Genomic DNA, 69,139 nt, shown 5'->3' on the forward strand with positions numbered 1-69,139 from the left:
TCAGTCAGCAACCTGGTGGACCTGGGTTCCAATTGCAGCTCTTCCACTTGCCTGCTGTGTGACTTTGGGCAAGTACCTTGACTTATCTGGGCCTCAGTTTCCTCACCCGTAAAATGGCGGGGAAATAAATACCTGTTCTTTCCATGGGACAGAGACTAGGTCTGATCTGACTGTATTGTTTCTAGCCCAGACTTAGCACAGTATTTAGCTTAGAGTAAGTGCTTAAAAATGCTGCAATTATTATCACTGCTACTACTACCAACAAAAATAATAATAAAAACACAACCATCCCCCCTGATGCCTGGTGTGTGCAGATACTCCTGAACCTCCGGCTGTTTCACTCCTCCCCACAGTGGCGGAACTCAGACATCCTGGTTCCCAGAACCTTGTCTCCGCTCAGGCATCATGGCAGGGACGAGGACCCCAGACATCCCAGCTCCAGGCGATGGTTTTCCCCACAGTGGCCGCCTTGGCCCCTGGCTGCCATTATATCCGCTCAGGGAGGGTGGGGAGAGGAGTGGAGAAGAGGGGGATGTGACAGAGAGGGAGGGTTCTCCTCTCTGGGGCAAGACTGAATGATGGGCCTGGGAGAAGAGGTGGGCAGCAGTTCAAAGTCCTGCTCTCCCCCCCCCCCACCCCCCCATCCCACCACCACCACCACCACCACCACAAGACTCTTTCTGGAATCTCTTCCGGGTGACTGGTAACCTCAGAAACGCTACATCCCAGAAGCTGGAGTGGCGGCAGAGGCGGGGGAGGCTGAACAGGGACAACTGGAGGAAGGTTGGAAGGCTCCCAGCTTCAGTGAGAGTCATTCCCTTTCCCAACGCAGAATTCACACAACTTGCCCCCAGCATCTAATTCCCTCGTAGAAGCCAGCCTTTCGGGCCTTCTTCCCCGTCTCCCAACCCAGAACTCGGACAGCTCAGAGCTGAGCCTTCCCTCTCCACCACCACCCCGCTCCCCACCTACAGAACACAGACATCCACGCTTCTCAGCTCTCCACACTAAACTGACTGGTACATCCGGCTGGGTAGGCCCCACCCCAGAGCCAGCCGCCCGGCGGGGCCCGGCTGCAGTCCAGCACATTGGGCCCCACGTGTTCCGGGGCTCCGCCTACGCTGCCTGGGTAATTGGGGCCCCCTGCCCTCCACCCCACCCTGGGGGCTTGTTCCCCTGGGACTGGGGCGGGCCCCGCAGGCCCAGGCAGCTCCCCCAGACACCCTGGCTCCCTAAGCCTCTGCAAGGAGAGTCCAAGCGTCCCATCCTCATCCAGCCCCCTCCTCCGCTCCCCTCCAGAAACCAGGCATCCCAACCCCCGGGTCCCTCCTTCCCTCCACACCCCTTTCAGAACCCATACAGGCACATCATACAGTGGCAGCAAACCCTCCCTGGACGGTACCATTTCCCAACCTTGCCCCCTCCCCACCTGTTTTCCCAGAAGGACCTCCATCCCTCAACTTCCATCGAAACCCCCTTCCCTCGGGGGCAAAGATGGGAGTCTCAGGCTGATAAGCATTCATTGGCACAGCCTAATTAAATGGGCGGCATTAGTTCTTCGCTAAGGAGCCCCAGTAATTAAAGAGGGCGGGCCGGGCAGGGCGTGGGACCAGGAACCCCCGGATGCCTGGGTTCAGCCCATACAAATGGGAGGGAGCAGGGGCTGGGGAGAGGTAGGAAGCCTGGGTCCCTGGGCCTCCAAAGAAGAGAAGAGCAGAGGTGGGGAGGGGAGCCCACATCCTCCCTCAAGCTGAGTTTCTCATGGCTCAAGGCCCAGCAAAGAGGATTACTTTCCCAACACATTCCCGATCTTTGATTCCAGCTAGGCAAGGATTTAGTGCTAAGGATTGGTCTCCCTCAATTCCTGACCCCAAAGAGCTGTCCCACCCAGCCTGGGGACAAAGAGGAGTTAGGGAAGCCCTTGGTCTAGGAAAGAGGGAGGGCTGTGGATCTTAAATTTCCTGATCCAGCTGGTGATGGGTGAGGGGGCGGTGTGAAGAGAAGGGGAGCAGGATGCCCAGGTCCTGGAAGGGAAAGCGGAGGAGCATTGAGTGTCCCCACCTCCCAGCAGACATTTGAGAAGCAGCGTGGCTCAGTGGAAAGAGCAGGGGCTTGGGAGTCAGAGGTCGTGGGTTCTAATCCCAGCTCCGTAACGTGTCAGCTGTGTGACTTTGGGCAAGTCACTTCACTTCTCTGGGCCTCGGTTACCTCATCTGTAAAATGGGGATGAAGACTGTGAGCCCCACGTGGGACAACCTGATCATCGTGTCTCCCCCCACCCAGCGCTTAGAACAGCGCTTGGCACATAGTAAGCGCTTAACAAATACCACCATCATCATTATCATTATATTTGAACATTTATGTTGGCGGGGGTGGGGGGGTGTCATTCATTAAGCATTTTGTCTGAGCTAAGCATCGGAGTAGAGACAAAGTCACCAGATCGGACCCAGTGCCTGTCCCACATGGGGTTCCAGGCAGGCCTACCCCTAAACCAGGCCAGAGCTCAGTCTGTCTTTTCAATCAATTGTATTGCTTGAGCCACCTACTGTGGGCAGAACACTGCACTAATAATGGTATTTATTAAGCGCTTACTATGTGCAAAGCACTGTTTCTAAGCACTGGGGAGGTTACAAGGTGATCAGGTTGTCCCACGTGGGGCTCACAGTCTTAATCCCCATTTGACAGATGAGGTAACTGAGGCCCAGAGAAGTGAAGTGACTTGCCCAAAGTCACACAGCTAAGTGGCGGAGCCGGGATTTGAACCCATGATCTCTGACTCCAAAGCCCGGGCTCTTTCCACTGAGCCACGCTGCTTCTCTAAGTATAGTGCTACACTAAGTTCGGGCGGGAGAGGACAAAAGAGACACAACCCCTCACAATGGATCAATGACTCAATAATATTTATTGAGCTTTTACTCTGCGCGGAGCACTGTTGTAAGTGCTTGGGAGAGTACAATACATTAGAATTAGTAGACCCGATCCCTGCCCTCAAGGAGCTTACAATCTGGCAGGGGAGACAGGCACTAAAATAAGTTACAGGTAGGGGGAAGCAATAGAGTTTGAAGATCTGTACATAAGTGCGAGGAGTCAGGGTGCGGTGGAGGTAAGTACACAAGTGCTTAGGTGAGACTGAAGTGCTGAAGTGGCGGGGCGGGGGGAAGGCCGACAGGGTGGGGAGATGAGAGATCAGGAAAGCCCTTCTGGAAGAATTGTGATTTCAATCAATCGAATGTATTGAGCGCTTACTGTGTGCGGAGCACTGTACGAAGCGCTTGGGAGAGTACAGTACCAGAGAGTTGGTAGGCATGTTCCCTGCCCACAGTGAGCTTACAGTCTAGAGGGGGAGGGCCTCGAAGATGGTGAGAGCGGTGGTCTGCCAGACACAAAGAGGAAGGAAGTTTCAGGCAGGAGGGAGGGCGTGAGCAAAGGGTTGACAGGGAGACTAAACAGAGTAAGTTGGTTTGAGGGGAACAAAGTGTCCACACTAGGTTGTAGTGGGAGAGGAGCGAGGATAAGTAGAGGGGAGAGAGTCACGGGGCGATTTAAAGCCGAAGGTCAGGAGTTTCTGCTTTATGTGGAGATGGGCGGGCAACCGTCGGCTGATGTTGAGGAGTCAGGAGATGTTTGCAGCACAGTATTTGAGAGAGAATAGACTGGAGAGGCTGGAGGCAGAGAGGGCTTCGATGCGGGAGTCAAGTTGGAATAAGCCAGGTGCTTGGACTAGTGTGGAAGCAAGTTTAGAAGGGACCGATTCTAGAGATGTTTTGAAGATAGAATCAACAGGATTTGGTGACAGACTGAATATGTGTGGGGGGGGGGGGGGGGGGGGGAGAGAGAGAGAGAGGGAGAGAAAGGAGTCAAGGTTGCAGGCTTGAGAGACTAGGAAGGTGGCGGTGTTGTCTACAGTGATGGAAAAGTCAGGGGGAGGATAGGGTTTGGGTGAGGAGATGAGGAGCTCCGTTTTGGACAGGTTAAGTTTGAAGTGTCAGCAGGACATTCAAGTAGAGATGTCCTGGAGGCAGGAGGGAATGAGAAACTGTGGAGAAGGAGAGAGATCAGGGCTGGAGAGGTAGGTAGGTTTGGGAGTCACCCACATCGAGGTGGTAGTTGAAGCCGTGAGAGTGGAGGAGTTCTCCAAGGGAGTGGGTGTAGATGGAGAAGAGAAGGGGACCCAGCACTGAGCCCTGAGGAACCCCCACAACGGTCGGTGGGGTGGGAAGGCAGAGGAGGAGCCCACAAAAGAGACTGCGAAGAAGCAGCCAGAGGGATAGGAGGAGAACCAGGAGAGGACGACAGAGGAGAAACCAAGGTCCTATACTGTTTGCAGGAGAAGGGGGTGGTTCACAGTGTCAGAGGCAGCTGAAAGGCCAAAGAGGATTAGGATGGAGGAGAGACCGTTAGATTTGGCAAGAAGCAGGTCACTTGTGACCTCGGAGGGAGCAGTTTCAGTGGAGTGGAGTTGGAGGAAGCCAGCCCGGAGAAGGATGAGGAGGGAGTTGGAGGAGAGGAAATGGAAGCAGTGGTATAAATGACCCATTGGAGGAGTTTGGCCAGGGCTGGTAGGAAGGAGATGGAGTGATGGCTGGAGGGTGCCGTGGGGTCCAGAGGCTTACAGGCCGAGGGATTTCCCATCTTCCCTCTGTCGCCTCATTCGGCGTCTCCCCCTCCTCTCATTTTGTCCTGCCGTCCACCCTTAATCCCTCTTGCTGCAATTTTGACTCCATTTTAATTGTTTCCCGGGTTGAACATTGTTGCCATCCAGTTGGCCAGTAGGGGGAGGCAGGGAGGGCGGAGCAGCAGTGCCTCCCCGTGGCCCCTAGGGTGAACTACACCCTAGCTGGGCCTCACCTGGGGCCAGCAGAACCCGGAGCTTGCCCCCAAGGATTCTGCTGGCCCAGGAGGCCTTTTCGGCCCAAAAGACACCCTGCCTTTCTGTTCAGGTTGCCCCAACAATCGGGACCTGGCCTGTCTGGACAGGGGCCTGGGCAGGATGATCTTGGGCTTCCCTCTCCCTAGCCTTGGCCTCCTGACCCTGAAGGCCGCAGTTGAGGCGGAGTGGACATCGTTTATTGGAGCTGTGAAGTCGCAAGGAGTGGGAAGGTGGGGGAGAATAAGTTAGAGGCCATTTCCAGTGCAGAACCCAGCAGCACAATTGAGTCCAGTGCAGTGCTGAATGGGGCGGGGGGCGGGGGGGAGGAGAGGAGGGGAGGGAGGAGACCCCCCAGGGTTGAGCAGGCCCCACACCTCCTCTCCTTGGTAGGGCGCTGATCGAGGGCTGAGGCAGAGTTGGCACGCCCCGGGGCAGGGCTCCTACCAGAGTGGACTAGGGGGCTGAGGACCCCACTAGAGGGGATTCAGGCATCCAGGCTGGAGCTGGTAGGGTCCTGGGGGCAGCCTTGACGGTGCCGCACGCCCTTTTCTTCATCCTGCAACAACACGTGAAGCACACGCTGAAGGGCAGGCATCTGAAGCACACGCTAACCGGAAGTCACACAAGACCCTGGTTCAGTTGTTCACATGGCCCCACCGAGGGAGCAGTGTTCAGTTTGTTCAGGATGGCCCCACGTGGAAAGAGTGGGGCCTGGTGGGTCTCTGGATTTGGGGCGGGGCCTCTGGGCAGGGGTGTGCGGGTTTCAGGATGGAGGGTTGCAAGGGTCCTTTCGCGGGGGCGGGCGGGGGGGGGGGGGGCGCCACGGGTCAGAGTGCCCCAGGGGCAGGATGAGGACTTTCCACTCACAGTCTCAAAGATGCCATTGGGGTTCCAGCTCCGGGGGGAGCCACCTTCCTCCCGAGCTCCATCGGGGCCCCCATCCTCCTCATATTCCGTCAGGCAGTCCGACTCCTCCCCTGGGGTGGGGATGGGTGAGTCGCTGGGGCACGGCCCAGCCCCACCCCTACGTGCCACCTTCCCCCGCCCCCCCCCCCCGCCCTCCATCGTGCCCCCCTCACCATCGGCGTAGCCATCAGACACATAGCTCTTGGCCGGTTCGATCCGGGACACGATCTCAGCCAGGTCAGTGAAGCCAGCGCTGGGGCAAGTCAGCACCTGGGGTGAAGGAGGGAGGGGGTATCAGGGGGTCCCTGGGAGCCTGTGGGGCAAGGGTGTCTCGAGCGGGAGTCGGCCCCTCGACTCACGTCGGTGCGGCGGCTCTCATTGAGGTCAGCGGACCGTCGGTCCCGCAGCATCTTCTCTATGATGTCACCACGGCTCCAGCCCCCGAACACCACCTTCCCATGCTGGTAACCCACGTCCTGGGGTGGGGAGGGGAAGGGACAACGAGCTAGACGGCCACCCTACTCCGTTTGCCTCCACCTTCTTCCCTATCCCTGCTCTCCCTCTCCCCTAAGGCCCCTCCTCACTCCGCTCACGTACATAGATCTGGTCGAACTTGCCGAAGTCCATGGTCTTGAAGCAATCAATGGGTGGCCGCAGGTATTCACAGTAGGAACTCGATTTCACCACCTCCAGTTGCCGCACACACGACACATACGCCAGGCGGGACTGGATTTCAGCCATGTCAGGCACCTGGGCAGTGGGCCAGTTGATGGGGCTACTAGCCCGCTCAGTTCTACCCCCGAGGAGCTCTGCCCACTTTTCACCACTGCGCTCCCCTACTTCCCCCCACCCGAAGCAACCCCTCTCCAAGGTCTGTTTGTGAGACCTTGGGCAAGTATCACTTCCCTATGCAGCAGTTTCCTCATCTGTAAAATGGGGATTCGATTCCTGTTCTCTCTCTCTCCCCCTTAGACCGTGAGCACCATGTGGGAGGCGGACCATGTCCAACCTGATGATCTTGTATCTACCCCAGTGCTTCGTACAGGGCTCCAGTTGCCACGGCGGTCTGTGAAGCAGACCGCCACTCTCCCCGTCTTCAATCAATCAATCAGTCGTATTTATTGAGCGCTTACTGTGCGCAGAGCACTGTACTAAGCGCTTGGGAAGTACAAGTTGGCAACATATAGAGACGGTCCCTACCCAACAGTGGGCTCACAGTCTAAAAGACTTCAAAAGTCTTCAAAGCCCTACTAAAATCACATCTCCTCCAAGAAGCCTTCCCCGACTAACTCTTCATCTCCCCTACTCCCTCTCCCTTCTGCATCGTCTATGCACTTGGAGCTGTACCCCTGATTTACCCCACGGCGTTTACGCATATATCCGTAATTCATTTTAATGTCTGTCTCACCCAGTAGACTGTAAGCGCCTGGCGGGCAGGGAACACTGCTACCAATTCTATTGTGCTGTCCTCTCCTAAGGGCTTAGTACAGTGCTCAGCGCACAGTAAGCGCTCAATAAATACCACTGATGGACTGATCAATTCACCAATGCCACAATTCTTATTTTGGGGGCCCCCTGCCTCTCAGCTCCGTCCCGGGTGGTCCAAAGGGATGGCAGGGGACCAGGGTCAGTCTCACCTTGACCTTCTCAGCCCAGGGGTTGAGCCGCTTCCAGAGCAGCCACCAGCCAGACAGGCTGTCCCCGTAGTTGCTGAGATCGGTCTCGTCTTGGCTCCCCACGTCGATTGCGATCACCGTCTTGGCCCCCATGGTCCGCGCTATGTCCGCTGTGGGATGGGGGTGGGGGGGGGGAGAGGGGTTCAGCCAGGAAAGGGGAGATCATGGGGGTAGGGGGGAACAAAGTTGCTGGCCAGGGGGTTGAAACGCACCCGGCTCCCCCACTCTGCTAGCCCCTCCTGCCGATTCCCAGATCCAGGGTTGGAGCCAGGTCAGTGGCTTTGAATTCACTTAACACTGATCCAACTTGGTTCTTGGCAGTGGTGGTGGTGGGCGGGGGCTGGCTTCAGGGGAGGAAGAAGAGACCCCAGAAAGGGTCTTCAGGAGCAGGGCGACTCGGGGAAGACGAACCGGGGAGGTAGGGGATTTCCTTTGGGTAAGAGCCACCCCTCTCCCCCCATCCCATCTAGACTGTGAGCCCACTGTTGGGTAGGGACCGTCTCAAGATGTTGCCAACTTGTGTTGCTCTGCACACAGTAAGCGCTCAATAAATACGATTGAATGAATGAATGAATCCCCAGTGAAGATTTATCAGGTCAGGGGTAAAAGGTTGGAAGTGCCCGGTCACGCTCGGGCCCCCAGAAGAGTGAGGTGGGCACCACTGAGCTAGGCTGAGCCAGAGAAGGGGAGGGCAACCACGGGAGCCAAAGGACAGAGACCATCCGTGCAACCATGCTGACTCCTAGACTCAGGCCGATGAACGGACAAATGAGCATCTGGTGGAAGGGGCCGGACGGACAGACAGACCAACAGACACCCTCGCCCAGGTCCTGGGCTTTTCAAAGTTTGTCCCATTCCCGGGGCGGGCGGCTGGAGAGACTTGGCATGCCTCAGGGCCGACCCAGGCGGCAGAACCGGCAGGGTAGATCTGGTCCGGGGGCAGGCCCAGCCCCGACAGAGGCAAGAGGGTTAGGTCAGGGGCCGTGCGGACCCCTCCCTCACGGACTTGGCCCAGGGCGGGGGAGAGGCTCCCCAGGCAGAGCTGGCCTGGGACAGACGGACAGACCGATATGCATGTCACCGAGGAGGGGGAGACCCAAATCCAATGTCTTGGGAGGAGCCTGCGTCCTGCCGCCCTGAGGCCGGGATCTGTCCCCCTCTCTTTCCCCGCCACCGCTCGGGCCTCAGCGGGAGGGCCCACTCCAGAGCATGGGAACAGTCCCAGAGGCTTAGGGAGGAGGGGAGAGGGAGGAGGGAAGAGTGCCGGCCAGTGGGCGCGCTCAGAGACTGGGCAGCTTGCCTGAAAGCAGGGACTCCTGGGTCTCACGAAGGGGGTGGAGAGCAAGCAAAGAAGACCAGGGAGAAGGGGAGATGAAGAGACAGTTGGAGACACAGAGACGGACCAAGATTTAGATTATGAGGATGAGAGAAAGACAAGACTCAGAGATCCAAAGAGAGCTAGGCAGACAGAAAGACCTTCACGGAGAGACGGAATAAAGGGGGAAGAAAACTTCAGAATGAGGGTAGGGGGGTGGAGAGAGATAGTAGGCCGTGACCTCGGAGAAGCAAGATCTGTCCATCCATCTGTCTGTCCTTGCGTCCATGCCTCCTGCCCGGGGTCACCCACCCCCTCTCCGGCCCGTGGCCCCCTACTTGCCTGGCAGATTGTTGATGTAGCCGCCGTCCATGAGCAGGTGGCCGTCCTTGGGGTCACAGAGGGGGGGCAGGTAGCCCGAGAGCGTCATGCTCGCTCGGACGTACCGCCAAAGAGACCCTGCCCGGGGGAGGGGGGAGGGGGGGACGACATCACGTCAGCCCCTGATTTCCACCCTTGGGGAGGCCCCCTGGGGCGACCCTCTGGCCCTCACCCCCAATGCACGGGGGAGGAGGGGTGGGCCAGAACGTGGCTCCTGGGGGGTGGGCTGGAAGGGAGAGGACGCAGTGGCCCTGCCCAGTGCTGACCTGGAACATTGTTAACATAGCACCCGTCCACCAGCAGGTGACTGTCCTTGGGGTCACACAGTGGGGGCAGGTACGGGGGGTAGGAGGAGCTGGCCCGCACATACCGCCACACGCTACCTGGGGACAAAGAGGCGGAGACAGTGAGCTGTTGGGGGGGGGGGGGGGGCGGGGCGCGAAGGCAAAGAGAGAAAATGGGGGAGAGGGGATGGGGACAGAGAGAAGGAAATAGCTAGACAGAAAGGGGAGGGAGAAAGATGGGGAGGCCAAGGGGAAGGGGGAGGCGGGCACGGAGTGGAGACAGAGAGAAGAGGAGATACCGCCTTCTGGCCAAAACCCTTGGGGGCTGGCTGGGGCTGGGACAGGGTCCCGATTCCCCAAAGGGGAGATATTGACCTCTTGGACCTGAGAAGGGCCCCCCGAGCCCTTGGCCTGCGCCGCCAAAGTCCTTGGTACGTTAGCGGGTTACAGTTAGGGGTTAGAGGTTAGAAGGCGGGGGTGGGGTTGTGTGCGTTGGGGGGAAGTGACCCAGGACAGCTCCCCACGGCAGACGAGGAAGGCTTGTTAACAATGTTCCGGACAGCTCAGCCCCAGTCCCCCGGCGCTCCCGCCCGGCCCCCACAGCCCCCAGTGTTACCGCTACCCCCGAGGCTGGTTAGCAACATGAGGACCCCCCCACCCAAGATCTGCCCCCCCGACAGGGAGAGGAGAGAGCCCAGAACCACTGGGGGTTGCGTGGATCTAGGGGAACCAGCGTCGGGGGGGAGCCGGAGCAGAGGTTACCAGCGCAGGAGTTAGTGGGGTGAGTCGTGTGGTCCCCAGCAAGACGGAGGAGGAAGCCGGTTCTGGAGGGGCCCCGGGTTTCCCCCCAGTCTCACAGACTGCGAGCTGGCCACGGCCACCTCTGGGGGCCTCATCTCGGCTGCTGGCCTGGGTGGGGGCAGGGGGACCCCGAGAGCCAGAGGGGTCTCGTAGGGTGTCGGTGTGGTGGAGGGCTGGGTGGAGGTTGGGGGGCAGGAGGCTGGCAACAGCTCTCTTTGACCTGAGGCGAGGCGGGGGGTTCCCCCAGAGCACAGGCTGGGGCCGGGGGCTTCCTACCGTCCTTGTGAACCCGCATGGCGGAAGCCGTGATGTCTGTCGTCACGTTGAAGTACGGCAGCCACAGGTCCTAGGGAGCGTGGCCGGTCAGGGAGTTGCCCGGCCCGGGGCGGGGGGGGGCAAGTAGGGTCAGCGAGGGGAGGCCCGGCCCAGGGGAAGGAGGACGCCCCCACCCTTCTAGGGCCAATTCCCTGCTCTGCCCCTTCAATACTGGGGTTCTGGGCGCCACGTGTCCACTTGGATGGGGAAAGGGTTGGGGTTAAGGGTCGGGGGAGGCTCAGGGCAGCACCTCGATCTGCTTGTCCTGGAAGACGCGGTAAATGCTGCGGTTGAAGGCTGAGCCCGAGAACATGGAGGTGATGGGGTAGGTGAGGTCCAGGACCGGCTCAAACACGGACGTCATGCTCTGTGCGCGCACCCACACGCAAACACATCCGTACACACGTACACAGACGCACAGAGACAGGCAGACAAGCACAAAAGAGACAGCTGTCTGTGGGGGTGTGGGGCGGAAGGGGTGGAGGACAGGGCCAAGGGTTGGAGGTAGCAGGGTAGGGACCGACTGGGCATCCAGCCCAGGAACGGTGGGAGTCCCTCAGTGGAGGGTCCCAGGCGGGGCTCCGGGGGCGTGGGGTTCCGGGAAGGGGGTCCCGGGGTAGGGGGCTGTGACCGACAGCGCTACCTTGGCCCACTCGCGGGCCCGCTGCTTGGTGCGGCTGGCGCTGCGTTCCTCGGCGTACAGGGCCCCGATGAAGGAGCCGATCGAGGTGCCGCCCACAATGTCCACGGGCACCCCGGCCTCCTCCAGGGCTTTCAGCACCCCAATGTGTGAGCAGCCTCTGCGGGAGGGGTCAGGAGGCGAGGAGGGATGGAGGTGGGGAGAGGCACGGGAGTCTGTGTGGAGCATGACTAAATTCCCCAGCTGGAGTCCAGAACTAGCCTGGCCTGGTGGGGGGCTTGAAGGGCGCTGGAAAACTGGGGGTCCAGGCCATCTGGATCCCCACATTTTACAAAAAACATTGGCCCACTATTGGTTCGAGACTTTTAAAGAGGGAATGGACCGTTTCAACTGCTGCTACCCCTGACAGATGGGCGGTGGCATGCGCAGGGCGCCACGTTCCAGCACGCACTGCAGCACCTACTGCCATGTTAAGGCAGCTCATCCACAGCCCCAGTTCTCTGCCCCAGCCTGAGGTGAATGCAAAGTATTTCTTTCCAGGATCTGGGGGCCAGACAAGCCCAGACCTTACTGGGGTGGAGTTTGGGGCCTGGCTTAAACCTGGCCCCACAGGCCAATTCAAGCCTCCCCCGGGGTCTGGGCTGTGGCCCTCCTCTTCACCCTCCGGTAAGGGCCCCGCCCAGCTTCCCGGGCCCTGCCCCCTCACCTGGCTCCACCCCCGCCCAGCACCAGGGCGATGGTATTCCCGGTCAGCACCCGGGCTAGGCGGGAAAAGTCACTGTGGCGGTCAGCTCGGCGGGCAAATACCTTCTCATAGAGCTCTCTCTGCCAGGATGGGGGAGGAGATGGGTAGAAGGGCAGACAGTGGTTGCGGGGAAAACTGTACCTCCAGTTGTCCCCTCCACCAACCCCCCGGCCCCCCCCGTCACCCCCACTACACAGAAACCTACCAGCTACCCTCTCCACCTGGCCACCCCTTAACCCCCGGTCCCCCTCCCCCAGCTGGGCCCCCATCCCAAACCTCAGCCCCGAATGCCCTCCCTCGCCCACCACGCCGGCGGGTACCAGTTTAGCGGGGCTGCGGCGGGAGAAGAGGCGGCGGGGGCAGCGCAGGTGCAGGTGGCCAGAGCACCAGCTCCGCATGTTAAGCCATTCGACGGTGTGGGCGGGCCCCGGGCCCTCCTCCCGGTGCAGCAGTACCAGCTGCTTCAGGGCCCGGACAGCCGTGCTCTCCAGCATCTGCTCCAGCTAGGGGTGGGGTCAGGACAGACGGGAGTCAGGCTCCTCCCACCCAGTTCAGGGCCGTGGGGGCGCGGGAACCCCCTCTAGACGATAAGCTCGTGATGGGCAGGGAACGTGTCTACCAACTCTGTTGTACTGTCCTCGCCCAAGCACTCACTACAGTGCTCTGCGCCCAATGAGCGCTCAACGAATACCGACTGATTGACTGACCCGGCGGACGGACCGCGGGGCCTTGGGGATGGAGCGCTGGGGTGCTTGAGACCCCAAGGGCGGGGGGGCTATCTGTGAGGGCAGAGGGGGTCAGGATGGTCTGGGGCAGGAGTTCAGAGTCAAGGCTCAAAAATCCAGGTGGGACTGGCAGCCGAGTCAGGGGATCAAAGGTCAATTCCTGGAGACAAAAGGCGTGAGGCTCAGGCACCGAGGCTGGGTCAGGAGGTGAGAGGTCAGAGGCTGACCTGACCGAGCGTGGGCTCCTGGTCCCCCAGGCCCACGATGAGGATGCAGTCAGCTTGGCGCAGGCAGCGGACGGTCCAGGGTGTTAGCGAGCCGTCGGTCTGGTACAGGACGATGCGGTGCGTGTCCTCCTGCTGGGCCAGCCAGCCCGACAGCCGGAACTCCTGGATGCTGCGGAGGCAGGAAGCTCGCAACCCCGGCCCTGGCCCCCCAACGGACACCCCCCCAGCCCGCCCCGCCTCCTTCCCCCTCACCTATCCAGGGCCGAGGCCCCCAGCCGTGCCCGGATGATATCGCTGTTCAGGAGTAGGGTCGGCCCTGGAGGAGGGGGTGAGGAGAGCCCGGTCACCACCCAAACAGGAACCAACGGTGCCCGCCCACCGTGTAATCGGGTGCCCTCACACTGACCTATGGCCTGCAGTGCATGTTGCAGTTCTAGGGTGAAGGCCGCCATGGGGACCTCGGCACACACAGGCAAGACGGCCACGGTCGCTAGGTTGCTGGCGGGGTTGGTGAGCTCTGACGGGGGTGGCACCCCGAGCCCCGAGCCTGGGAAGACAGAGAGACCAAGGCCCACTCAAGGGCGGCAACCGAGACGTGGGTTCGGCGACCTCCTGCCCACGGCCCCCAACGGCTCCGCTTCACCCTCGCCCCCAGATTCCACCTCCCTGCATCCCCTGCAGCTCCCCGGCCCCCTCCCCTACCTGGAAACGGGCCCTGTAACTGTTGCAAGTTACCCAGGATCTTCTGACTCAGTAGATGGATGAGTCGAGTCACCACCTGGGGAAGGAGGAGGTGAGGGTCAGAGGTCACAAGTGGGGATTCAATCCCTGTTCTCCCGCCCCCTCTGACTGTGAGCCCCACGCTGGACAGGGACTGCGGCCGACGTGATGGTCTTGTATCTCCCCTGGGGCTTAGGACAGTGCCTGGCACGGAGTAAGCGCTTCACAAATACCGCGGTTCTTTCTGCACTATCATCCCCAAGGGCCTCGGGGGACCACGGACATCTATCCCCAGTTTCTCTCTGCCCGCTCTCGTGCCCCACCCCTAGGTCCTAGCCCCTGCCCCTTGGCTAAAAAAAACCTGGCCCCGGTCCTTGGGTCCCTGGGGATGGCTGGCACCTGGGGGTATATTCTCTTGATGTGGCTCAGGGTTCCTTCGGGAAGCTTGGCCAGCTCCGTGTCCCTCACGGCATGCACCGTGGTTGCCCGGGGCTGCCGAGTCAGGGCCTCCACCTGGAAAAAAAAGGATCAGGTGATTAGGCTGGTCTCCCTCCCTCCCAGGCTCCAGCCCCTCTACTTCCCGAGGCAGTTGGGGTCCAGAAACCAGGTGACTTCCTCCTCGGACCCCCCTCCCCACCGACGGCCCCCGAGCCTCGGAGATATGCAGGAAAGGGAGGTTTGCAGGCTGGCAAAGGTGGGGGAAGGGGACTGTTTTAGGGTATCAGAGGGAGGGGGCCCAGTCGGGGGGTGCTCACCACCCCGATGAGGTCCCCACGGCCATATTCCCCGACCAGCTCCTTCTTGCCAGTTCCCCTCTGGATGACCGAGCGCAGGCGTCCATTCAGCACGATGTAGGTGCAGTCTGATCGGTCCCCCTGCCTGGGGGAGGAGAGAGGGGCACGGTTAGGAAGGGGAAAGCCTCTGGCGGGGAGGGACAGGGAAGAACTCGGGGCTGAAAGGCCAAGGCCCCGGGTTCTCATCCTGGCTCCACCACTTGCCCGCTGGTTGTGTCCTCGGGCAAGGCACGGTACTTCTCTGGGCCTCAGTTTCCTCATCTGTCAAATGGGACTTCAAAACCCGCTCTCCCTGGATCTGACCTGCTTACCTTGTTTCTCCCCCAGTGCTTAGTACAGTGCTTGGCACATAGTAAGCGCTTAACAAATACAGCAATCATTATTGTTACGATTATTGTTATCCTCATTTGGGCAAAGGAGAAGGAGGGATCGGTGGCCCTGGGGAATGGGGAAGGGGGCTGGGGACCCCCCCGAGACCTGTAGAGGGCACGCCCGGCCTCCACGGCTGTCCAGTCGATAGCGAAGTCCATCTGGCGCACGAAGGGTGACATGCGGGCGGCCACAGTGTGAGCTGCGCTCAGTACCACACTTGGCTGCTCCCGCATGATCCTGGGGGGGTTGAGGGGGGCAGAGGGTCAACAGCTCAGCCAGCCTTTTCCGCCCCAAAGCCCCCCCATTATAGCAACCCAAGCCAGTCTCCCCACATCCACCACCTGGACCTGAAAACTTACAAACTGCCAAGATGGGGGAGGGAGGGGTCAGTGCCCTCTAGACTGTAAGCTCACTGTGGGCAGGGAACTCGTCTACCAACTCTAAGGGACTGGACTCTTCCCAGTGCTTAGAACAGTGCTCTGCACAAAGTAAATGTTCAATAAGTATCACTGATTGATTCATCGGGAAACCACAACTTTGGACCCAGCTCGAGCTCCTGGACCCCCTGCCCAGGGCTCCCTCTGACTCCACCCACCCACCCTGCCCCTGCGCCCACCAGAGACGCACTCATAGAAGTCCGACTTGGAGATGCGCAGGAAGGTGCAGTCGCGCTGGGCTCGAAGCGTGAAGATGAGTGGCTCCCCCGTCAGCACGGCAAGCTGCCCCACCAGCTCCCCGGGCTGTGCCACAAACAGGCACACGTCCTCCGCCTTGTCAATCATGCGCTGGTACACGTGCAGGCAGCCCCACAGCACAAAGTGCAGGCTCACGTCCTGGGGCACACAAGAGCATCAGGGGAGCCCAGAAAGCAACGCCGATTGGGCAGACCAAAGCTGAGCCCGGCTGGGCTCGGCCACCTCCCCTGGCAGAGCGATTTGGGGCTGAGGGGCAATGGGCCCAGTGGCTGGGGCCACGCGGGCCGGGTGGTGCCGGAAGACTACAGGAACTGCAGGCCCGGGTCACGCTGGGGCAACTGCACACACGTCGCATCCTCCCCAGTGAAGCTTGGGTTCCCATCCAGTCCCACCCAGGCCCACTTCTCCCACTTCTCGTTCTGCTCAGCCCCAGTAGGCTGGCCTGGGGTCCTGAGGTGCCCGGCTTCCCCTGGGCTGGGCTGCCTGGACGGGGCCAGGAGCAGAAGCGGGCCATTGCACTTTTGGGGACGGGTTTGAGTCGGGTCAGTTCAGGAAATTTGGGTCTGAGTCACAGGGGGCTCTAGCCTGAGCCACTCTGCTCTGCCCTGAGCCCAGCCTAGCAACCCTGATACTTCTGTCCCAGGAAGTCAGAGGTACAGAGGCTGGGGAGTGACAGGTCAGGGTTTAGGGGTGTCCCGGAAAAGCTGGGGAGCTGATATCTCACCTGGTCTCCCTGGCGGGCGATGATGGTGCCAGCTTTGGCGTGGTGCAGCAGCACGCGGCTGTTCAGGAGGGTGGGGTCCTGGGGAGGGGAGGGAAGGGAAGGGTCCCCTGCTCAGAGGTTGGCCAGTCCCCAGGACCCACACCATCCGCGCCTCCCCGGTGACCGCCACCCCTCACTCCACTGGTCTGCCCCACCTCGATGTTCATGAGCTTCACCAGCTCACGCTTGGCGGCCTCAAAGATGCTGCTGGTCTGGCGGCCCTGGTAGGGTCCAAAAGGACAGTCCCCGCCAGCCAATTCATCCTCGCAGAAGCTGTATTGGCAGGCGCCTGCCGGCTGCTCTCGGGGTTCCTGGGACATCGACTGGGGAAGGCGGCAGGGGGGAAAGCTCAGGACTACTGGGGATTCCCTCTTCCTGCCCCCGGATCCCCGGATCAGGTCAGAGGCAAGGGGAGCCCCGAGCAGAGGAGCACACGGGAAGGGAGGGCTCGGAACCAGGGTCAGGAGCTGGAGGGCCCCAGGGGGAGCTGCCTAGGCACAGCCCCAAGGGCGCGCGAATCCTCCAGTGTAGCAGCTCTGCCCACCGAGGCCTCAACAGTGGCATTTGGTAATTCCCAACACATACGCCTTAGCTTCCGAGCTATAAGTCTGGGGAACCCGGTGCAGCCTCTCTGGCAGAATTCTCTGCCTGGCCGCTATACGGCAATTTGACCTGCTGCTGGCCTGGAATCACAGTGAAGGCTGGCCTGGGGTGGGGACGGAGGGCAAAAGGTTTAAAGGCAGGCGGTTGAAAAGCAGAGGGCAGGGAAACCAGGAAGAGACTGGAGGTCAGGGGGGAGGCCTCACCCGGGGCAGCCCAGACAGGGAGGTTTCCGAGCTCTCTTCCTGCAGCGACACAGAAATGCGTCCCCGCTCGTAGGCCATGTCAAAATCAGAGCGTGGTCCCCGCTGCAGACCTGTATGGGGGAAACCCAGCTTAGCCCCATCAGGGCTCCCTTCCACCTGTCAGAGGCTGGGACGGCACCCCCTTCGCCACCCCGTCAGTGACTTTCTTCCCCTCCCCACTCCTTGCCCTAGCCAACATCCCCAGACACACACACACACACACACACACACACACACACACACACACACCACACCCCCCCCCCCCCCAACCCCACTATGGCCCTCAGCTCCCCACCAGAGATGTCCACGGGCATGGAGATGCAGCGGCTCAGCAGAGGGGCTGAAAGGGGATCCAGGTTGCCAGGGCCGGAGCCGGGGCCAGATCCGGGGCCGGGCTTCAGGGGATCCGCTGGAGGAAAAGAGATGAGGACCCAGGACGCTGGGGGCATGGGACATTTTTACCCAATCCCTAGTCTTCTTAGCTGAGTTCCTGGAGCCAAAGATACGGGGAGGTCGACGGGGCCCTGGCCAGCCAGGGGACAAGGTGGATCTGTTCTCGGGATCTCACGGGGGCCAGGTGGGGCCACCTTGGGGAGGTCAGGGGGCTTGGGGGTCCTGCCTGGGCAGGGGGGTACCTGGGGACTCGGGGGGCCTGGTGGGGTTGTCCCGTGGCTCCTCTGAGGATGGGGTGCTGGTGAGGCGCTTGGGGCCCCGCACGGGGCTGGTCCGGGCTGGGTGCCCGGGGCTAGGAAACAGGCGCAGGGGTTGCATCTCCTGGGGACGGGGATGGGAGGGTTCAGGGATCTGGGTGAGAGAGCCATGGACCCTCTCTGCCTAGCAGCCATGCCCTTTGGGAACGAAAAGCCCCTCTCCCGCACCCACCCCAAACAACAGACCGGCTACTCCCCCGTCTCCCCAGTATCTCCCACATCCTCCTCCTGTACTCCCAGCGCCCCACCCTGCCCCTCCCATGACCCCAGCTTCCCCGCTCCTGCCTGCTTGGGCCCCTGCCTACATGGCTGAAGAGCTCATTAGTGAGTCCCAGGTAATTGTGCAGAGCCAGGAAGGTGACCCGCTGCAGCCGGACCATGATGATCTGAGAGAGAGGAGGAGTAGAGTTGGGGGAGGGGGGCGCATCGAAGCAGGACGGGGGAAGATGGGGGTCAGAGAGGAGGCCGACTGGTTCCTGACCTGCACAACTCGCACCAGGCTCTCGGGATACTTGGCAAAAACCGCGGAGAAGGCCTCCACCGGCAACCGCAGAACCGTCGAGTCCAGGGCCGCCCGGGCTGAGACGGTGCGATACGGGCGCTGGTGCCCCTGGGGGAGCAATCAGTCGGTCACTCAATCCATCCATCCATGGATGCATCCATCAGAGGTTTTGATTGAGCGCTTGCTGCGTGCAGAGCACCGGACTAAGGGCTCAGGGAAGCCTGGTAGGGTGAGTAGACCCAATCCCTGCCCCTGAGGAGCTTACAATCCAGCAGGGGAGACGGACACGGAAAGGAATAAATTCTAGGAAGAGGGAAGCAACCAAGTTCAAAGAGGTGGAGACCCCACAGGCAGGGCCCTCCCCAAACCTCAGACCCCTCTTCCCCAGCCCTATTTTTCTCTCCTCCCACACCTCACTCAGCCCCCCTCTTCTACTCTCCCCACTTCCATCCATTTCACCTCCTTCACCCAGCCACCCGTCTGTCTCCTCTCCCCGTCCCTCTTTCCCTCCCGACCCCCGGACCATCTCCGGTCCTGGCAGTCACCGTGATGACATCCAGGATGCTGAGCAGGCTATTGACACTGTCCCCAGGGAACACCTCCTTCACCACCGCCTCCTTCCCATCCTGCAATCACACACATCGCACACTGTACCCCGACTCCGTCCCTCCCTGTACCAACCGCCTTCTCTCCCAGACTCCACTGCCCCCCCAAACCCTCACCAAGGCCCACTCCCCTGGCAACATTCCCTTCCCCCCGGTCCCCAGCTCACGGGGCCAGTGAGGCAGAGTTCCAGCTGCCCGTCCTGCACCACGTAGATGCTGGCATCGGGCTGGCCCGGCCGGAACACGTAGTCCCCCTGGGACAGCCGCTGAAACACCATGTGGCGGCACAGCTCCAGGAACAGTGGTTTCTCAAAGTGGCCCAGCACCCTGGATGGGGCAGGGAGAGGATCAGCTCACCGTCGTGCCCCTTGCCCCGCAGTCCCCGGAGGTCCCCATCCCTCCGCCCCAGGCCACTGACCGGACATTCTTGAGCATGTAGAGCACCTCCGAGGGGAGGTGGGAATTGGCCACGTCAAACTCAGTCAGGTCAGCCTCCAACACAGCCGGAGGCGGCTCTTTCCGCTGTAGCGTCGGAGTCTCCTTCTGGATCCGCAAGATCCTGCGTTGGGGTGGGATGAGTCGTCAGGGGGCGGGGGCTGCTGCCCAGAGGCGAGGGAGGGAGGGAGGGTTGGAGAGGGCTCTCGGGTCAGGGCGGCGGCCACCTCTGGGGTGAAGGGCAGTGCTGTCTTACTTCTTGGCGATGTTGAGCATCTTGAGTTTCTTCTTCATGCGGGGGCGCGAGGCAGTGGAGATGGTGGTGTCCACCAGTGAGGAGGTCGACTGGGAGACCTGAAAGGTTGGGGTGGGAAAGCCGGTCAGGAGCTGCCTCCAGCCTCCGGCCTCCGAGCCAATCCCGGGATTCCCGACCTCCGGCCCCCGCTGCAGTGAGCCGCGTCCTCGGCCCAGCCTGGGTCCCCCGGTGGAGGGGGAGGTAGGGCCACACCTTGCGCATGATCTTGCGGCCATAGAAGAGCACTTTATCCCTCTTGCGGAATCGGTACTTTGGCGTCTCCTGGGCCTGCACCTCTGAGGGGGATGAAAGCGGAGAATCGAACGGAGCCCCTGACACTCATCAGTCGTTACTGAGCTCCCAAGCTCCCTCCTCCTTCTCCTCCTCCTCAGTGTCCAGAGGCACCCAGAGGTGCTGGCCTGTGCATTCTCTGGGGAACTCACTCACTTTTGACACGGAACCTCCGGACCAGTACAAGTATGAGGGTTGCGATGAACAGCACAGCAGCTCCCACGCCGATCATCACTCCTAGGACCTGGGTAGGGAGAGTCAACGTGAGCCCCTTCACAGGGGCTGCTTCCCTAGGGCCAGTCCTTCGGAGCAGCACTACTCGGTGCTTCCTGCAGGTAGGGAAGTGGATTCTCCTGGAATACAGGATGATGATGATGGCATTTGAGCAGAGTCTGGAGAGGGAAGAGAAGGGGGAGTCCGAAGGGAGACCTTGGCCCCTTCCCAACAGGGATTACTTCATCAGGAGCAGTTCTCCCCCAACTCGGAAGGGAGCACAAGGAAGAACTTAGATCAAATTGCGTATTCACTGACTGAAGAGGGCAACCTGTGTTACCAGAATCGATCTGATACAAATTTCAAATTCTAGCAAACCACTTACTTGCTTTGTACTTCCCAAGAGCTTAGTACAGTGCATTGCTCCCAGTGGGCCCTCAATAAATGCTACTACTACCGCTACTACTGTGTCTACCAACTCTCTTGTCCTCTTCCAAGCACTTAGTAGAGTGCAATCATATTTTTTGAAAGCTTACAATCAGTCAATCATATTTACTGAGCACTTACTGTGTGCAGAGTGCTGTTCTAAGCGCTTGGGACAGTACAACATAACAGTGTTGAGAAACACCCTCCCTGCCCACAATGACCTGATGCTCTAGAGGAGGATACAGACATTAATATAAATAAATAAGTTATGGATACGTACATAAGTGCTGTGGGGCTGAGGGAGGGGAAAATAAAGGGTGTAAATAATAATAATAATAATTGTGGTGCTTGTTAAGCGCTTGGTATGTGCCAAGCACTGTTCTACGCACTGGGGTACACACAAGGTAATCAAGTCAGATACAATCCCTGTCCCACATGGGGCTCACAATCTTTATCCCCATTTTACAGATGAGGTAACTGAGGCACAGAGAAGTGAAGTGACTTGCCCAAGGTCACCACAGCAGACACGTGGCAGAGCCAGGATCAGCACCAAATCCAAGTGCAAGAGTGACACAGAAGGGAGAGGGAGAAGAGGAAACGAGGGCTTAGTTGGGGAAGGCCACTTAGAGGAGACGTGCTTTTAATATGGTCTTGAAGGTGGGGAGGGTGATCGCCTGGCGGATATGAAGAGGGAGGACGTAACAGGCCAGAGGCAGGATGTGAGCGAGAGGTTGGCGGTGAGATAGATAAGATCGAGGTACAGTGAGTAGATTGGCATTAGAGGAGTGAAGTGTGCTGGCTGGGTTGTAATAGGAGAACAGAAGGTAGGAGGAGGCAAGGTGAATGAGTGCTTTAAAGCCGAGGGTAAGAAGTTTCTGTTTGATGTGGAGGTGGATGGGCAATCACTGGAGCTTCTGACAGCAGTAAGCACTCAACTACCACTGACTAAATCAATCAATCATTGCTATCTGTTGAGCAGTTACTATGCGCACAGCACTTGGGAAAGTACAATATAACAAAGCTGGTAGACACCATCCCTGCCCACAAGGAGTTTACAGTCTAGAGGGGGAGACAGTTAGGAAAATAGATTAGGGATTGGGGAAAACAGTAGAGTGTAAGAATATTTAACTAAATATTGTGGGGCTGGGGTGAGTACCAAAGTGCTTAAATGCTTCACTGACTAATTACTACCCCATACCCAGATTTCTTAGACCACTGCATGTTGGGAGTTGTAGTTTCTCAGCAAGGGTGGGAAAGGGAGGTGACAGGAGAGCCAGTAAGGCAGACCATCCTGGGCCCTATCCCCCACCCTCTTCTGCACCATCCCTTATCTATCCTTCAATCCCTCAGGGCCTCACCATGCTGGTCTGGAGCTGATCTTCCACAAACATCTTGATGTTGGGCAGCATGTCGGCGAGGGCCACGTCCTATGGGGGAAGGGTGGCATAAAAGGGACCCCTTAAGACCCAGTGCTCTCCAGCCTCGAAAAGCCATGTCTAGGGAAGGGGGGGTCGAGGCAGGGAAGCCCCGCTTTCTGAAAGCCCCCGAAGCCCATCTGCCCCACCCCAACCGCATCCTACCTTTGACTCCGGCTGCTGCTCTGATTCGCTCTGCCCCATATCGGCGGCCTCCACGGGGGCCCACCTCTTGCCATACAGGGAGCTGCGGGGGACAGGGCAGGTTAGGGCTCTCCCCGGAGGGGGAGGACCGGGCCGGGCTATGGCACCCGGCATGGCTGGGGGGACTGGATAGACAGAGGTGGCAGCGGGGATGGCTCCAAGACTCTGGGGCCAAAGGGCGAGTGGGATGGGACGGGTGTGGCTGAGCGGGGCCTGTTCTCGCAATTGAAGCCCCGCCCCCAGTGCAAACCGTTCTTCCCCACCTGTGTGCCACCCACACACGGAGAGACCCAGCCTGGATAATGGGGCGTGGGTAGGGGCAAGGCTCAGCCAAGATAATCAGAGAGCCTTCTGGACAACCCTCCTGCCCCAGGGATTCAGGGGGAGCCAGAAAGGCTCTTCCCCAGTTCACCTCCCAAGACTGGACACCCAAGAGGAAAACTGAGCCAGAGCTCCTTATCTTCCCACCCAAACTCTGTCCTCCCCCTGACTTTCCCATCACTCTAGACAGCACCACCATCCTTCCGGTCTCACAAGCCCGTAACCTTGGCGTTATCCTTGACTCCTCTCACTCATTCAACCCACATACTCAATCTGTCACCAAATCCTGTCGTCCCACCTTCACAACATTGCTAAAATCTGCCCTTTCCTCTCCACACTGCTACCATGTTAATACAATCACTCATGCTATCCTGCCTGGATTACTGCACCCGCTTCCTTGCTGACCTCTCAGCCTCTCGTCTCTCCCCACTCCAGTCTGTACTTCACTCTGCTGCCCGGATCATCCTTCTACAAAAACGTTTTGGACGCGTCTCCCCACTCCTCAAAAAACTCCAGTGGTTGCCCATCCACCTCTGTATCAAACAAAAACTCCTCTCCATTGGCTTTAAAGCACTCCATCACCTTGCCTTGCTTCTCCCCTTCTACAGTGCAGCCCACACACTTCGCTCCTCAAATGCTAACCTTCTCACTGTGCCTCGCTCTTGCCTGTCCCACTGCCAACCCTAGCCCAAGTCCTGCCTCTGGCCTGGAACACCCTCCCTCCTCGAATCCGACAGCCAACCACTCTCGCCTGCTTCAAAGCCTTACTGAAGACACATAATAATAATTCTGGCATTTGTTAAGCGCTTACTTTGTGCCAAGCACTGTTCTAGGCGCTGGGGGAGATACAAGGTAATCAGGTTGTCCCACGTGGGGCTCACAGTCTTAATCCCCATTTTACAGATGAGGTAACTGAAGCACAGACAAGTGGAGTGACTTGCCCAAAGTTACACACCGGAGGTGGGATTAGAACCCAGGACCTCTGACTCCCAAGCCTGTGCTCTTTCCACTGAGCCACACTGCTTCACACATCTCCTCCAAGAGGCCTTCCCAGACTAAGCCCCACTTTTCCTCATCTCCCACTCCCTTCTGCGTCACCCTGACTCGCTCTTTGCTCTTCCCCGCTCCCAGCCCCAAAGCACTTACGTACATATCTGCAATTTTATTTATCCCTTTGCTCTTCCCCGCTCCCAGCCCCATAGCCCTTTAGTACAGATCTGTAATTTTATCTACTTGTACTGATGTCTGTCTCTCCCACTCCAGACTATGAGCTCATTGTGAGCAGGGAATGACGCTGTTTATTGCTGTATTGTACTTTCCCAAGCGCTTAGTACTGTGCTCTGCACACAGTAAGAACAAAATAAATAAATTGAATGAATGAACTGAGGCACAAAGGAAAGGGACTAGTCCAGGAGAGAACTCTGGTGTCCCCCCACCCAGCTCACATGACCTCCCCTCCAGCCTGCATCCCATAGGGTAGGCTCTCCGGGTTTGCACCAGGCTCCGCTCAGGACTGGGGAGACTGGGAGACCCCAGAGACCTGCTCCCAACAGCAGCCCTGGGGTATCCAAGTCAGCCCTGGGTTCTCTTTGCTTCTGAGGAATCTGGGGTACCCGCAAGTTTTCAGTCCGCCCCCCTTCTCTCCCAAAGTTTCAGATCTTTGTTTTGGCAAACAGTTTGGCCTAGTGGAAAGCGCCTGGGTGTCAGGGGACCATGAGAAGCATCATGGCCTAGTGGATAGATCACGGGCCTGGGAATCAGAAGGTCATGGGTTCTCATCCCAGCTCTGTCACTTGTCTGCTGTGTGACCTTGGGCAGGTCACTTCACTTCTCTAGGCCTCAGTTACCTCATCCGTAAAATGGGGATTAAGACTGTGAGCCTGATGTGGAACAGGGACTGTACCCAGCTCGATTCGCTTGTATCCCCCCAGTGTAGTACAGTGCCCGGCCCATAGTAAGCTCCTAACAAATACCACATTAATTATTATTCATTCAATCCTATTTATTAAGCGCTACTATTATTATTATTGTTATCCTGGTTCCCCCACTTGTCTGCTATATGACCTTGAGTAACAACTTCTCTGAGCCTCAGTTTCCTCATCTGTAAAATGGGGATCCAATATCTTGTTCTCCCTCCTACTTAGTCTGTGAACCCCAGGTGGGACAGAGACTGTCTGATCTGATCGTACTGGATCTGCCCCAATGCTTAATAGCGTGCTTGGCACAAATACCACCATCGTTATCATTATTGTTATTACGACTGCAAACTCGGGATGGACCCGGTGGATCCAGATTGAACCGGACTTCTTGACCTGTGAGGGAACGGGCCTCCAGTTCCTCTCCCTTGGCCAGGGCTGACCTGGACCCCTGGGGGGTGTTGCTGAGGGAACAGCTGCCCTCCCCCCACCCCCAAGGAGTCTCCCTGGAACCAGCCCTTCCATAGCAATACACGGAATTACGTAAAAGGCTCCCGCATCCAGTTCTATCCATCACTATATCCTTTCTGCTGCTCCCACCCGGTATGGCCTCCAGGACCCCGAGCCCCTTATTTCTGCAGGTCCCACCCAAGGAGAGACTGGGAGAGGGGCACGCCCTCGCCCTAGCCTCACTCCTCGAGGGAGGCTCTGGAATGACAATTTTCCCAAGCTGGGTATGCGGTCTTCTGGAAAGGGGGAGGAAAACCCCTTGTGGGATCCCAGGTCCACAGTGATCAGGATGCATCCTGTGACCGGAGTTTGACCCCCAAGACTAGTGCTGCTGCTGCTACAGGGACACTGTGAGGGAAGCAAGGCCGTGTGTGCTTTATACATGCATGCACACGCACTCACTCACACATGCACTCACTCTCACCCGGTCGGGGCGTTGGAGACACTCACCAGCTCAGCAGGTCTGGCGGAGCCTCACCAGCTCTGGTGCTCCGTCCAGCTCTGCACGGAGCTGGCCCCACCTAAGCCGCAGCCAAGACGGGAAACCCGGGTACTTCCTCATGGGGGAGGGGGATGGGTGGGGATTCCCAAAGAAGCTGCCAAAGGTGGGCAGTGACCACCCCTTTCCCATCCGGGAGTCAGGCCTTCATTGTGACATTCATTCCTGGTTCTGCTGCCTCCGCCAGGACCAGGACTGAAGAGGCTGGTCTCTCCAGGCCCAGCAGGGAAGGTGGTCAGCAGAGTACGGTGGGAAGGTTATCTGGGGAGATTCGGGGACAAAAATGGAAATTTCCCTGGGGCCAGGGACCTCCCCAGTGTCTCTATTTTTGCCCCCTAGTCCCCACCTCTAGCGCCGAGCTCAAGCGGTTCCCAAGGAATCAATCAATCAATCGTATTTATTGGGCGCTTACTGTGTGCACAGCACTGTACTGAGCGCTTGAGGAAGATGAGGAAGAGGAGAGGAGGGCGGTGGTGACGGAATCGGGGAAAAGAAGGGCAGGATATTCCGGAGGTATAATGCAAATCCCACCCCACAGGGGTAAGGAGGGGACTGTCTCCCCCTTTTAGACTGTGAGCCCACTGTTGGGTAGGGACTGTCTCTATATGTTGCCAGTTTGTACTTCCCAGTGCTCTGCACACAGTAAGCGCTCAATAAATACGATTGATGATGATGATGATGACTATCCTCGCCCCCATTGCCCCGGATCTGGAGAGAGTCCCGCGACTCCAGGAGCTCCCGGGCGGGGGGCAAGAGTAGAAGCCGGAGAAAGTCCGGCTGGGAAGTGGGGGGTCTCCTATGGGAATGATCAGGAGGAAAAACTCCTCCTCCCCATCCCATTCCCCCTCCCCCGCCGCCGCCGCAGCTCGTTCCACCTGCAGGAGCCGCAGGGGTGCGGCCAGAAGAACGGAAGTTTTGAAAAGCAGCCGGGAAAGATACTGGGAAGGGGAGGGTGGAAAAGGGAAGAATCCCGCGCGGGGGGGGAGGAGGAGGCGGCGGCGGGCAGGACAAGGGAAAAGACAGGCAAGGGCTGGGAAGCGGCCGGAGAAAAGAGGAAGGCCGGGGGCATTAAGGGGGAGGGAGATACGGAGCCCAGAAGATGCTGGGAAGGGCGGGAATTGGAGACGATCCCGACTCCCCCGGGGGCCGGGACTCACCGGGAGTCGGGCGGCCGCCGCCGCCGCCGCCGCCGCCGCAGCCGCGGAAAAGGGAGCGCGGCTCCTTTAAATGGCTCGCCGCAGGGCGCTCCGCGATGACGTCATACCGCGGCCCCGCCCTCGGGGAGGGGGAACCCGATGATGATGTTCAGTCATTCATTTATTCATCATCATCATCAATCGGATTTATTGAGCGCTTACTATGTGCAGAGCACTGGACTAAGCGCTTGGGAAGTACAAGTTGGCAACATCTAGAGACGGTCCCTACCCAACAGTGGGCTCACAGTCGAAAAGGGGGAGACAGAGAACAAAACCAAACATACGAACAAAATAAAATAAATAGAATAGATATGTACAAGTAAGATAAATAAATAAATAAATAAATCATCATCATCAATCGTATTTATTGAGCGCTTACTATGTGCAGAGCACTGTATTCAATCAATCAATCGTATTTATTGAGCGCTTACTGTGTGCAGAGCACTGGACTAAGCGCTTGGGAAGTACAAGTTGGCAACATCTAGAGACGGTCCCTACCCAACAGTGGGCTCACAGTCTAGAAGGGGGAGACAGACAACAAAACAAAACATACTAACAAAATAAAATAAATACAATAGATATGTACATGTAGAATAAATAAATAAATAAATAGAGTAATAAATATGTACAAACATATATACATATATACAGGCTATATATATACATATATACATAATAAAATATATAATATATTATAATATATTATAATATATAATATAATATATTATATATTATATTACATATATGCAGTCATTCATTCATTCATTCGTATTTATTGAGCACTTACTGTGTGCAGAGCACTGGACTAAGCGCTTGGGAAGTGCAAGTTGGCAACATAGAAAGACGGTCCCTACCCAACAGTGGACTCACAGTCTAAAAAGGGGAGACAGAGAACAAAACCAAACATACTAACAAAATAAAATAAATGGAATAGATATGAACAAGTAAAATAGAGTAATAAATATGTACAAACATATATACAGCTAATATATATACATACATATATACATAACATAATATATTATATTAACGATGGTATTTATTAAGCGCTTACTATGTGCCAAGCACTGTTCTAAGCGCTGGGGAGGTTACAAGGTGATCAGGTTGTCCCATGTGGGGCTCACAGTCTCAATCCCCATTTTCCAGATGAGGTAACTGAGGCCCAGAGAAGTGAAGTGACTTGCCCAAAGTCACACAGCTGACAATTGGTGGAGCCGGGGTTTGAACCCATGACCTCTGACTCCAAAGCCCAGGCTCTTCTCCACTGAGCCATGCTGCTTCTATTCTATTATATTATATTATATATATTCTATTACATTATTTATATGTTATAATATATAATATAATATATAATTATAATATATTATATATACATATATACAGTCATTCATTCATTCATTCAATCGTATTTATTGAGCGCTTACTGTGTGCAGAGCACTGGACTAAGCGCTTGGGAGGTCCAAGTGGGCAACAGAGAGAGACGGTCTCTCCCCAACAGTGGGCTCACGGTCTAGAAGGGGGAGACGGAGAACAAAACCAAACATACTAACAAAATAAAATAAATGGAATAGATATGAACAAGTAAAATAAATAAATAGAGTAATAAATATGTACAAACATATATACATATATAGGCAATATATATACATATATAATAAAATCTATAATATATAATATATCATTTATATTATAATATATATGTATAATATAATATATAATATAATTTATAATATGTTATATATAGTATATATTATATACATATATACAGTCATTCATTCATTCATTCAATCGTATTTATTGAGCGCTTACTGTGTGCAGAGCACTGGACTAAGCGCTTGGGAAGTCCAAGTTGGCAACATAGAGAGATGGTCCCTACCCAACAGTGGGCTCACAGTTTAAAAGGGGGAGACAGAGAACAAAACCAAACATACTAACAAAATAAAATAAATGGAATAGATATGAACAAGTAAAATAAATAAATAGAGTAATAAATATGTACAAACATATATACATATATACAGGTAATATATATACACACATATACATAATATAATATATTGTTCATATATTATAATATATAATAATATATAATATAATACATTATTATATATAATGATATATAATTATTATATATTATATACATACATACAGTCATTCATTCATTCATTCAATCGTATTTATTGAGCGCTTACTGTGTGCAGAGCACTGGACTAAGCGCTTGGGAAGTGCAAGTTGGCAACATAGAGAGACGGTCCCTACCCAACAGTGGGCTCACAGTCTAAAAGGGGGAGACGGAGAACAAAACCAAACATACTAACAAAATAAAATAAATGGAATAGATATGAACAAGTAAAATAAATAAATAGAGTAATAAATATGTACAAACATATATACATATATAGGCAATATATATACATATATAATAAAATCTATAATATATAATATATCATTTATATTATAATATATATGTATAATATAATATATAATATAATTTATAATATGTTATATGTAGTATATATTATATACATATATACAGTCATTCATTCATTCATTCAATCGTATTTATTGAGCGCTTACTGTGTGCAGAGCACTGGACTAAGCGCTTGGGAAGTCCAAGTTGGCAACATAGAGAGATGGTCCCTACCCAACAGTGGGCTCACAGTTTAAAAGGGGGAGACAGAGAACAAAACCAAACATACTAACAAAATAAAATAAATGGAATAGATATGAACAAGTAAAATAAATAGAGTAATAAATATGTACAAACATATATACATATATACAGGTAATATATATACACACATATACATAATATAATATATTGTTCATATATTATAATATATAATAATATATGATATAATACATTATTATATATAATGATATATAATTATTATATATTATATACATACATACAGTCATTCATTCATTCATTCAATCGTATTTATTGAGCGCTTACTGTGTGCAGAGCACTGGACTAAGCGCTTGGGAAGTGCAAGTTGGCAACATAGAGAGACGGTCCCTACCCAACAGTGGGCTCACAGTCTAAAAGGGGGAGACAGAGAACAAAACCAAACATACTAACAAAATAAAATAAATGGAATAGATATGAACAAGTAAAATAAACAAATAAATAGAGTAATAAATATGTACAAACATATATACATATATACAGGTAATATATATACATGTATATACACATAATATAATGTATAATATATTATATATAATTTATATATTATAATGCATAATAATATATAATATAATGTTTATATATTATATAATATATTATAATTATATATTATATATTATATGTATTGTATATATTATATATTATACATATTATATATTATACATATATACAGTCATTCATTCATTCATTCGATCGTATTTATTGAGCGCTGACTGTGTGCAGAGCACTGGACTAAGCGCTTGGGAAGTCCAAGTTGGCAGCGTATAGAGACGGTCCCTACCCAACAGCAGGCTCGCAGTCTAGAAGGGGGAGACAGACAACAAAACAAACATATTAACAAAATAAAACAGAATAGTAAATATGTACAAGTAAAATAAATAGAGTAATAAATCTGTACAAGCATATATACAGGTGCTGTGTGGAGGGGAAGAATGTAGGGCGGGGGGGAGGGGGAGGGGGAGAGGACTCCTTGCAGCTAAGGGCCCTACAATGCACCAGTTTATTGTTGTATTATCCTCTCCCAAGTGCTTAGTACAGTGCTCTGCACACCATAAGCACTATAAGCACCATAAGCACCATTCATTCAATCCTATTTATTGAGTGCTTACCGTGTGCAGAGCACTGGACTAAGCGCTTGGGAAGTACAAGTTGGCAACGTATAGAGACGGTCCCTACCCAACAGCGGGATCACAGTCTAGAAATGTATTGAGCGCTTACTGTATGCAGAGCACTGGACTAAGCGCTTCGGAAGTACAAGTTGGCAACGTATAGAGACAGTCCCGACCCAACAGCAGGCTCACAGTCTAGACGTTTATTGAGCACTTACTGTGTGCAGAGCACTGGACTAAGCGCTTGGGAAGTACAATAATAATACTACTAATAATAATAGTATTTGTTAAGCGCTTACACTGTTCTAAGCACTGGGGGATACAAGGTGATCAGGTTGTCCCACGTGGGGCTCACAGTCTTAATCCCCATTTTACAGATGAGGGAACTGAGGCACAGAGAAGTTAAGTGACTTGTCCAAAGTCATTCATTCATTCAATCGTATTTATTGAGTGCTTACTGTGTGCAGACCACTGTACTAAGCGCTTGGGAAGTACAAGTTGGCAACATATAGAGACGGTCCCTACCCAACAGTGGGCTCACAGTCTAGAAGGGGGAGACAGAGAACAAAACAAAACATATTAACAAAATAAAATAAATAGAATATGTACGAATAGAGTAATAAATATGTACAAGCACATATACATATATACATACATATACCGTAAAGCAGAGTGTCTGATGCAGAGATGGATGGGAAGCCACTGGAGTTTCTTGTGGAGTGGGCCGACATGGACTGAACTTTTTTCTGAAAAGTGACCCGGATAGCAGAATGAAATATGGGCTCACACAGCTGACAATAGGCAGAGCTGGGATTTGAACCCATGACGTCTGACTCCAAAGCCCGGGCTCTTTCCACTGAGCCACGCTGCTACAAGTTGGCAACGTATAGAGACGGTCCCTACCCAACAGCGGGCTCACAGTCTAGAAGGGGGGGGAGACAGACAAGGCAAAACATGTGGACAGGTGTCATCAGAATAAATAGAAATAAAGCTGGATGTATATCATTAACACAATAAATAGAATAATAAATAATGTACAGGTAAAATAGAGTAATAAATCTGTACCAACATATATACAGGTGCTGTGGGGAGGAGGTAGGGCTGGGGGGATGGGGAGGAGGAGAGGAAAAAGGGGGCTCAGTCTGGGAAGGCCTCCTGGAGGAGGTGAGCTCTCAGTAGGGCTTTGAAGGGAGGAAGAGAGCTAGCTTGGCGGATGTGCGGAGGGAGGGCATTCCAGGCCAGGGGGAGGACGTGGGAGAGGCGACAGGCCCTTCAAAGCCCTACTGAGAGCTCACCTCCTCCAGGAGGCCTTCCCAGACTGAGCTCCGCCTTCCTCTCCCCCTCCCCATCCCCCCCGCCTTACCTCCTTCCCCTCCCCACAGCACCTGTCTATATGTTTCTACATATTTATTACTCTATTTTACTTGTACATATTTATTCTATTTATTTTATTTTGTTAATATGCTTTGTTTTGTTCTCCGTCTCCCCCTTCTAGACTGTGAGCCCGCTGTTGGGTAGGGACCGTCTCTAGATGTTGCCAACTTGGACTTCCCAAGCGCTTAGTCCAGTGCTCTGCACACAGTAAGCGCTCAATAAATACGATTGAATGAATGAATGGAAGGTACAGTGAGGAGGTGGGCGGCAGAGGAGCGGAGGGTGCGGGCTGGGATGGAGAAGGAGAGAAGGGAGGTGAGGTAGGATGTGAAGATAGCTCTAACTATTCTGCTGGTATTGACGCCTGTCTACTTGTTTTGTCTCGATCAATCAATCGTATTTATTGAGCGCTTACTGTGTGCAGAGCACTGTACTAAGCGCTTGGGAAGTACAAGCTGGCAACGTATAGAGACAGTCCCTACCCAACAGTGGGCTCACAGTCTAGAAGGGGGAGACAGAGAACAAAACCAAACATACCAACAAAATAAAATAAATAGAATAGATGTGTACAAGTAAAATAAATAGAGTAATAAATATGTACAAACATATACAGGTGCTGTGGGGAAGGGAAGGAGGTAAGATGGGGGGATGGAGAGGGGGACGAGGGGGACACTGTAAGCCCGTTGTTGCGTAGGGACCGTCTCTAGCTGTTGCCGACTTGGACTTCCCAAGCGCTTAGTACAGTGCTCTGCACACGGTAAGCGTTCAATAAAGTCGATTGAATGAATGAATGAACACAGAGGAGGGGAAAAGGGAGGAGGGGAGGAGCTGGCGGGGAAGCACGCCCGAAGCGGAGAATTAAAAGGCGAGGCCTCCTTTCGGGGAGGTAAACCTCATTCAGTCGTATTTATTGAGCGCTTACTGTGTGCAGAGCACTGGACTAAGCGCTTGGAAAGTACAATTCAATGCATACAATTCAAACCTCGACCTCCACCGACCGGACTCACGATCCCCAGGGCTCACCCAGAAGCCGGGCGAGAAGCAGCAGCGTGGCTCAGTGGAAAGAGCCCGGGCTTTGGAGTCAGAGGGCGTGGGTTCAAATCCCGGCTCTGCCAATTGTCAGCTGTGGGACTTTGGGGAAGTCACTTCACTTCTCTGGGCCTCAGTTACCTCATCTGGAAAATGGGGATTAAGACTGTGAGCCCCCCGTGGGACAACCTGATCACCTTGTGACCTCCCCAGCGCTTAGAACAGTGCTTTGCACATAGTAAGCGCTTAATAAATGCCATTATTATTATTATTAAGAAACCCGCCGTCGACCCCCGCTTCCCATGGCCTGGAATGCCCTCCCTCCCCACCTCCACCAAGCTAGCTCTCTTCCTCCCTTCAAAGCCCTACTGACAGCTCACCTCCTCCAGGAGGCCTTCCCAGACTGAGCCCCCTTTTTTCCTCTCCTCCTCCCCATCCCCCCCACCCTACCTCCTTCCCCTCCCCACAGCACATATATATTTGTACAGATTTATTAGTCCATTTGACTTGTACACATTTACTATTCTATTTATTTTGTTAATGATGTGCATCTAGCTTTAATTCTATTTGTTCTGACGATTTTGACACCTGTTTACATGTTTTGTTGTCTGTCTCCCCCTTCTAGCCTGTGAGCCCATTGTTGGGTAGGGACCGTCCCTATATGTTGCCGACTTGTACTTCCCAAGCGTGTAGTTCACTGCTCTGCACACAGTAAGCGCTCAATAAATACGATTGAATGAATGAATGAATGAAAGAAACAGCGTGGCCCGATGCGCTTAATGTATAGAGAGCGCTAGATTAAGCACTTGGGAAAAGTACAATATAACAGAGGTGGTAGACACAGTCCCTGTCCACAACGAGCTTAAAGTCTAGAGGGGGAAAGACATTAATATCAAGAAATAAATTACACATCTATACCTAAGTTCTGTGGGGCTGAGAGTTGGGTGAATTTCAAGTGTCTAAAGGGTACAGAACCAAGATATATACATATAGCTTGTATCTACCCCAGCGCTTAGTACAGTGCCTGGTATATAATAAGCACTGAACAAGTATCGTAAAAAAAATCAACAGTGATTTTAAAAACTCAATATAATTACAGGACAATTAATAGAAGCCTTTGACTAAGATTTTTTTTTAAAAGTGTACATTTTTCAGTGTTCTTTCATGTCTCATTCAATGAAAAAACAGCCAGTGCTAAGTTTATGAAATAGGCTTTAGTCATAGATTGAAGGGAAGGGAGGTGTCAAAGCCTAGGTAAACTTGAGAGAAATCTCAGCCTGAAAAAGCAGCCCTGCTATCACCAAGGAGCAAGACAAGAAGACTGTTATCATTCAATCAATTCACTCAATCAATAGTATTTGAGCTCTTGCTGCGTGCAGAGCACTGTACTAAGTACTTGGGAGACTCCAATATAACAGAGATAGCAGCCATGTTCCCTGCCCACGGGGAGATGACAGCCTAGAAGGGGAGACATATTAATACAAATAAATAATTTATAGATATGGGCGTGAGTGCTTTGGTGCTGAGACTGGGGTGAATATCAAACGCATTTTGAACCCAATGCAAGGATGACCCAGAAAAGAGGGCTAAATCGGAAAAGGCCCCCTTGAAGGAGATGTGAGCTGGGGATCCCCCAAATATATTTTTGACAATTTAAGTTCCCTTGACTCCCCCATTAGATTGTAAGCTCCTTGACGAGAGCAACCTTCTCTTTGACTTCCCTTTGGCTCCCAAGCATTTCGTATGGTGATCCGCACCCAGTTTGAAGGTGAGGCTGTATCAGTGAGAGAAGTAGCGCCTCTGGTCTGGCCTGGTAAACGTGGTGATGGGATTGTGGATGATGGAAAGACAAGTTGTGAGGAGATATAAGTGAAGGTTGCAAAAGCATGGAAGTGTGGACACGTAGCAAGTGGTAAGCATAGGCGATCTGCTTCCCCGGGAGGTTGTATGGGTGAAAATAGCAGTAGGCTCAGGAGAGTTTGGGATAAATCCAGGAATGAGAGGACCAGGGGAAAAACTGTAAGGGTAGACCGTCTGTGAGGATGGGTGTCCGGGAGGGCAATCGTTACATGGTTCCTTCAATGTAAGAGGCAGGATACTGGTCTGAATGGACCACAACTCCAAGGTGACCGGGCATCCTGATTTAGGTAGGCTGGCTCTTCAGATTCAAGGTCTGTATTGCCACCTGGTTTTCATTCTTTGGGACATATTTATGCCCTGAAAAACCTTAAAGGGTGTTGGGGCGGGGGGGATGCACTGAGTTGTAGATTTAGCTTGGTTGAGGGTTGAGTGGCAGTATATATATATATATGTGGCAGTATATATATATATATATATATGTGGCAGTATATATATATATATATATATATATATATATATATACACTGCATGAGAAGCGGCATGAACTAGTGGAAAGAGCTTGAGAGTCAGAGGACTAGACTAGACTGTAAACTCATTGTGGGCAGAGAATGTGTCTGTTAATTGTTATATTGTATTCTCCCAAGCACTTAGTACAGTGCTTTGCCCACAGTAAGTGCTCAATAAATGACAATGAATAAATGATCTGGATTCTAATCCCAGGTCTGCCACTTTTTTTTTAATGGCATTTATTAAGCGCTTACTATGTGCAAAGCACTGTTCTAAGCACTTGCCTGCTGTGTGATCTTGGGCAGCTCACTTAAATTCTCAGTGTCTCAGTTTCCTCATCTTTAAAATTAGGATTAAATACCTGTTCTCACTCCCCCTTAGACTGTGAGTCTCATGTAGAATAGGTACTGTGTCTGACCTGATGACATTTTATCTCCCCCAGCCTTGGCACAGAATAAACACAAACACCTCAGTTATTATTATTATTATGTCCAAGCGCTTAGTACAGTGCTCTGCACACAGTAAGTGCTCAATAAATATGATTGATTGATTTATTGATGTCCACTTTTTGGATCTCAGAAATACATTAATGCTCTTGACATTAATTCCTGTGGGAAACTATACTTCATTCACTGCTCCTTTAACACTTTTTTTCCTGGAACCAGTTAAAAGCAGGGTATAGCTGTAGCAGTTATGTACGTATCTTTAAATATTATAAAACACTTACTTATCCATATTAATATCTGTCTCTCCCTCTAGACCGTAAGTTCGTTAGGGGCGGGGAGCGTGTCTGCTAATTCTGTTGTACTCTCCCAAGTGCTTAGTACAGTGCTCTGAACATAGTAAGCATTCAATAAATACCACTGATCAAGAGTAACAGCAGAGAGGCAAATGATAAAAACCAGAGTAGGCAAATCAACAGCTATACCGGCTATGAGCTACAGTGGCTGATGGGAGGGGCATGATAAATTGGGATTGAAGCAGGGAAGGCCTGGAGAAGAGGTGCCCTCTGAAGGCAGGGAGGGAGGGCCAAGTAGAAAGAACACGGGCCTTAGAGTCATAAGTTCTGTGTTCTAAACCCGGCCCTGCCACTTACCTGCTGTATGACCTTGGACAAGTCATCTAACTTCAGTGCCCTCAGATTCCTCAACTGTAAAATGGGGATGAAATACCTGTTCTCCCACCTATTGTTGAGTCCGGTGTGGGACAGGGACTGTCCCCAACTTGGTTACCTTGTATCTACCCCAGTGCTTAGAACAGTGCTTGACACAAAGTAAACGCTCAACAAATAAAAAGGGGTGGGGGTGGGCGTGAACCATGAACCAGAGATGGGAGAGTCAACGAGGGAGGTGCAGTTAAGAGGGTAAACCTGCTGAAATAATCCTAATTTTCAGCCTTATCCTCACACGGAAACCACATCTTTTTGATTGCTGTTTTCCACGGTGTCCTCAGTTCTGTTTTGACCTTCCTAAGCCGGAGCAACCAAAAATGGCATGCGATATGTTGGCCGGGCCGGGGGCAAACATATCCATCACAGTTGTGCAGAGGATCATAATCCAATTGGTGGGTTTCTATCCCCTTCCCGGTGATGCTCAGCACCGTTGACCTTTTGAGCAGCTACTTATGAACCAAGGACTTAAAGAACAACCCCCAGGACTCCAAGACTCCCACCCTTCTCTCTCTTCCCTCCCTCCCCGACCCAGAGTTGTGACTGACTGCTCCACGCCCACAATCCTGCACTTGTAAATTTGGATTTTCTCCCTTGCACGTGCTCACACTGCAGCTCATCTGCTGTGTTCTGGCCGCTTCTGCAGCTGCCACACACTAGACCGATGGTGTAAAAGGACAGTCAACCATGACACGGAGATCTCTTTCTTTCCTCAGATGTGACTGGGAAATCCAAACCCCTCATCCTGGAGTTGTGGTTTGGATAATTTCTCCCTGGGGGCGTCCCCTGGCACGGGCTCACACTGAAGCTTGCCTGCCATTTTCTGGCCTCTCCTTCAGCTCCTGGAGACCTTCCGGCAGTTTGTCCCAATCTGTCCGGCCTCCCACCGCCCGCAAAGGCTCTGTGGCATCTGCAAACTGGGAGGTTTCACTGAACACTCCCTCTGCCAGATCGTTTATGAAGACATTAAAACCAGTTCTAGCACCACTCCCTGGGGAATCCCCACCATTTATCCCTCGCTAATCTGAAAAGAGGCCATAAAGAGACCTGCCTCCCCCCAGCTCACCTGACCAGAGCTGTACTGGCCACTGAGTCAAATGCCCCTAGGATGCCTGCAGTGAGTCATGGCCCAGCTCCTGCCACAGGGGGAGAGAGGAAGGTAATAGGTTATTTAAGGCCCTATCTCTCATTTTGCATAAGTTCTCAGGCCCAAGGTCTCCTACAGGACCGAGGCTCACCTGTCACTTTAAACAGGAGGCTCTTTTGTCATTACCACCGTCCTAGTAGTGCCTACCTAGTATGGTGTTCTGGAAACAGTGGGTGGGGAAGCATCCATATCAACGACCTTACTCTGCTACCCACCTTCTCCCCTTCCCCATTCTGGTGCACAGAATGCCCCTAAGCTTATCATCAGTGGGCCACTTGCTCGCCGAGGCAGCTTCGTGCCCAGAGAAAGGGGCTGTCTTGTCCCCAGGTGGTGGTAAGAGCAGTCTGGCGAGAACAGCAGGAGCCCCATGAGTCACTGGCCCGACTCCTACTGGCCCAGGGTAGGGGGTAGAGCCGCCACCCTGGCTCCAAGAGGTTGGGGGTGGTGGGGGGAGTAGCTACAGCTACCTGCCCTGGCCCAAAATCCACGAAGGCAAAGCTAGTGGCGTCAGTTGCAGCGTTACATCAATAAGGACAATCACCGCCCCCCCCCCCCCCCACCTCCGTGAAGCAGGGCCGGCGGGGGGAAAGCCTACGGGAACAGGGCATGGCCTCTGTCCAGGTCTCTAGCGGCTTTTTAATCCCCAGACCCCCATCTCATGACGACTCAGCTTTTTGGTGCAGCATCCTATCGGGGACCTTTTGGCATTTTAAATAGATCACGTCCATTGGTTCCCCTCCATCTACCCGGTTGTGGACACTGGCGGACTAGTGAGGCTCGGCGGCCCCGGCAGGATGGCAGCCTTATCGGGCTGCTTCTCCCATGGGGTGGTAGTCTCCCAAATTGACTTCTTACTTGGTTGGCCAGTTAGTCTTATGGGGATTTTGTTCCGTGTCACGTATCTTACCTGGCCCCAGTGGGGGTACTGTCAAAAAGCCTCCAGGCTTCTTGCGGAACACTTGCCTGTCAGCTCTTCCTACCCTTCCTGTTTATCCCCAGGTCCCTTTTCCCAGGGGAACATGGGCCTGGCTTGCTCTGGGCCATCCTCTGTTCCCTCCCTCCCCCCACACAACGAGAGAAACCAGAATAGGCACAAGACCTGTGTTTTCCTTTTATTTGTGCCAACCCTGCTGTGGCTACAGGAGTATAAAACCACTCCGGTCACCTGCTTGTCCTATGATCCTAGTGTGTGTTTGGGTGGAGGGCGGTTGGGGGGTGGGGGGGGGGGGGGGGGGGGGGGGGGGGGGCGAGTGCAGCAGTGAAGACAAGACACAGCTGTTACCCACGTGCAGAAGGCGACAGGCTGGAAGGTTGGTGGGGAGGGGTGGTGATTCAAGATTCACTGCAGGGCACAAGCCATTCCTAGGAGGGCATGGATGTAACAGCATACGACGGAGACCAGTTTCCCAGGGAGTGGGACGAGTCAGGGAAAGGGTGGGGAGAGGGGAGGGGAAAGCCAGGGTAACATTTCCTAAAAGCGCACTTTAAAAAAAATAAATAAGGAGCCAGGGAGCCCATTATCCACTGCTCTGTTCCCACTCTCCCCGATCCCATTCTCTGGGGCCGAGACAGGGCCCCGGTTCAGGGGGCTGGGGCGGGGAAGTGGCTGTTGGGAGTTAAAAATCCATTTAAAAAAAAAAGTGCAGGGGGGCCTGGAGCCCTTTGTGCGTTGGGAAAGAAGATTCAGACTCAGTTCACCAGCCGTGAGGTCTCCTCCAGAGGATCCCTGGGAAGGGGAGAAAGAGAGGGGGCAGGGTGGGAGGTTTGGGAGGAGGGAGGGTCCTGATCCCCCCTCCCACCCACAAATCACCCTTAAGGGTCATCCTTGGCTTCTGACTGTGGCCTCCAAAGCCTGCCACCTGCTCGACCCAGCTTTCCTGTCTGTTCTGCCCTCCGCTTCCGCTAATCCCCATGGCTACATTTCTACTGTTTGTGCTTTTGTGTGACCATCTGTCCTAGGGCTCTGACTTTGGTTTCATGCTTGTGTTCTTGCATTCAGATCAGTCGTATTTATTGAGTGTTTACTATGTGCAGAGCACTGTACGAAGTGCTTGGGAGAGTACAATATAACAAGCTTACAGTCTACAGTCAGATGCCTGTCTGGGCTCCCCAGTGAGACAAACTCCTGCCCAGCAACTTTTTGAACAACTCTGATCCCTTTCTCACATTCCTTCTCTTTCTCCACCCCTATATTGATCCTTGGGGACTTTATTATCCAAGTGGATGTCCCCAACAACCCTTCCACTGTCCATTCCTTCTTACCCTTCAACTCCAATGACCTCCTGCTCCACCCCACCTCACACACTCAGCAACTTGGACACCTGCTCGATCTCATCATCTCTAACCACTGTACAATCTTTACCCTCACCAACTTTGAAAGTCTGTTCTCCTGCCACAGCCTCCTCTCACACACCCTCCTCCGATCTGCAAATCTGTCCTATTTCCCCTGCAGAGACCCCCAACCTTTTGACTTCCCTTCCAACTTTCTAAAAAGTCATCAGGCCCCATCTGGCTTCCCTAACCAAACTACCGTCTCAATGCACAATGTAATTTTACTTGTTCATATTAATGTCTGTCTCCCTCCCTAGACGGCAAAGCTCATTGGGGGCAGGGAATGGGTCTGTTATATTGTTACACTGTACTCTCCCTAGCACTTAGCACAGTGCTCTGCACACAGTAAGCTTTCAGCAAATCCATATGACTGATTGTCAAATCAATGCTCTCAACACAACTAAACTCCCTTGCTCCCCTGTCCCACTGCTGATTTCATACCACCAACCCGCAACCCTGGTTCACTTCCACACTATGCTCCCTCCACTACTGTGCTTGAACTGCAAAGCACTGCTGGCAGAAATCCAGGCACCTGGCTGACCTCATCCATCTCAAATGCATCTTCACCTACTTTAACTCTGCCCTCTCCTCCACTTGGCAACAGTATTTCTTTATCCTTGACTCCCATCATTGTCTGCAACAGCTGTTTCAAACATTTAACTCCCTCCTAAAACCCTCTGCGACCTCCCACCCATTCCCTACCAATCCGCTTCGCCTATCAGGCATGGTCTCCCTAAAATCTCCCCTGCTCCTTTCCAGGCCCTCTCTCCTCCTGCCCCATCTTCAATTCTCTCATTTTTCCCGGGAGTATCTCAGGAGATCTTCTGCCTCCTCTCAAAAATCTACCCTCTTCACCTGCGCCTCTGACCCCATCCCTTCACAACTTATCAAAACACTTGCCCCTTTTCCCTCTCCCTGACCACCTTCAACATTCACTTTCCAATGGCTTCTTCCCCACTGCTTTCAAACATGCTCACGTATCCCCTCACCTAGAAACTCCCTCTCCCTTGACCCAGAGGCTCCCCACAAGTTTGCTCCCACAGCTTCAACTATCACCTCTACACTGATGACACCCAAATCTACATCTCTGCCCCTGCTCTCTCTCCCTCTCTCCAGGCTCGTGTCTCCATCTGGATGTCTGCCCGCCATCTAAAACTCAATATGTCCAAGACTGAACTCCTTATCTTTCCTCCCAAACCCTGCCCTCTCCCTGACTTTCCCATCACTGTAGACGGCACTACCATCCTTCCCGTCTCACAAGCCCGCAACCGTGGTGTCATCCTCGACTCTGCTCTCTCATTCACCCCACACATCCAATCTGTCACCAAAACCTGCCGGTCTCACTTCCGCAACATCGCCAAGATCCGCCCTTTCCTCTCCATCCAAACCGCTACCTTGCTGGTTCAATCTCTCATCCTATCCCGACTGGATTACTGCATCAGCCTCCTCTCTGATCTCCCAACCTCCTGTCTCTCCCCACTTCAGTCCATACTTCACTCTGCTGCCTGGATCATCTTTGTGCAGAAACGCTCTGGGCATGTTACTCCCCTCCTCAAAAATCTCCAGTGGCTGCCTGTCAACCTACGAATCAAGCAAAAACTCCTCACTCGGCTTCAAGGCTCTCCATCACCTCGCCCCCTCCTACCTCGCACCCTCCGCTCCTCTGCCACTAACCTCCTCACTGTACCTTGTTCTCGCCTGTCCCGCCGTCGACCCCCAGCCCACGTCCTTCCCCTGGCCTGGAATGCCCTCCCTCCGCACATCCGCCAAGCTAGCTCTCTTCCTCCCTTCAAAGCCCTACTGAGAGCTCACCTCTTCCAGGAGGCCTTCCCAGACTGAGCCCCCTTTTTCCTCTCCTCCCCTCCCCATCCCCCCCGCCCTACCTCCTTCCCCTCCCCACAGCACTTGTACATATATTTGTACAGATTTATTACTCTATTTTACTTGTACATATTTACTATTCTATTTATTTTGTTAGTGATGTGCATGTAGCTTTAATTCTATTTGTTCTGAAGATTGACACCTGTTCTGACGATTTTGACACCTGTCTGCATGTTTTGTTGTCTGTCTCCCCCTTCTAGACTGTGAGCCCGTTGTTGGGTCGGGACCATCTCTATATGTTACCGACTTGCATTTCCCAAGCGCTTAGTACAGTGCTCCGCATACAGTAAGCGCTCAATAAATACGACTGAATAAATGAATGAATCTTCCTCCATTCCTTTCCAAACTCCTTGAGTTGTCTACACCCACTGCCTCCACTTCCTCTCCTCCAATTCTCGCTGTGAACCCCTCCAATCTGGTTTCCACCCCCTTCGCTTCATGGAAACTGCCCTCTCGTAGGTCACCAAGGACCTTCTTGCCAAATGCAATGGCCTCTGTTTCATCCTAACCTTCCTTGACCTCACACCGTCAACCACCCCCTTCTCCTGGAAACATTATCCAACCTCAGCTTCACTGACACTGTCCTCTCCAGGCTCGCTTCCAATCTGAGCGCTCCTTCTCAGTATTCTCCTCTGCTTCCCACTCTCTAAATGTCAGAGTCCATCAAGGCTCAGTTCTGGGTCCCCTTCTATTCTCTCTACATACCCATTCCCTTGGAGAACTCATTCGCTCCCACAGCTTCAAATCTACTTCTCCAGCCCTGGAGAGATCTTCCCAAATCTACTTCTCCAGCCCTGACCTCTCTCCTTCTCTGCAGTCCTGCATTTCCTCCTGCCTTCAAAACATCTCTACCTGAATGTCCCGTTGGGACCTCAAACTAAACATGTCCCAAACAAAACATTTTCCTGTCCAAATTCCGTCCTCCCCATGAGGGCATCACCATCTTGACTCATTTCTCTCATTCAAATCCTGTCGATTCTACCTTCGCAGCATCACTAAAATCCATCCTTTCTTCTCCCAATTGCTACAATGCTGATCGAAGTACCTGTCATATCCCACCTTGACTATCGCATGAGACATCCCTTGCTGACCTCCCTGCCTTTCCCCACTCCAGTCCATACTCCATCTTCAGAGCCTTAGTAAAATCACATCTCCTCCAAGAGGCCTTCCTTGAATAAGCCTTATTTTTCTCCTACCTGCTCTCCCTTCTGCACCGCCTATCTACTTGGATCTGTACCCTTTAAGGACTTGATATTCACCCCACCCTCAGCCCCACAGCACTTATGTATATATCCTTTGCTCCACACACAGTAAGTTCAATCACAACAGATATGATTGAATGAATCCATAATTTACTTTAATGTCTGTCTCCACCTCCTTGCAGGCACAGAACGCGTCTACCGAGTTTGCTATACGGTCCACTCCCAAGCACTTAGTACAGTGCTCTGCACACAATAAGTGCTCAATAAATACCACTGATTTATTGCCCCGGCCTTCCTCCCAACTTTCCACAATGCCCAGATCTGGGCTCTCCACCGTTCATATTCCCTGCCAATCTTTGTCCCCTTCTCAGAAAGTTTTTCCTCAATCGACCCCCCGCCCTCATTCCACCTCACATCGGCCTCACCCGCCACCCCCTCTCTCCCCATCCTAGCACCTCTTATCTGGTTCAGCCTTGGACCTCTCTAAGGACAGGGCATTCTCTGCCTAGCTCCACCTGCTCTCCTAGAGGGATGCCAAGGAGCCCGAGGGATCAGGAACAGCTTGCCTCCCAACTAGCCGTTCCTTCCTCCGACGTACCTGGTGCAGCAGCAGAGCAAACTGCAGGCCGAGCCGCTGCCCCGGCGGAACTTGCCCGAGGTGGGACTGTCTTGGCATTGGGCAATGTAAGCCTGGAGCTGGCTCACCTGGGCCTCCCCCTCACACTGGTGCTGGGGGAGTGGGGAAGAGGGGAGAGAACAGACACAAACACACGGCTGACCACCTGAACCTTCTGCCCAGGCATGAAGGGGGACCTAGAGCAGCCCGCCCCCGCCGCCCCCACCCCTCGAGTTGTCCAGTTTGGGGGGGGGGCGGAGTGGGGGATGTCCTCCCTGCACCTTGATAGTCTCGTAGGAGCCAGTGATGAGGGCGATGAAGAGGCTGAGCACCATGTAGATGAAGAGGCTGATGAAAGAATACAGGTAGACCTGGGAGAAGAGCCAAACCAGCCAACTGTGCTGCTGCTGCTGCTGTTGGGCTTGCATGGCCGCAAAGGTCACAAACATGTCATCTCCGTTGATGAGGGAGAAGAGGCACTCGGATACCATGGACAGCGAGCGGAACTGGAGAGGACGGAGAAAGGGAGCTCATGCTGGGGCCAAGGGAGGGGAAGACGAGCAAGCCCCAGGAAGTAAGGGGAGATGGTGGAGGAAAGGAGAGAAGTGTGGGTACCCTCAGTCACATCCCTCAAATGGCAGTGGAGGGGAGGAGGAGACTTGGGGCTGACTCACCAGGTTACAGCAGGAAAAAATGACCACTGCCCCTGCACTTTTCTCCACTGTCTCTATCCCCATCCCTCCAGGTCCACCTCCCATTACCCAGTCTAGCTCACTGCGCACAGGGAACGTGTCTATCGACTCTGTTATATTGCAATAATAATAATGATGGTGTTCGTTAAGCGCTTACGATGTGCCACGCAATGTTCTAAGCGCTGGGGGGCGGGGGGGGGGGGGGAATACAAGGTAATCAGTTGTCCCACATGGGCCTCACGATCTTAATCCCCATTTTACAGATGAGGGAACTGAGGCACAGAGAAGTTAAGTGACTTGTCCAAAGTCACACAGCTGACAAGCAGCGGAGCCGGGATTAGAACCCATGACCTCTGACTCTCAAGCCCGTGCTCTTTCCACTGAGCCACGCTGCTTCTGTTGTACTTTCCCAAGCATTTAGTATAGTGCTCTGCGTACAGTAAATGCTCAATAAATACAACTGGTTGATCCGCGTGGCTCTCCCAACCCTCCACTCCCTTCCAGAGCTCTTGGAGCCCGAGCCAGACCCAAATGATACCAGGAACTATGGAGTCTGGGTTGCGCCTGGCCCCAGCTTCTCGTCCCCCCACTCCTGCATCCCCTAGCACCTTGACATGGTACGGTCCCAGCACAATCCAGCCACAGAAGCAGTAGCCCAGGTAGATGACGGCCACACAGCAGCAGAACCGCATGACGTTTGGTAGGGCAATCCGGAGTGTGGCGATGAGGACCTGGGGAGAGGGAAGAGCGGGAGTGAGGGATGCAGAGTGGGCCAATGAGTTGAGAGGCAAGATAGTGGGGTTGTGGCGGGGGGGGGGGGGTCAACAATATACTGTGTGTGCGCGCACACACATGCACGCACGCACTGGGGAAGGCCAGTCACAGGAGCCTAGAGGGGCCAGGGCTGGGGAATGAGGGAAAGGAGGAGGAGGAGCAGGAGGCTGGTGTTGGGGGCTCACGTTGTATTTCTGGAAGAAGGTAAGGTAGCGGATGACGCCGACCCAGACCAGCAGCGTGGAGGTTCCCAGCAAGATACTGCAGACGTCGTAACTGGCCAGGTTCTGAGGCGGGGACATGGGGAGGGGTCCCCGTTCAGCCTCCGATCTCTGTGTCAACCCCCTGCTCTCCGGGTCCCCTTTTGGGGGGCCCCCCGAGGGAGAACACCTCCAGGACCCCTGGGAGGTCAAGTCAAAGCCGCATGCGGGAGTGAAGGGGCAGGCCCCTCAGCCCGAGCTCCACCAGGGAAGGCTGCCTAAGCTCGCTCGGGGCTGGGAAGGTCCGGGGCCCACCTTGGCCTCGATGCCAATCTTCATCACGGTGCCCGAGAGGGTGAGCACGTCGCTGGCCACCAGCAGGATGTACCAGCCATTCACAAACTCCAGTCGCTCCCAAAGACTCACTGCCACGCCCCGGTGCCGCCAAAGGAAACGGGAGAACTCCTGGGGCAGGAAGAGAGGGAAGGGAAAGGCCGACGAGATGGGCGGTGTGAGGCGGGGGGGCGGCCTCTACAGTGGCATGGGAAGGGCCCCTCCTTCAGGTTCCCCCCTTCCTTCCTGGGCTCCAGCGCTAGTGTGAGAAGGAGAAAACTCCCCACCAGCAGATTCAAGGCAATCAGCTCTCGCTGCCTTACTTCTCCTGGCTCCTCTCCCACTATAACCCCGGCCCCACCACCTTCCTCCTCTAACATCAACCTAGGTATCGTCCCTCACTCTCTCCTCACCCACTTTCAACCCGTTGCTCAGGTCCTCCAGCCTGGAACTCCCTCCCCGTACATATCCAACAGGCTAGCGCTCTCCCCATCTTCAAAGCCCTACTGAAATCACATCTCCTCCAAGAAGCCTTTCTGGACTATGCTTTCATTTCCCTCACCCCTCATTTCCCCCCCTCCATGGCCTCTCCCATGCATGTAGTCCCACCCCCACTGCACTTATATACATATCCTTATACTCGGTGACTTCCCTTACCTGAAGTTCATTTTAATGTCTGTCTCGCTCCCTAGACTGTAAGCTCCTTGTGGTGGATCGTGTCTACCAACTGTATTGTACTCTCCCAAGCGCTTAGTACGATGCTCTGCACAAAGTAAGTGCTCAATAAATGCTACTGATTGACATCCTGGAGGAGAGGGAGAGGGAGTGTGCTCCAGGGTCAAGGGAAACGAGAAAGGAATCTCGGGGCCGGGGCTGGGGGGTGGTGGTGGGGGGAGTCACAGGGCTGCTCACATTCTGCAGCAGGAACCCTCGCAGTAGGGAGCGGGCACACAGCAAGAAAGAGAGGGAACAGGTCAGGATCACCATCACGTCAAAGAACAGGCGGAAGTTGTTGTCCCCTTTAGGAAGAGATGGGTCACAATTCAGGTGTTGGGAGGAAAGGGCTTGGGTGGTCCCTGACAGCTCTGCAGGACCCAGGACCCCTCCCCTGCCGCCACCTCGGTGACATCCCCCAGCTCATCTTTGGCTGGCAAGTATGTGCAACCTAAGGACACACCACGGGAGAAGCAGAGTTGCCGGCTGTGTTGCTCGGGGCAGGGAGTGTGGGGAGGGGAGAGAACCCCTGCCCCCCTTCTCCTGCTCCAGAGCCTCTCCCCACTCAGGTCTCCTAAACTGTCGGGAGCGAGAGCCGGGGGGGGGGGGTGCCATTTAAAAATAAGGACCTCACCTAAAAAGGCATCCAGGGCCGAAGTCGTGCCAGCTAGGGCGAAGACCGGCTGAAAACCAGACGGTCTGGTATAAAACTGGGCAAACGGAGGGAGATGTGAGGGAGATCTGGCACAGCCAGGGAGAGAAGGACCGGGGAAGGGGATGCGAGATGGGGGTTAGAGTACACAGAAGAAAACAATCCCAACGTGGGGAATGTGAATGGGACTACGTCTCGGAGGCTCACCCCAGCCATAGACCCTGGGGTCTTTACACTCCTGGATGTGGGCCCTGGTCTCCAGCCCGATGCACACCCGTCCACTGTGGGCTTTGTTGTCAAAGGTGATCTGGGAGGGGGCCGAGGGGGGGGGGGGGGCACAGTGAGGGCAATGAGCACTCCAGAGATGCCTCCCCCCATCCCTCCACCCTCTTCCTCGGCAGCTTGGGCTCCATCTCTCCAGCTGCTGCTACCACTCTTGCCTGAAGAGCCTTCCAAGACCCCCTGGCCCAAAGGCCGGCTCACCAGGATGGTGAAGGTGTAACAGTCTGGGATCTCGTTGTTGATGATCGTCTGGATGTTGATGGCTTTGAGTTGGAAGCGGATGGTGACGTTGATCAGCCTGGAGGGGTGGGACAGGTGAGGGGGGAGGGGTGGGAGACCGCCCCCCTCACAGACCACAGCCTTCCTTCTCCCCTCCCAAAAGGACGTAGGCAGGGGGCTTCCCAGCAGAGAGCCACACTGTTTGGCTGAAATCAGAATCAGCAGCAGGCTCCTCTTCCTGCTGCGGGGGGCCAGAGGGGGCAAGTAGAATGGCAGTGGGGGAGGTGGGTGAAAGGTATCAGCTTGGCTCTGCCCCTGCTACTTTCAGTTCCTAGGGAAGCTGCCGGAGAACAAGGCTGACAGTACTTAGTGTCAGCAAAATCCAGAGGCATCTTCTCCCTCCCCCCAGATCTTTTCTAGAACAGGGAGGGGGAGAGAGAGGGGCACGGGAGAGAGGGGAAGGAAGTGGAGACTATGAAAGGGACCTACCCAGGGCCACACAGTCATGCACGAAGAGGCTCCTGACCCCCGGCCACCGCTTCAATCCCCAGAGAATCCTCGTTCTCCCCAGGCAGGGAGCAAAGTCATCCTCCCTTCCCCCAGTGCCCAGTGGGGCACCCGGATCCTATCTGCTGTCTCTCAAGTTGTGTCAGGGAGGGGGCAGAGGGCTGCAGCAGAACCGGGAGAGTGAGCAGGAAGGGGGAGCCAAGACCCCGGGACTGGAGCAGCTGGGGTCCCAGAGGGGGAGGTCCCAGCCCCTCCGGGGGAACGGGGCAGGGGAAGTGGCTGAGGCTGGTACTTGTGGAACTTGAGGGTGAGATTCCTGTAGCTGCTGTCCAATGTGAGCAGCAGGGGAGGCAGGGCCTCCTCGTCCGGGCGGGGCGGGATCCGCTCCATGGGGTCCACCCCGATGCAGTCTGTGTGGTGGGGGGGGGGGAGGGGGTCAGTGAGGCCCCCCCACCCCCTACGCCCCTGTCCTGCCAGGGCCAGCTCCGCTCCCCCCTGGGCCAGCCCCACCCACTGACCGGAGATGACCAACGGGTCGATGTTGAAGGTGTCGTTGGCCGGGTCAATGTGGCCGTGGCGGTAGTACTGCTGGCACAGCGCCAGGGCTGAGCCATTGCTTCCAGGCCCACCCCCGCCGGGTACGTAGGCATAGCGCCCAAGGGTCATCTCGGAGATCTTCAAGTACTGAGGGGAGGGAAAAGAAGAGGGGCCATTCACCTAGCTCCCCACTCCTCCCCGGCCCCAGCCCCAATTCCCTGGGCCTCGCTCCTAAGCCCCTGACCCGCCCGGCCCCCGACGGCCCACCTGCTCGACGGCATAGAAGATATACTGGTAGAAATCGTCTTGCGTGTAGACGGCATAGGAGTCGTCAGCCCCGTCGGCGTAGTCCTTCAAGAAGAGGTGCTTAAAGGTGATGGTGTTTTCCTCTTTGAAAGTCACCACCATCTGGTTGCTGAGTCCAAACAGGATGAGCTGTTGGGGAGGGACGGAAGGAAAGAGCCAGTGAGGAGGTGAGCGGCCTGTCGGCACCTCACAGGCCGGCAGCCTCCTGGACTTTGAGATCGGGGGCTGGGAGCCGGATGACCCTCGGGCGCTATGCCTACGTACCTGGCGGGGGGTGGGCCTGGAAGCAATGGCTCAGCCTCAAGCCTGGATTCACACAGGGAATTTTCACAGAACAATGCCTAGCTCCCTTCTTCTTACCTCATGGGCCACCCCGAGGGCCAGGGAACAGGTCCAATCCCCCCCCCAACCCCGGTGTATTCCCTCACAGTGCTTAGGACAGTGCTCTGCCCCCAGTGAGCGCTGAAGAAAGAAGACCACCCCTCCTCCTCATCCCTCCCCCCAAACCCATGGCCTCCATCCCCGGCTGCCAGTTCCAACCCTCTCGGCTACTTTCCCCCCTCCGGTTAGAACGCCAGGCCTGCCCCGGTTTCCCCCACGGCGTCCCCCACCCCTCGGCCCCCTCCCCAGCCCCAAGCTCCACCCTGAGCCCTCGATCCTGCGGCACGCAAATCTCCACCTCCGCCCACCTGAACGGTAACTATAAGGATCTTGCCGATTTGCAGCACCAGCTTGAAGGGCTTGCGGCCCTTGGCTCGGAACTTGTCGCAGGGGCTCATGAAGAAATATTTGAGCCGCCGGCGCAGATCCTCCTCCTCGGGCAGCGGGGAGGGTGGTAGCGGGCCCGGAGGATCCCCCCTGTCCCACGACCCATAGCCGGGGGCCGGGGTCAGCAGCCGCTCAGTCTCTGCAGGGGGGGAGCGAAGGAGATGGTGAGGCAGGAGAGGCTTTGAGGAGGGATGGGGGTCCCGGGGGAAAAAAAAGAGGGGAATGGGTTGGGTTGGGGGAGACGCAGACAGGATGCTCAGGTCTCAGAATGGGGAGAACTGGGAGGGCAGGGTACAATGCCTGAGTTCTGAAACCAACGGGGGAAGGGGTGATGGCACTGGTGTTCTGAGACAGAATGGAAAGATACGTGTATTTGGGGGGGGAACGCCTCTGGAAGAGAACCAGGCTGAAGTCAGGAGACCCCGGGGCTGATATCTAAGCTCAGGCGGAAGCTTTTTGGAGGCCCTAGCTGGCTAAAATTATATATTCCAAATTACTTATATTAATGTCTGTCTCCCCCCTCTAGACCGTAAGCTCGTTATGGGCAGGGGGCACGTCTGCCAACTCTGCTATACTGTCCTCTCCTGAGTGCTAAGTACCCAGCAAACGCTCAATAAATACCATCTACTGCTGGAAAATGCCAAGGGCAACCGCGAGCACTTTGGCCTTCTGATCCTACACAGGTGTTCCATCCCCTGTGCTTAGAACAGTGCTTTGCACATAGTAAGCGCTTAATAAATGCCATTATTCATTCATTCATTCAATCGTATTTATTGAGCGCTTACTGTGTGCAGAGCACTGTACTAAGCGCTTGGGAAGTACAAGTTGGCAACATATAGAGATGGTCCCTACCCAACAGTGGGCTCACAGTCTAGAAGGGGGAGACAGAGAACAAAGCAAAACATATTAACAAAATAAAATAAATAGAATAAATATGTACAAATCAAATAGAGTAATAAATTCATTCATTCATTCAATTGTATTTATTGAGCACTTACTGTGTGCAGAGCACTATACTAAGCGCTTGGGAAGTACAAGTTGGCAACATATAGAGACGGTCCCTACCCAACAGTGGGTTCACAGTCTAGAAGGGAGAGACAGAGAACAAAACAAAACATATTAACAAATTAAAATAAATATGTACAAATCAAATAGAGTAATACATATGTATAAACATATACGCAGGTGCTGTGGGGAGGGGAAGGAGGTAAGGCGGGGAGAGGAAGGAGGGGGCTCAGTCTGGGAAGGCCTCCTGGAGGAGGTGAGTGCTCAGTAGGGCTCATCATCATTATTATGACTCAGTGGAAAGAGCCTGGGCTTTGGAGTCAGAGGTCACGGGTTCAAATCCCGGCTCCGCCACTTGTCAGCTGTGTGACTTTGGGCAAGTCACTTCACTTCTCTGCGCCTCAGTTCCCTCATCTGTCAAATGGGGATGAAGACTGTGAGCCCCCCCACCGTGGGACAACCTGATCACCTTGTAACCTCCCCAGCGCTTAGAACGGTGCTTTGCACATAGTAAGCGCTTAATAAATGCTATCATTATTATTATCATTATTATTTAAAAGGAGCAAAACCAAACGCTCTGAAACCATTCCACGAAGATTCTGAAGAAGGTAGGGACTGTCTCTATAGGTTGCCAACTTGTACTTCCCAAGCGCTTAGTCCAGTGCTGTGCACACAGTAAGCGCTCAATAAATACGACTGATTGATTGATTGAAGAAGGAATGGACTGGAAAATGATGTTTACTGGGGAAGCGGGGGACAAACCGCCTAGGGCAAATGACCGGCTAACACCCCCCACCCCCACCCCACTTGCCCTCGCCTCTTCAAACCAGGCCTACTGGGGCTAGGATGAGGGGGTGGGGGCTCCTAAATCCTTGGAGAGGGTCTCCCCCTTTTAGACTGTGAGCCCACTGTTGGGAAGGGACTGTCTATGTTGCCAACTTGGACTTCCCAAGCGCTCAGTACAGTGCTCTGCACACAGTGAGCGCTCAATAAATACGATTGATTGATTGATTGATCGGCCGTCTGGGGAGGGGAGCCCACCGCCCCCCAGCCGCTTCACTCACCTGAGCCGCGGCGCCCCTTGGGGGCTGCCATACCGGGAGAAGGGGGCGCCAGGGGGGCGTCCAAAAAGGGGTCGGTGTAGACCCCCCCAGCCCCGGCTCCGCTTCAAACGCAGCCGCGTCAGCTGACCCGGCCGGGCCCGCCCCCGGCACGTGACGCGGAAGGCGCCGCCGGGGAGGGGGCGGCCCCTCGGCACGTGACGGGGGACCGCGGCACGTGACGCGGAGTCGCCGCCGCGCCGGCCCCCTCGGCACGTGACGGGGGCCCCCAGCCCCTTGTTGCCCCTCTTTGGAAAAACCGCACTTTCGTCACGTGACCGGGTGAAGCGCGCCCTAGATGGCCTCCTCCTTAGGCCAAGGGGGAGGGGACTGTGTCGAGAGGTTTTTTTCCCCCCCCCTTGAGAGTATTTGTTAAGCACTGATTACGTGCCAGGCACTGTGCTAAGCGATGGGAGTCGATAATAATAATAATGGCATTTATTAAGCGCTCACTATGCGCAAGGCACTGTTCTAAGCACTGGGGGGGTATACAAGGTGATCAGGTTGGCCCACAGGGGGCTTACAGTCTTCATCCCCATCTTACAGGTGAGCCCACTGTTGGGTAGGGACTGTCTCTATATGTTGCCAATTTGTACTTCCCAAGCGCTTAGTACAGTGCTCTGCACATAGTAAGCGCTCAATAAATACGATTGACGATGATCCCCATTTGACAGATGAGGTAACTGAGGCCCAGAGAAGTGAAGCGACTTGCCCAGAGTCACACAGCTGACAAGTGGCGGAGCCGGGATTCGAACCCATGACCTCTGACTCCATAGTCCGTGTTCTTTCCACTGAGCCACGCTGCTTCCAGCTAAGCTGGTTGGGCACAGGCCCTGTCCTGCCTGGGGCTCGGTCTTAATCCCCGTTTTACGGATAATAATAATTCATTCACTCATTCAGTCGTATTTATTGAGCGCTTACTGTGTGCAGAGCACTGTACTAAGCGCTTGGGAAGTACATAATAATGATAGCATTTATTCCTTCAATCGAATTTATTGAGCGCTTACTGTGTGCGGAGCACTGTACTAAGCGCTTGGGAAGTGCATAACAATGATAGCATTTATTCCTTCAATCGAATTTATTGAGCGCTTACTGTGTGCAGAGCACAGTACTAAGCGCTTGGGAAGTGCATAATAATGATAGCATTTATTCCTTCAATCGAATTTATTGAGCGCTTACTGTGTGCGGAGCACTGTACTAAGCGCTTGGGAACTAATAATGATAGCATTTATTCATTCAATCGTATTTATTGAGCGCTGACTGTGTGCGGAGCACTGTACTCCTTCAATCGAATTTATTGAGTGCTTACTGTGTGCAGAGCACTGTACTAAGCGCTTGGGAAGTACATAATAATGATAGCATTTATTCATTCAATCGTATTTATTGAGCGCTGACTGTGTGCGGAGCACTGTACTCCTTCAATCGAATTTATTGAGCGCTTACTGTGTGCGGAGCACTGTACTAAGCGCTTGGGAAGCAAGCGTGGCTCAGTGGAAAGAGCCCGGGCTTTGGAGTCAGAGGTCATGGGTTCAAATCCCAGCTTCGCCAATTGTCAGCTGTGCGACTCTGGGCAAGTCACTTAACTTCTCTGGGCCTCAGTTACCTCATCTGGAAAATGGGGATGAAGACCGTGAGCCCCCTGTGGGACAACCTGATCACCTTGTAAACTCCCCAGTGCTTAGAACAGTGCTTTGGCACATAGTAAGCACTTAATAAATGCTATTATTATTATTATTGGGAAGTACAACTTGGCAACATAGAGAGACGGTCTCTACCCAACAGCGGGCTCACAGTCTAGAAAGCGCTTACTATGTGCAAAGCACTGTTCTAAGCACCGGGGAGGTTACAAGGAGATCAGGTTGTCCCACGGGGGGCTCACACTCTTAATCCCCGTTTTACAGGTGAGGTCACTGAGGCACAGAGAAGTGACTCGCCCAAGGTCACACAGCAGACCTTCCCCCTCCAGACCGTGAGCCCGCTGTTGGGTAGGGACCGTCCGTATATGTTGCCAACTTGTACTTCCCAAGCGCCCAGTACAGTGCTCTGCACGCAGTAAGTGCTCAATAAATACGATTGAATGAATGAATGAGTCAGGATTAGCAACCTGGTCCTTCTGACGCCCAAGCCCGTGCTCTATCCATTGGGCCACCCTGCTTCTAGTGGGGCTTGGAGGGGGAAGCGAGCGTCCACGTTCTAGAAACCGGGACGCCCGGGGTTTTTCAAGTCTCAACTCTGCCCTCCCTCCTTCCCATCTGCCAGGAATCGGGCCCGGTCCCACTTCCCCTCCGAGTCCCTGTTGCCCGCTCTGGACCCAGGCAGGAGAGTGCAGCCCAAGACTGGGGGGAGGTTAGGGGGATCGGTCGCCCCGGGGGCGACTCCAACTCTGAGCAACACCACCGCTGCAATCCCTCCCCGGAACCCCGACTGCAGGTGGGTCTGTTTGCTGCCGCCCACCTGGCTCTGACTGCTTCGGTGGGTCTGTTTGCGTGGGTTGGGGTGAACTTCCAGTACCGGAGCCTCGCTCTCACGGCCTGGGGAGAGGGTTGAGACACAGGAAGAACCCATTTGGGGCCTCGTGAGTGGCTAACGAGCGTCTGGCCCTTTCCCAAGAGCTCTCGGTCCCATGACCTGCCACATGACCTCCAGTCCTGCACCGTGCCAGTTCCCTCCGGCGGGTAGCACAGCCACCCGCCTGGGGTCTTGTCCAGGAGCCCCCTCCCGCAAGATGCCACCGTGGGCTCCCCTGCCTCCCACTCCTGGACCTTAGAGGACGGACAGGGGGACGGCAGAGAGGGTCCTGTTTCTCTGAGGCAGAGTGAGCAAACTGAGCGGAGCGCCTGCTGAAGCCTCAGTTTCCCGTCCGGGCCTGGCCGTGGAGAGGAGACTATCCTCACGCCCTCACGGGGAGAAGGGGCTGGGACTTCCCGGGCGAACGATTAAAAAAAATAATTGTATTTAATAATAATAATAATGGCATTTATTAAGCGCTTACTATGTGCAAAGCACTGTCCTAAGCGCTGGGGAGGTTACAAGGTGATTAGGTTGTCCCACGGGGGCGGGGGCTCACAGTCTTAATCCCCGTTTTACAGATGAGGTAACTGAGGCACAGGGAAGTTAAGTGACTTGCCCAAAGTCACACAGCTGACAATTGGTGGAGCTGGGATTTGAACCCATGACCTCTGACTCCAAAGCCCAGGCTTTTCCCACTGAGCCACGCTGCTAAGAACTCACTACGTGACAAGCACGGTACCAGGCGTCGGGGTAAATACAAGGTAACCGGGTCAGCCCCCATGGGTAGGGACTGTCTCTATATGTTGCCAACTTGTACTTCCCCAGCGCTTAGTACAGTGCTCTGCACACAGTAAGCGCTCAATAAATACAATTGATCGATTGATTGATCTCTGATCCACACGGGGCTCGGTCTGAGGGAGCAGGAGAACAGAGAGCACTGGGAAACTGAGTGATTTATCCAAGGTCACACAGTAGGCAAGTGGCGGAATCGGGATTATATGTTGCCAACTTGTACTTCCCCAGCGCTTAGTACAGTGCTCTGCACACAGTAAGCGCTCAATAAATACGATTGATTGATCGATTGATTGATCTCTGATCCACACGGGGCTCGGTCTGAGGGAGCAGGAGAACAGAGAGCACTGGGAAACAGTGATTTATCCAAGGTCACACAGTAGGCAAGTGGCGGAATCGGGATTATATGTTGCCAACTTGTACTTCCCCAGCGCTTAGTACAGTGCCCTGCACACAGTAAGCACTCAATAAATACGATTGATTGATCGATTGATTGATCTCTGATCCACACGGGGCTCGGTCTGAGGGAGCAGGAGAACAGAGAGCACTGGGAAACTGAGTGATTTATCCAAGGTCACACAGTAGGCAAGTGGCGGACTCGGGATTATATGTTACCAACTTGTACTTCCCCAGTGCTTAGTACAGTGCTCTGCACACAGTAAGCGCTCACTAAATACGATTGAATGATCGATTGATCTCTGATCCACACGGGACTCGGTCTGAGGGAGCAGGAGAACAGAGAGCACTGGGAAACTGAGTGATTTATCCAAGGTCACACAGGAGGCAAGCGGCGGAATCGGGATTATATGTTGCCAACTTGTACTTCCCCAGCGCTTAGTACAGTGCTGTGCACACAGTAAGCGCTCAATAAATATGATTGATCGATTAAAATCCAGGTTCCCTCCCAGGCCCGTGCTTTCCTCACGAGGTCCCGCTGCCTCTCCAGTGAAAGGGGACCCACATGGGGGTCGGAGACGGATGGGATCCTGGGTCAAGACACCCCAAACGATGGTGGGGAGATGAGGGGGAGCAGTGAAAGAGGCGAGAGCTGGGTGGGGCTGGAACCTAGACATCAAGGCTCCCTGGGCTCTGGGAACCAGAATGCCTGGGCTCTTTCAGGTCCCAGCTCTGCTCTAGTCTGGAGCCGTGGGGGACAGCATTCAGGCCCACCTCAGTCGAGAGCTAGGAACCGATCCCCAGTCCTCAGGGAGGTCCGAGAGAGCGTGATGGACCAGGGCTGGAGGTGCCCCGAGAGACCCCCGACCCCCCTTCCCCCTTCCAGATGGGAAGGTGACCGTGGCAACTCTCAAGGAAGCCTGGGAGCCGGAGAGGGTAAAGAGGCCCCCCGTGGGGAACGGGGCAGAAAATCCCCTCTTAAGATCCGGGGGAGCCATGACATGGAGCCACAACACAGAGCCAGGAGGCAGCTGGAGGATTTTACTTACTCAAGGAGACATATTAAGAGTTTGCCAAATCCCGGGTCTCCAACTTCCGAGGTGTCCAGCCGCCCCCCACCCCCCTCCCCCCCCCCCGCCCCCCAACTCTAAACTCCCCTACTCCTCTATGACGCTGGATTCTCTAGTACACTCAGTTCTTCCATAAGGTATTTTCAATAGAACGCGGTTAGGGAATGCGGGGACGTTCTTCCGCCAATGTGTGTCTACCTGGAGAGGACAGGAGGCGGTAGCCTAGAAGAAACAATTGTGCTTACGTGTGCGGTGCGACTCTTACTTAAATGCGGGGTTTGTCAGGCATGTGGCTCCTCCTTGGGTCGCAGGAGGACTGAGTGTGTCCCCGGTTCCTAACTCCCTTTTTCCGATTCCCCGCCCGCCCGCCCGCCCACCCGCCCTCCCAGCCCACTGCCAACCCCCCACCCCGCCAGGCGCGCGCACACTCCTCCTCCCTCACCTTCCCCTCTCCTCTCCTCACCCGGCTCCTTCCAATTCTCTCTGTCTCCCCTCCTCCTGCTGCTCGGCCCCCTCCGGGGGCGGCCCCTCCCCTCCGTCGGCTGCCGCCCGGGCAGCCGCCCCTTCGTGGGTGCGCCGGTGCTTGGTGAGGCTGGAGGCCTGACCGAAGCCCTTGCCGCAGAGGTGACAGCGGTAGGGTCGCTCGCCCGAGTGCACGTGGAGGTGCTGGAGCAGGGCGGAACTCTGGCCGAAGGCCTTGGCGCAGTGCGGGCAGGCGTAGGGCCGCTCCCCGGTGTGGGTGCGGAGATGGTGCTGCAGGTTGGAGCTCTGGCCGAAGGCCTTGGCGCAGTGCGGGCAGCGGTAGGGGCGTTCGGCCGTATGGGTCCTCTGGTGCTGGAGCAGGGCCGAGCTCTGCCCAAAGGCCTTGCCGCACTGCGGACAGGGGTAGGGGCGCTCGCCGGTGTGGGTGCGGAGGTGCTTGAGCAGCCCCGAGCCCTGGCCGAACCCCTTCCCACAGGCGCCGCACTTGTGGGGCCGCTCGTCCCCATGCGTGCGCAAGTGCTGGGCCAGCAGAGAGCCGTGGCTGAACGCCTTGCCGCAGTGGGGGCAGGAGTGGGGCTTGAGCCCAGTGTGGCTGCTGCGGTGCTTCAGCAGGGTCGAGCGCCAGCCGAAGGCCTTGCCGCACGTGCCACACTGGTAGGGCTTCTCACCCGTGTGGATGCCCCGGTGCTGGCTCAGCGTGGCCCCGTGGCTGAAGCTCTTGCCGCACTCCGGACAGCGGTACGGCTTCTCGCCGCTGTGCGTGCGCCGGTGCTGGCTCAGCCCCGAGCTGCGGCGGAAGGCGCGCCCGCAGTCTGGGCAGCGGAAGGGCCGGGCCGGGTCGTCGGAGTCCTGGCGAGCAGGTGGCTCCGGGCCCCCGGCTGACCCCGGGGGGGCTGCGGGGCTCTCGGAGGCGAGCCCGACTCCTGCGGGCCAAGGAGAGAGCGTCAGCCCCCTCGAGGGCAGGGATCGAGCCTTTTCCTTCCTCCGAAACGCCCCCGCGGCGCTCCGCTCGGGGCACCGGGAGCGTGGTTTGACACCCACCCACCCCCCCCGCCCCCGGGGGCACAAGAAATGCTGTTGCCAGAGAATCAGCGCGGCCGGTGGCGAGGGTCTGGAGGTGGGGGTGGGCTGAGACGAGGGAATTTGAGTCTGCATTGAAGGGGGAGTTTGGGTCTAGTGATCAAGCTGTGTGGTTTCACTGTTCGATGGGCTCCCCAGAGACAGCTCCCCCCACCCCCCTGCCGCCCACGCCCCTCCCCCATTCCTCGCTTCAGGCTCAACCCAGCCAAGAAGGAGGAGGAGGTGGCAGAAGCAGAGGAGGGCAGGGTGCCTCCCTTTCTGGCAGCAAGTCCGGACCCCGGGGTGGGAGTCGCTCCCAAGACGCCGTACTGCCTCTGGGGTCTTGGATCAGTCCCACCCCGTCTTCTGGGCCCCAGTCATCCCGCAACCCAGACACCCCTCCCTCCAGAACTCCCTTCACTCCACCCCCCTCACCGGGGGGGGCTCCCAGGGTATCCCCTTCCTCAGAGGCGGCGGCGGGCTCCGGGGCCGGACCCCAGGGTTCCTCTTCTTGGTCCATGGGCGCGCAGCTGGGACAGGAAGCTTCTCTCTGGGAAAAGAAGAGGCGAGCTATGGGAGAATCCCCAAGTGAGCCGGACTGGGTTTAGGGGATACCTGGGATCCCCTCCCGCCTCAGTTTCCCCACCACAACGCCTTCCTCGGCTAGGCGCTCGAGTGGGGGAGGCGGGATACTTGGGGGCCTCGCCTGTTCCGATTTCAGGCCCAGCACCCTGGGGGGGGGGGGGGGGGGGGCGAAAGGGAGAGCGGGGCGCTTTCTTGTATCTAGATCAGTCAGTCAATCGTATTTATTGAGCGCTTCCTGGGTGCAGAGCACTGGACTAAGCGCTCGATGGAACCGAGGGGCAAACCTTAGTGAGGAAGGGCTCCCGTTCGGGCGGGGCGGGGACGGGGAAGGGCGAAAACAGGCAGTCCTGAAGAAAGTACCTCAGAAAGTCTCCTTTCTCTCCTCCCCACCCTCGAGGCTGGGCTGCTGCCCCCCACCTCGGGGAGGGGGGAAACTAAGGCACCGCGAGCCGTGCGACTCCAGAAAGCCAAGTGGTCACCAAACGAGCCTTCTGGCAACGGAGAAGGCGAGGCTGCGAGCCCGTTATTGGGTCGGGACCGCCTCTACGCGTTGCCCACTGGGACTTCCCAAGCGCTCTAGTCATCATCATCATCATCAATCGTATTTACTGAGCGCTTACTAGGTGCAGAGCGCTGGACTAGGCGCTTGGGAAGGACAAATTGGCAACCTAGAGAGACGGTCCCTACCCAACGGTGGGTCTTTATTGAGCGCTTACGGTGTGCCCCCTCCCTCCGGCCGCGGCGGCGGCGGCACAATGAGCCCCGTCCTCCCTCTCGCCCTCCCGCCTTGGGCCCGGGGGGCCGGACCGACCGGCCGATCGGCGGCTCCGTCCCGTCGGGAAGGGGCGCGGACTCACCCCGCGCCTCACTCCCGCCTCCGCGCCGCCTGGCCTGGCCTTCCCGACCCCCCACCTCCTTCCTTCTCCTTCTCCTTCCCTTCCCCGCCTGGGCAGGAAGCGCCCTGCCCCCACCCTGGCTTCTCCCTGCAGCCAAAGCGGGAGCTGCTGGGATTTGTAGTCCCCTCCTCCTCCTCGACCGAGTTCTCCCGGGCCGGGCTTGGGTGGGAGCGGGTTAAAGGGAGGACGAAACCCGAGACCCTTGGAATGGGAACTGCGCCTGCGCCGGAGCCACCAGCTTAGGGACCCGGCCGCCGTTTGGCCCCGATAACACAGTGGGAAAAGGAAGATCTAGCGCCACCTCCCGGTTGTCTGGGACCCCCCGTCCGGCCCCTCGTCCTCCGTCTCTTCGGCTTTTCTCCGCAGGAATCCCACCTCCGGCTCTTAATAATGAGAATAATGGTATTTGTTAAGCGTTTACCAGGTACAAAGCACCGTTCGAAGCGCTGGATGTAATGAGGATATTTGTGAGGCGCTTACTAGGCGCCAACCAGTATCGTGAGGATATTTGTGAGGCGCTTACTAGGTGCCAACCACCGTTCGAAGCGCTGGATATAATGAGGATATTTGTGAGGCGCTTACTAGGCGCCAACCACCGTTCGAAGCGCTGGGTATCGTGAGGATATTTGTGAGGCGCTTACTAGGCGCCAACCACCGTTCGAAGTGCTGGGTATCATGAGGATATTTGTGAGGTGCTTACTAGGCGCCAACCACCGTTCTAAGCGCTGGGTATCATGAGGATATTGTGAGGCGCTTACTAGGTGCCAACCACCGTTCTAAGCGCTGGGTATCGTGAGGATATCTGTGAGGCGCTTACTAGGTGCCAACCACCGTTCGAAGCGCTGGGTATTGTGAGGATAGTTGTGAGGCGCTTACTAGGTGCCAACCACCCTTATAAGCGCTGTGTATCATGAGGATATTTGTGAGGCGCTTACTAGGCGCCAACCACCGTTCGAAGCGCTGGGTATCGTGAGGATATTTGTGAGGCGCTTACTAGGCGCCAACCACCGTTCGAAGTGCTGGGTATCATGAGGATATTTGTGAGGCGCTTACTAGGCGCCAACCACCGTTCGAAGCGCTGGGTATCGTGAGGATATTTGTGAGGCGCTTACTAGGCGCCAACCACCGTTCGAAGTGCTGGGTATCATGAGGATATTTGTGAGGCGCTTACTAGGTGCCAACCACCATTCGAAGCGCTGGGTATCGTGAGGATAGTTGTGAGGCGCTTACTAGGTGCCAACCACCGTCCGAAGCGCTGGATATAATGAGGATATTTGTGAGGCGCTTACTAGGTGCCAGCCACCGTTCTAAGTGCTGGGCTTCTCAGGTTGTCCCACGTGGGGCTCCCAGTCTTAATCCCCATTTTCCAGATGAGGTCACTGAGGCACAGAGGAATAATAATAATAATAATAATAATAATAATAATAATAATAATGGCATTTTTTAAGCGCTTACTATGTGCAAAGCACTGCTCTAAGCGCTGGGGAGGTTACAAGGTGATCAGGTTGTCCCACGGGGGGCTCACAGTCTTCATCCCCATTTTCCAGATGAGGTAACTGAGGCACAGAGAAGTGAAGTGACTTGCCCAAAGTCTCACAGCTGACAAGTGGTGGAGCGGGATTTGAACCCAGGACCTCTGACTCCAAAGTCCGTGCTCTTTCCATTAAGACTTGCCCAAAGTCACACAGCTGACAAGCGGCAGAGGTGGCATTAGAATTCCAAGCCCGTGCTCTTTCCACTAAGCCACGCTGCTTCCCCTAAACCTTCTGCCTTCCTAGTGCCTCTAGCCTAGCCCCCGATTCCTCTCTTCAGAAGGAGGGAGGGGGAGTAGAAACTTTTCCAAGAGCTTTCCTTTGCTTGTTTCGATTTGTTTTTATTTGTTAAATGCTATGTGCCAGGCAGTGTGCCAAGTGCTGGGGTAAAAACAATCAATCATATTTACTGAGCGCTTACTGTGTGCAGAGCACTATACCAAGAGCTCGGGAGAGTATAATTTAACAACAGAACAGACACATTCCCTGCCCACAATGACCTTGGCCTAGAGGGGGAGATGGACATTAACATAAATAAATTACAGATTTGTACATGAGTGCTGTGGGACTGGGAAAGGGAACGAATAAAAGGAGCAAGTCGGTGTGACGCCGAAGGCAGTGGAAGATAAGGAAAAGGGCTTAGCCAGGGAAGGCCTCTCGGAGGAGATGTGCCTTCAATAAGGCTTTGAAGTGGGGGAGAGTCTGTCGGATAAGAAGAGGGAGGGCGGCGGTGAGATAGACGAGATCGAGGTACAGCGAGTAGGTTGACATTAGGGGAGCGAAGTATGTGGGCTGGGTCGTAGGAGAGTAGCGAGGTGAGGTAGGAGGGAGCAAGGTGATTGAGTGCTTTAAAGCCAGTGGTGAGGAGTGTCTGTTGGAAGTGGAGGTGGGCGGGCAACCACTGGAGGTTCTTTTGTAGAAAAATGATCCAGGCAGCGGAGTGAAGCATGGACCGGAGTGGGGAGAGACAGTAGGCTGGGAGGTCAGCAGGGAGGCAGATACAGTAATCTAGGCAGGATGGGACAAGTGCTTGGATTATCCGTGGTAGCTGTTTGGATGGAGAGGAAAGTGTGGATTTTAGCGAGGTTGAACTGACAGGATTTAGTGATAGATTGAATATGTGGGTTGAATGAGAGACGGGAGTCAAGGATAATGCCAAGGTGGGGCAGACTTGTGGGACAGGAAGGACGGTGGTGCTTTCTACAGTGATGGGAAAGTCAAGGGAAGGGCAGGATATGGGTGGGAAGATAAGGAGTTCTGTATTTAACACGTTAAGCGGGAGGTGACACCAGGGCATGCAAGTAGAGATGTCTTGAAGGCCGGAGGAGATGCGACACTGCAGAGAGGGAGAGAGATCAGGGCTGGCGATGTAGACTTGGGAATTGTCGGCATAGAGGTGGTAGTTGAAGCCAGGTGAGCAAATGAGTTCCACGAGGGAGTGGGTGTAGATGGAGAATAGAAGGAGACCCAGAACTGAACCCTGAGGGACCCTCATAGTTATGGGGTGGGAGGCAGAGGAGGAGCCCACGAAAGAGACCGAGAATGAGCGGCCAGAGAGATTGGAGGAGAACCAGGAGAGGACAGTGTCAGAGAAGTCGAGGTTGGATAATGTTTCCAGGAGAAGGGGATGGCCGACAGTGTCGAAGGCAGCTGAGAGGCCGAGGAGGGTTAGGATGGAGTAGAGGCCATGGGATTTGGCAAGAAGGAGGTCATCTGTGACTTTTGAGAGGGCAGTTTCTGTGGAATGAAGAGGATGGAAGCCAGATTGAAGGGGGTCGAGGAGAGAATTGGCGATACAATATGATCGGGTTGGACACGGTCCTTGTCCCACGTGGGGCTCACAGTCTTAATTCCCGTTTTAAAGATGAGGTAACTGAGGCACAGAAAAGTTAAGTCAGCCAATCAAGCGTATTTATTGAGAGCTTACTGTGTGCAGAACAGTGTACTGAGTGCTTGGGAGAGAACAATAAAGCAGACAACATTCCCTGCCCACAACGAGCTAACAGTCTAGAGGGGAAGACAGACATTACCATAAATCAATTAATTACAGATATGTACATAGGTGCTGTAGGACTGGGGGTGGGGGGATGAATAAAGGGAGCAAGTCAAGGCAACTCAGGAGGGAGTTGAAGAAAAGGAAAAGAGGGCTTAATGAGGGAGGGCCTCTTGGAGGAGATGTGCTTTCAATAAGACTTTGAAGCAGGGGAGAGTGCTTGTCTGTTGGATATGAGAAGGGAGGGTGTTGTTCCAGGCCAGAGGCAGGATGTGGGTGAGAGGTTGGTGGTGAGATAGACGAAACCGAGGGATCGTCTGTGAGTACGTTGGCATTGGAGGAGTGAAGTGTGCGGGCTGGGTTGTAGCAGGAGAGTAGCGAGGTGAGGTAGGAGGGGACAAGGTGAATGAGTGCTTTAAAGCCAAAGGTGAGGAGTGTCTGTTTGAAGCAGAGGTGGATGAGCAATCGCTGGAGGTTCTTGAGGAGTGGGGGACGTGTCCTGAACGTTTCTGTAGAAAAACCATCCAGGCAGCAGAGTGAAGCATGGACTGGAGTGGAGAGAGACAGGAGGCCAGGAGGTCAGCAAGGAGGCTCATATGGTAATCAAGGCAGGATAAGATAAGTGATTGGATTAACATCGTAGCAGTTTGGATAGACAGGAAAGGAAAGTTAAGTGACTCACCCAAGGTCACACAGCAGGCAAGTGGCAGAGTTGGGATTAGAACCCAAGTCCTTCTGAATCTCAGGCCCACGCCCTATCCACTAGGCCATGCTGCTTCAAACCATTCCCCTTTTTTTCCACCGGCCGTATCTATCCCCCCCAGTCCCAGAGTTCTGGGGTCAGACTCGGATGTCTCCTTCCTTGGTCCAGTTGGCTCGGTTAGCTGGGGGCTGGGGGGTGGGAGCCCCACAGCCCAGAGACCCAGGATGAAGATTCTGGTGGTCAGATAGACGAGATCGAGGTACAGTGAGAAGGTTAGCATTAGAAGAGTGAAATGCGCGGGCTGGGTTGTAGTAGGAGAACAGCGAGGTGAGATAGGAGGGGGCAAGTAATTAAGGGGGGGGTAGGATAAATGCTGGGATTAACGTGGCAGGAATTTGGATGGAGAGGAAAAGGCGGATTTTAGTGATATTGCGAAGCTAGAACCGACAGGATTTGGTGACAGATTAAAAATGTGGATTGAATGAGAGAGATGAGTTGAGGATAATGCCAAGGCTATGAGGTTGTGAGACAGGGAGGATGATGATGCTTTCTACAGTGATGGGAAAGTCAGGGGGAGGACAAGTTTCGAGTGATGATGATGATGACGATGATGGTATTTGTTAAGCACTTACTATTTGCCAAGCACTGTTCTAAGCGCTGGGGGAGATACACCGTAATCAAGTTGTCCCACTTGGGGCTCACAGTCTTAATCCCCATTTTACAGATGAGGTAACTAAGGCACAGAGAAGTTAACTGACTTGCCCAAAGTCACACACCTGATAAGTGGCAGAGCCGGGATTAGAACCCATGACATCCGACTCCCAAGCCCGTGCTCTTTCCACTAAGCCACGCTGCTTCTGGCTTGGGTGGGAAGATAAGGAGTTCTATTTTAGACATGCTAAGTGTGAGATGACAGCAGGACATCCAAGTAGAGATTGTACTGAAGGTAGGAGGAAATGCAAGACTGCAGGGAAAGAGAGAGATCAGGGCTGGAGATGTAGATCTGGGAAGCATCCTCATAGAGTTGGCAGTTGAAGCCATGGAAGTGAATGAGTTCACCAAGGGAGTGGGTGTAGATGGAGAATAGAAGGGGAACCAGAAACTGAGCCTTGATGGACTCCCAAATTTAGGAGGTGGGAGGCAGAGAAGGAGCCCAGGAAAGGGACTGAGAATCAGCAACCAGAGAGATAAGAGGAGAACCAGGAGAGAACAGTGTCAATGAAGCCTAGGTTAGATAACCTTTCCAGGAGAAGGGGGTGGTCGACAGTGACAAAGGCAGCTGAGAGTTCGAGGAGGATTAGGACAGAGTAGAGGCCATTGGATTTAGTAATCAACCAATCAATCAATGGTATTTATTGAGCGCTTACTATATGCAGCGCACCGTACTAAGCACTTGTGAGAGTACAACAGAATCAGCAGACACGTCCCTTTCCCATAGCAAGTTTACAGTCTAGAGGAGGAGACAGACATTAATATAAATAAATAATTTATAATGTATAATTTAAAGATATGTACCTAAGTGCCGTGGAGTCGGGGGTGGGGCGAATATCAAATGCCCGAAGGTCGCAGATCCAAGTGCAGAGACGATACAGAAAGAAGAGCGGGGCGGGGTAAAGGGAGTTTAATCGGGGAAGGCCTCTTGGAGGAGATGTGACCATAATAACGCTTTGAAGGTGGGAACAACAGTGGTCTGGTGTATATGGAGGGGGAGGGAGTTCCAAGCTAGGAGGAGGAAGTGGGAAAGGGGCCGGCAGCGAGATAGATGAGATGGGGGCACAGTGGTGTTAGAGCTGGGCTGCAGAAAATCAGTGAGGTGTGCTAGGATGGGGCGAGCTGATTGAATGCTTTAAAGTCGATGTAAGGAGTTCCTGCTTGATGTGGAGGTGGATGGACAGCCATTGGAGGGTCTTGAGGAGTGGGGTGACATGGATTGAGTGTTTTTGTTGAAAAATGATCTGTGCAGCACAGTGAAGTATGGCCTGGAGTGGGGAGAGGTGGGAGGCAGGGAGGTCAGTGAGGAGGCAGATGCGGTAGACAGGGGAAGAAGGAGATCATTAGTGACCTTAGAGAGAGCGTGTTTCTGTGGAGTGAAGGGGGCAGAATCGAGTTTGGAGGGGGTCAAGGAGAGAATTGGAGGAGAGAAAGTGGAGACAGCATGTGTAGACAACTCACTCAAGGAATCTGGAAAGGAATGGTAGGAGGGAGATGGCGCGATAACCGGAGGGAGCCATGGGATCAAGGGAAGGTTTTTTTTTTAGGATAGGGGAGTCATGAGCATGATTGAAAGCAGTGGGGGAAAAGCCACTGGAGAGTGAACAGTCGAAGACGGCTGTCAGGGAGGGAAGAAGGGAGGGGACGAGCGCTTTGATAAGGTATGATGGGATGGGGTCGTATTCATTCATTCATTCAATCATATTTATAGACCACTGTACTAAGCGCTTGGGAAGTACAAGTTGGCAACATATAGAGACGGTCCCTACCCAACAACGGGCTCACAGTCTAGAGGGGGTCGTACGTGCAGGTGGAGGGGGTGCGTTTTGAAAGAAGGCAGGAGATCTCTTCTTGAGATACTGCTGGGAAGGACGGGAGAGTTGAAAGGGCAGGAGGAGAGAGGGAATGGAGAGGAGCAGGGGAGGCTTCAGGGAGAACATGCCTGATGGTTTCAATTTTCCCAATGAAGTAGGTGGCCAGGTCATTAGGGGCAAGAGTTGGGGGAGGCAGGGGAACGGGGATTTGAGGAGGGAGCAAGATGTCTGAAACAACTGGCGAGGAGAATGGGCATGGGAGTCAAAAAGGGTGGAGAAATAATGTTGCCAGGCAGAGGAGAGGGCAGAAAAAGCCCAAATTTTTTCCAGTAGGCCACGCTGAGATTAAGCTCCTTGAGGGCAGGGATTGCGTCTCCTGACCATGGTATTCTCCCAAGGGTTTAATACAGTGCTCTGCACACAGTAGGAGCTCAATAAATCTCCTTACCATTGGTTTTAAAACATTCAATCGCCTTGCCCCTTCCTTCCTTACCGCTCTGACGTCCTAACGCAACCCAGTCTGCACACTTCACCCTTCTAAGCCAACCTACTCACTGTACTTCGATCCCCTCGACCCCTCGCCTACGTCCTGCCTCTGCCCTGGAACTCCCTCCCCCTTCATGTATGACAGACCACCCTTCTCCTCACCATATTAAAAGCACATCTCCTCCAAGTGGCCTTCCCCGACTAAGCCCTCATTTCCTCTTCTCCCACTCCTTTCTGTGTCACCCTTGCACTTGGATTTGTACCCTTTATTTACCCCTCCCTCAGCCCCACAGCACTTATGTACGGATCCATAATTTGTTTCTATTAATATCTGTCTCCCCCTCTAGACTGTAAGCACATTGTGGGCTCAGGATAATAATAATAATAATGATAATGGTACTTGTTAAGCACTTACTATGTGCCAAGCACTGTTCTAAGCACTGGGGTAGATACAAGTTAATCAGGTTGGACACAGTTCCTATCCCACGTGGGGTTGACAGCCTTAATCCCCATTTTTACAGATGAGGCAACTGAGGCCCAGAGACGTGAAGTGCCTTGCCCAAGGTCACACAGCTGACAGCAGGATTAGAACCCACGGCCTTCTGACTCCCAGGGCCGCTCTCTATCCACTAAGCCACGCTGCTTCTACCAACTCTGTTGCATTGTCCTCTCCCAAGCGCTTAGTACAGTGCCCTGCATACAGCAAGAGCTCAATAAATACGATTAATTGATTGAATTCTAATGACTGATTTCAATCTTGCCACGCTTAGCCAGAAGGAGGAGTCAATTTTCTAGGGGACCACCAGAGGTCGCTGCACGTCAATTTAACGTTGCTTGCTGCCACCCTCCCTGCCAATCTCCGACTGCTGTAATAATAATAATAATAATAATAATAATAATAATAATAATGGCATTTGTTAAGCGCTTACTATGTGTAAAGCACTGTTCTAAACTTGGGGGGGACAAGGTAATCAGGTTGTCCCACGTGGGGCTCACAGCCTTCACCCCCATTTTACAGATGAGGGAACTGAGGTGCAGAGAATAATAAATAATAATAATGATGGTATTTATTAAGCGCCTACTATGTGCAAAGCACTGTTCTAAACGCGGAGGGGGGGAGACAAGGTGATCAGGTTGTCCCACGTGGGGCTCACAGCCTTCATCCCCATTTTACAGATGAGGGAACTGAGGCGCAGAGCAGTGAAGTGACTTGCCCAAAGTCGCACAGCTGACAAGTGGCAGAGCCGGGATTAGAACCCATGACCTCTGGCTCCCAAACCCGGGCTCTTTCCACTGAGCCACGCTGCTTCTCTTCTCTCTGTAGCTTCCCAGTTCATTCATTCATTCATTCAATCGTATTTATTGAGCGCTTATTGTGTGCAGAGCACTGGACTAAGCGCTCGGGACGTACAGATCGGCAACATATAGAGACGGTCCCTACCCAACAACGGGCTCACAGTCATTCATTCAATCGTATTTGTTGAGCGCTCCCTGTGTGCAGAACACTGTACTAAGCGCTTGGGAAAGTACAATATGGCAATAGAGACAATCCCTGCCCACAACGAGCTCACAGTCTAGATGGAGGGAGACAGACATCGATACAAATAAACAGACATCAATATAAATGAATACAATTACAGCTATATGCATAATGCTTGGCACATAGTAAGCGCTTAATAAATGCCATTAAAAAAGTGCTGTGGGGTGGGGAGAGGGGGGAAGAGCAAAGGGAGCAAGTCAGGGTGATGCAGAAGGGAGTGGGAAATGAGGAAAAGTGGGGCGTAGTCTGGGAAGATCTCTAGGAGGAGATGTGCCCTCAGTAAGGCTTTGAAGGGAGGGGGGTCCCAGTGTCCCTGTGCCTCTTCCTCACCCTTGTTCTTGGCAAGAGGGATGGGAGGCAGAACTCTTGGGATGGATCCCAATGTCTGGGAGGGACAAGGTGCCTTGAGGTAGGAAAGTGAGAGGTAGGTGTGCCTCAGTTACCTCATCTGTAAAATGGGGACTAAGACAGAAGCCCCATGTGGATCATGGACCGTGTCCAACCTAACTAGTTCTACCCCAGCCCTTGTACGGTGCCCGGCACATAGTAAGCACTTAAAAAATACCATCAAAAAAACGGGGAGTGGGCAGTGAGCAGTAACCTGGCCTATTGGATTGAGCACAGGCCTAGGAGTCGTTGGACCTGGGTTCTAAGGCTGGCTGTGGCACGTGCCAGCTGTGTGACCTTAGGGAAGTAACTAAACTGCCCTGTGCCTCAGTTACCTTATCTGTAAAATGGGGGATCAATACCTATTCTCCCTCCTTATTAGACTGTAAGCCCTATGTGGGACAGGGACTGTGTCTGACCTGATTATCTGGAATTTTCCCTAGTGTTTAGAAAAGCGATTGACACTTGGTAAGCACTTAACAAATGTCATAGCTAACAGTATTCTTACTCTCTCACCTCGACTAGCACGGTGCCCCTCTTCCCCCAACTCCCCACCATTCATTCATT

At 54.3% G+C, this 69,139-nt stretch overlaps 3 protein-coding genes across 6 annotated transcripts; all 3 read right to left on the reverse strand.

Moving 5' to 3' along the window:
• Positions 1–4,106: 4,106 nt before the first annotated feature.
• On the reverse strand, positions 4,107–25,663 carry PNPLA6 (patatin like phospholipase domain containing 6). 4 transcript variants are annotated; one of them, XM_038740448.1, is made up of 37 exons: positions 25,368–25,663; positions 22,132–22,213; positions 21,910–21,978; positions 20,069–20,156; positions 19,835–19,917; positions 19,583–19,680; positions 19,310–19,450; positions 19,059–19,218; positions 18,832–18,912; positions 18,266–18,394; positions 18,090–18,170; positions 17,710–17,848; positions 17,370–17,483; positions 17,036–17,145; positions 16,385–16,552; positions 16,191–16,268; positions 15,399–15,604; positions 14,877–15,008; positions 14,361–14,484; positions 14,005–14,118; positions 13,588–13,663; positions 13,292–13,432; positions 13,138–13,201; positions 12,886–13,054; positions 12,254–12,436; positions 11,895–12,013; positions 11,192–11,348; positions 10,799–10,915; positions 10,510–10,579; positions 9,415–9,531; positions 9,110–9,226; positions 7,414–7,562; positions 6,374–6,526; positions 6,136–6,252; positions 5,950–6,046; positions 5,738–5,847; positions 4,107–5,426 (listed from the first exon to the last, which is right to left on the reverse strand). In XM_038740448.1, the coding sequence occupies exons 2-37, from the start codon at positions 22,168–22,170 to the stop codon at positions 5,355–5,357; spliced, it is 4,182 nt and encodes a 1,393-aa protein (XP_038596376.1). In that variant the 5' UTR covers positions 22,171–22,213; positions 25,368–25,663; the 3' UTR covers positions 4,107–5,354. The 4 variants fall into 4 exon arrangements, with proteins under 4 accessions (XP_038596376.1, XP_038596378.1, XP_038596379.1 ...); XM_038740450.1 differs by lacking the exon at positions 9,415–9,531; XM_038740451.1 differs by lacking the exon at positions 9,110–9,226.
• Positions 25,664–38,726: 13,063 nt separating this feature from the next.
• Positions 38,727–51,675, reverse strand: MCOLN1 (mucolipin TRP cation channel 1). The gene is made up of 14 exons (XM_038740470.1): positions 51,579–51,675; positions 49,431–49,648; positions 48,703–48,870; positions 48,417–48,582; positions 48,191–48,308; positions 47,374–47,470; positions 47,098–47,197; positions 46,437–46,543; positions 45,507–45,656; positions 45,177–45,278; positions 44,826–44,948; positions 43,807–44,031; positions 43,508–43,638; positions 38,727–39,221 (listed from the first exon to the last, which is right to left on the reverse strand). The coding sequence occupies exons 1-14, from the start codon at positions 51,607–51,609 to the stop codon at positions 39,185–39,187; spliced, it is 1,773 nt and encodes a 590-aa protein (XP_038596398.1). The 5' UTR covers positions 51,610–51,675; the 3' UTR covers positions 38,727–39,184.
• A 2,165-nt stretch (positions 51,676–53,840) lies between these two features.
• Positions 53,841–59,426, reverse strand: ZNF358 (zinc finger protein 358). Its single transcript, XM_038771790.1, has 6 exons — positions 59,368–59,426; positions 58,361–58,475; positions 56,847–57,789; positions 55,843–55,903; positions 54,247–54,376; positions 53,841–54,145 (listed from the first exon to the last, which is right to left on the reverse strand). The coding sequence occupies exons 2-6, from the start codon at positions 58,443–58,445 to the stop codon at positions 53,841–53,843; spliced, it is 1,524 nt and encodes a 507-aa protein (XP_038627718.1). The 5' UTR covers positions 58,446–58,475; positions 59,368–59,426.
• Between the last annotated feature and the right edge of the window lie 9,713 nt (positions 59,427–69,139).

The sequence above is a fragment of the Tachyglossus aculeatus genome, chromosome X1 (genome assembly GCF_015852505.1).
Source record: "Tachyglossus aculeatus isolate mTacAcu1 chromosome X1, mTacAcu1.pri, whole genome shotgun sequence".
Lineage (NCBI taxonomy): Eukaryota > Metazoa > Chordata > Mammalia > Monotremata > Tachyglossidae > Tachyglossus > Tachyglossus aculeatus.

Excerpts from the sequence above, each read along its gene's own strand:
- PNPLA6 (XM_038740448.1), bottom strand. The coding sequence starts at position 22,170 with ATGGGGCAGAGCGAATCAGAGCAGCAGCCGGAGTCAAAG. Across the intron at positions 13,433-13,587 it reads GTTACAGGGCCCGTTTCCAG|GCTCGGGGCTCGGGGTGCCA; the intron begins GTAGGGGAGGGG and ends CTGTCTTCCCAG. Across the intron at positions 6,527-7,413 it reads CCTGGGCTGAGAAGGTCAAG|GTGCCTGACATGGCTGAAAT; the intron begins GTGAGACTGACC and ends CCCACTGCCCAG.
- MCOLN1 (XM_038740470.1), bottom strand. The coding sequence starts at position 51,609 with ATGGCAGCCCCCAAGGGGCGCCGCGGCTCAG. Across the intron at positions 47,471-48,190 it reads CTCACCCTCAAGTTCCACAA|GCTGATCAACGTCACCATCC; the intron begins GTACCAGCCTCA and ends CCACCCCTCCAG. Across the intron at positions 39,222-43,507 it reads TTGCTCTGCTGCTGCACCAG|GGATCCTCTGGAGGAGACCT; the intron begins GTACGTCGGAGG and ends TCCCCTTCCCAG.
- ZNF358 (XM_038771790.1), bottom strand. The coding sequence starts at position 58,445 with ATGGACCAAGAAGAGGAACCCTGGGGTCCGGCCCCGGAGCCCGCCGCC. Across the intron at positions 55,904-56,846 it reads AGAGAATTGGAAGGAGCCGG|GATCCCATCCGTCTCCGACC; the intron begins GTGAGGAGAGGA and ends GTCTTGACCCAG. Across the intron at positions 54,146-54,246 it reads GCAGGACTGGAGGTCATGTG|GCCGTGAGAGCGAGGCTCCG; the intron begins GCAGGTCATGGG and ends CCCTCTCCCCAG.